The 70,966-nt window shown below is 42.9% G+C and overlaps 4 protein-coding genes across 6 annotated transcripts in view; 2 read left to right on the forward strand and 2 right to left on the reverse strand.

The window, feature by feature from the left end:
- Positions 1–4,697: 4,697 nt before the first annotated feature.
- On the reverse strand, positions 4,698–8,949 carry dazl (deleted in azoospermia-like). Its single transcript, XM_061093220.1, has 9 exons — positions 8,929–8,949; positions 7,735–7,848; positions 6,992–7,083; positions 6,658–6,709; positions 6,493–6,559; positions 6,214–6,350; positions 5,895–5,978; positions 5,635–5,685; positions 4,698–4,742 (listed from the first exon to the last, which is right to left on the reverse strand). The coding sequence occupies exons 1-9, from the start codon at positions 8,947–8,949 to the stop codon at positions 4,698–4,700; spliced, it is 663 nt and encodes a 220-aa protein (XP_060949203.1).
- Positions 8,950–9,982: 1,033 nt separating this feature from the next.
- Positions 9,983–35,713, forward strand: dnah3 (dynein axonemal heavy chain 3). The gene is made up of 61 exons (XM_061093333.1): positions 9,983–10,123; positions 14,291–14,386; positions 14,482–14,668; positions 14,880–15,037; positions 15,138–15,330; positions 15,451–15,646; positions 15,872–15,997; positions 16,649–16,844; positions 16,950–17,126; positions 17,236–17,366; positions 17,471–17,576; positions 17,679–17,857; positions 17,960–18,144; positions 18,321–18,444; positions 18,684–18,837; positions 19,026–19,170; positions 19,306–19,517; positions 19,655–19,746; positions 19,875–19,989; positions 20,186–20,302; positions 20,952–21,131; positions 21,224–21,360; positions 21,745–21,946; positions 22,111–22,203; positions 22,416–22,526; positions 22,632–22,746; positions 22,832–23,030; positions 23,124–23,232; positions 23,329–23,442; positions 23,696–23,872; positions 23,990–24,081; positions 24,162–24,381; positions 24,494–24,628; positions 24,736–24,847; positions 24,999–25,240; positions 25,392–25,492; positions 25,589–25,694; positions 25,805–25,934; positions 26,029–26,262; positions 26,355–26,458; positions 26,530–26,824; positions 26,912–27,091; positions 27,176–27,299; positions 27,377–27,533; positions 27,625–27,768; positions 28,268–28,934; positions 29,012–29,177; positions 29,262–29,478; positions 29,581–29,763; positions 29,848–30,046; positions 30,138–30,651; positions 30,760–32,387; positions 32,478–32,703; positions 32,795–33,039; positions 33,395–33,511; positions 33,710–33,867; positions 34,121–34,288; positions 34,399–34,541; positions 34,667–34,871; positions 35,146–35,283; positions 35,360–35,713. The coding sequence occupies exons 1-61, from the start codon at positions 9,983–9,985 to the stop codon at positions 35,711–35,713; spliced, it is 12,171 nt and encodes a 4,056-aa protein (XP_060949316.1).
- A 3,171-nt stretch (positions 35,714–38,884) lies between these two features.
- LOC133025799 (inactive phospholipase C-like protein 2) lies at positions 38,885–64,523 on the forward strand. The gene is made up of 12 exons (XM_061092551.1): positions 38,885–39,189; positions 48,878–48,979; positions 49,184–49,333; positions 49,534–49,694; positions 50,222–50,690; positions 51,428–52,645; positions 53,770–54,019; positions 54,180–54,466; positions 55,354–55,557; positions 58,963–59,038; positions 63,754–63,863; positions 64,096–64,523. The coding sequence occupies exons 1-12, from the start codon at positions 38,983–38,985 to the stop codon at positions 64,270–64,272; spliced, it is 3,411 nt and encodes a 1,136-aa protein (XP_060948534.1). The 5' UTR covers positions 38,885–38,982; the 3' UTR covers positions 64,273–64,523.
- Positions 64,524–67,478: 2,955 nt separating this feature from the next.
- tbc1d5 (TBC1 domain family, member 5) overlaps positions 67,479–70,966 on the reverse strand; it is an 18,892-nt gene continuing 15,404 nt past the window's right edge. For 2 of the 3 annotated variants that reach the window (XM_061092554.1, XM_061092552.1), the window contains 5 exons: positions 70,050–70,270; positions 69,827–69,926; positions 69,502–69,581; positions 69,129–69,401; positions 67,479–68,766 (listed from right to left, as the gene is read on the reverse strand). In XM_061092554.1, coding sequence (XP_060948537.1) covers positions 68,470–68,766; positions 69,129–69,401; positions 69,502–69,581; positions 69,827–69,926; positions 70,050–70,270 — 971 coding nt within the window. In that variant the 3' untranslated portion in view covers positions 67,479–68,469. The remainder of the gene's footprint in view (positions 68,767–69,128; positions 69,402–69,501; positions 69,582–69,826; positions 69,927–70,049; positions 70,271–70,966) is intronic. The other variant, XM_061092553.1, reaches the window with a different exon arrangement.

Consider the following 70,966-nt stretch of genomic DNA (forward strand, 5'->3'; position numbering starts at 1 on the left):
AGGCAAGGAATGTTTGACCTTTTAACAGAGAATTCATCTGAATTAAGCTGCTTTTTATGATTTCATGGTTGCATGGTCGTTTGACAACCAAAAAAACCTTTACGTTTGTCGGTGAAAACTATTTGATCGCAAACCTCTCGTGTTAGATTGTATGTGTTTCGCTGCATTTCACAATTAGAGGTGACAGACTGAGTCCTGGGGAGTGGGCTCCCCTCCCACTGGCTTACAGCTCCTCTCCGTCTACACAGGGATGGGGGGATGCTGATGATACAGGGAAAGAGAAGGAGTTCAAGTACAGAATGAGGAGAAAGAGAGAAAGGAGGGGGAAGGGGGGGGGGAGCAGACAGAGAGCAGACTGGGAGCATGTCAAGTTGCCTTGAGGGAGGTGTGATCCCCCCAAAGCAACAAAATAGTCACCTCGAAGCATGTTTTAATGAGGCTGCATGTGGAAGATAAAAACAAATATGACAATGATGTATTGGTCTGTCGAGCAGCTCCGTGCAAAACCTATTTTGCTCTAAAAAGAACAATTTGTGAACAAAGAAAGAATCTAGGAAAACCCCGGACTACGCTCAGCGGCTAATAGAATCAAACCTTTAACATTGTAAAGGTAGTTCCTAAGTGATAAGTGATTTTGTGTTTCTAGTGTAGCGTTTTCACAGCCAGTATGATTAACTGGGTGTCACTCACTGGTACTGAGAGCTTTTCAAATGATTTTTAAAAGGATTTCCCAGCGATATGGAGAGCACCCATACATATGCAGTTGAACTAATTGATGCCACATGCATTTTGTGGGTGCAGCCTTGCTTGAAATTACATGTTCCTGGTTTCCTTTTTTTCCTCTTTGGTGCGTTCAACCTTGACCCCTCTCTCCAAACACACACACACACAGACAGACACACACAGCACGTGGCTAGCTGTTGCTGCCCGTTAACGGTGGTAGTTTAGTGAACGGGAAATGATGCATGACAGGTGGCTTATGCACCGAATCTTTCTCGTCTTGACACACTCACACACAAACACACACGTACACACTCTCCACACCCCCCCTCTTCCATCTGCGCTGGGCACATTTACTCCGTCACGCCTATCTTGACTTCACTTCAACCTGTGACAGTGAGCAGTGAGGGCTTATTCATTTCGTTCCGCCACGAATAAAGAAATAAATGATACACAACATCACACATATCAAATGAGCGGAGTGTCTAAAAAGCAAAAAGGATTTTTCTCTGTCACAGGGTGTTTTATTGTGAAAGAGTTCCACACAGGGGTGGATCCGAGGGCGGGGCCAAGGGGGGGCACTGGTCCCTGCTGAAATCTGATTGATCCCTAAAGTGTCAATAGTTTTTTCTAAATAAACTTGCCATTCACGAAATAAAATATAAATATGAATTTTCTATCCTTTTTTGAATACCACATTTTGCTTGAACAAGGAACCATTTTGAAAATATATTCAATGAGGTGTGGAAATGTGTTAAAGCTGAAGAGCTAGGGATGATGTAAATGTGCACCTTACTGAATCAGGAATTGTGTAAAGATGTTAGTTTGCCTTTCTCTGTCACTTTTTCCATAAATGAAGTTTGAAATAACACAAAATTCAGTTCAATATATTTGAATAAACTGGATCACAAAGCGAAGTAGAGAGTATGGACTCACCCCATGTTCGAATTAACAATTGTGCTTTGAATAAAAAGTGACACTCCTACTCTGAGTAAATTCCGGGCCCCTTGATGGCCCCTGACTCAGAAAATCCTTGATCCGCCACTGGTTCCTCAGACTTCTCTATGAATCCCCTAAAAGTTTTGAATCAAAGATATATCTCTACAAATCTATTCCTCAATGAGAACAACAATTCACAGTTCATCATGCAAAGTAGACATGCATTTTCATTCTTTTCTCAAATATTAAATAATCAAGAGAAAAAAAACTTACCAATGAAACTGTTCCCAGTCTGTGTGAAGTGTGTGCAGGACCAAGAGCTCCCTCGCACTTCACTGTTTCTCTCCTTCCTCTCCTCTCCTCCCTGATGTCTTCACGCTCCGTCCCTGTCACAGCTGCAGGAACGAGGTGCACGGCAGCTCTTGATACCGGGATCCGATGGGAAGAAAACACGAAAGCTCCATTTAGAAACGACCACGGACTGACTGCCTTCGTGAGACTGCGTGCACCTCTCTCCTCGTCTGTCAGCAGCGTGTGCAGGGCAGAGAAGAGGAAGGCTTTACTCACAGGCTCTCTCCTCCCCCGCCAGGCTGGATCCTCCTAAAGACTTTGGAGAAACAATATGAATCATATTAGAGATTTTGCATGAATAAAAGAATAACCAGATTACTAGTAAAAGCCAGGAAGGAGGATAAGTAAAGATAATACCATGGGGCTGTGCTTCTTGAACTGTTCCCTGATGTGTTTACTCCAGTGGTCACAGTGGAAAGTTTAAAGTGTTCCTCCTTCTAGCTTATTGGGGCTAGAGGCATTTGTGTTTTTCGTAAGTCTACTCTGGAAAATTCATATTTCATAAGCAGCTATCCAGACTTATCCATTATTCAGAAACGTCTGACTGGGTGGTAGGTGGGTGGGGCTGGTGGGTGGGTGGCCACGGCCCGGACAGGACACCCCTGGGGAGCCCAGTCGCACCACCAGACTGTGACAAAAACAAAACGCTCTGTGACCAAGAGATGATGGGGCTTGTTGCCAGGGAAGACAAGGCAATCCAACCCTGACTGAAACCCAGCAGCCAGCTGACAGGCTCATGGAGGCTGGAGCAGACTGAACACTCCATGCTCCAACATCATCACCTGCCAACTCGAAATATGAAGTTCAAAATAAATGTTCCTTAAAAACAAAAAGCCAGTGTTCAAAATGGTGTGGGGAAAAAAGCGTAAACCCTCCTCAGGCGTACATGAGAACATTTCAACTTTTATTTATTTTTTTTACAGACAAACTCAAACCTGCACAAATGTGAACACTAACAAATAACATTAACTACCCAAACACAGTGGGGTGCCCAGGCTCTCTGAACAAAACAATATGACTCAATCCAGATGTCAAAACAGGAGATTATGAAGCCACCGCCCATATGAAAGGATAACAGGTGATTTGTACCAAACACCCAATGTGAATCTCCACCCAAACAAAGCTGCCCCTAAAATAAAACCAAAAACATACCGTGCATGTCATGAATAGGAATAAGAATACAAAAAGTATTTTTCGCACTGTCAGTAAAATTCTTCATGTAAGGTCACCAGCATCTGGATTAAAACCAATTTTTTTGGGGGTGGGGGGTAAATTCCCTTCTGTATAAAGTGAACCCTTTACTGTGAACATTTTGCCCTAAACAGATGAAATAAATCAACTTATAACTAGTGACACTCATTTCAAAGTGGATTAAAACTGTTTTTTCACATCCCCCCCCCCATTTTAAAAGCTGATTGATGAAATGATAGGAATTGTAAATTGATGCCGTGATTGTCTTTGAGTGGGAACCCTTGGAAACATCCGAGGGGGAGTGGTCACAGGGTGGGAGATGGTTTGAAAAAAGAGGCACACAGGATGATCAGTGTGCCACAAGCTCTGTGAAACTAACCCTGGAAGGTGTGGTTCAGTATGGTGATCACGCATCTTTCATTTACCACCTCTAATGACACCCAATGGAATAAAAACAGCCCACCAAATATAAATGATAACATGAGTGCTTGAAATGAATGACAAATTAATTTGGATGACGAAGTGCTGTTATGCCGTAATGGTCAAGTTAATTGAAATTTGAATGCAGGGAATTATTAGGCCTGAAATTGAGTCATATACTACTATATATGTATATATAGCTTGTATGTACAGAGAGCAACTGAAGGGGCTTAAATAAACAAAGAAAATATGCCAAAAATAAATACAACATAAAATATAAATAGGCACAATTGGTGAACTTAAAAGTCTTTTGTATCTTTGTTCGGGGATAAATATCAGAAGGAAAACAAAAAAAATAATGACAAACTTGAGCCCATATATCAGCTGGTCCCAGTGAGGGGGTTTTGCTCTTCCTGTGCGATTATTGCTGTGATCGACGTGGGTTAAAAGCCGCTGAGCACAGGTCAAACTGTACCAGTCGTGGTTGAAGTGACTGTGATCTAACTAGTACAGTTTAAGTGGGGAGCTCCCGCAGTCTGGTGCTAAAATGGGTCTCAGAAATTGAGGAGAGCGGAGGGCGCATTGAAAATCGGTCTGGGAGATGGGATGATTCTGGGTGTCCGGAACATCAAGATGTCTGTCTGTCCATCCTGTCAGCACTGTAGCCTGTAGAGAGGGAGCACAAGACAAATAACCATGTTGCATACACATGGACGTCCCCTCCTACTATCAGGATTAGTCTTTTTAAATATCGTGCAAGAAAATAGATAATACTATCAGTAAATACAAGAAAGCAAACTGATGAATAAATACTAGACATGACTCCAAAACATTGCAGATGAAGGAGTCATTGACGACCATGTGTAATGGAGAACTAACGATATGCAGCGCCCCCGCACCTGAATACTACACCATTAAGTGATTACACAGATTAATCTCCTACTTGAGAAAAGGTGAACAGGTCAGCCGACTGGTGGCCTCCATTAACACAGCATTAGCTACTGAATCCCTGGCACGATTGCACTCTTGTTTGTCAAGGTGGTGTTTTACCTGGCAGGAGGCTCAGTATCTGCAGACTACATCACAGTCAACATAGTCTGGACTCCACAGTCCACAAAGCTCTGGAACAGGGAGTAAGATGACGAATTGAGCTTAAAGACAGAAACCTTAAAGAGAAGCTGAAAAGACATGGACAGCTGCCATAACACAAGCTCCCCAAAACATAGCAAGTGCCACAAATTGTTGAGTACAGCAGATGAAATAGAGGACTTAACAACTGTTGAATCCTGTAGTTTATTCTTTTAGGTAGTGTACTTATATATATTTTTTAACTTTTAGATAAAGACAGTGTGGGCATCACCTAAGACCAAGTTGAAAAAGGTGCTGTGTCACCTTTACCTTCGCTTAATTTCGAAATGCTTGTATGACAAAGGTTACGATTTTTGAAATCCATTGAAATAATTGAGTTATTAGCCATGTTAATACATAATAAAGATCTGTTCTCAGGCATTTATTAGATTGTGACTCACAAAAAAAGGGGGAAAAGAGCATATCTGCTTTTGTATATTGAACTATCTCTTAAACCAAAACCCATACATTTAGTCTGATGTATGTAATCTCCTTTTACCCAGAAACAGTTTGGAACTCTCCCAGGGAGGCCAACCTCCCACTTTTAAACCTAGCCAAAACACTGGCCAGATAGCACCATCTAGTGGAAATATCCTGACACTGCAGTTTGTGAACTCTTCCTTCAAATACTAATGAAAAAACAAGTATGAGTTGAAAACCGTGTCTGTCCTAGGAGTCTATAATTTCATAAGACAAATTGATTAATAAAACATTATTAATTGACCCTCATTAAGTGGACTTTGAAATTATCTGAGGTGCATGCAATTTTTTCAGCCTACTGGCCTGAAAACAGGTCATGTGACGTTCTCTCATGACAAGTGATGTGAGCTGCTTTGAAACTTTATTTCACTGACATCTACTCTTATTCCCAGTAAATATAGTCACCTGATTGATTGAGTGTGTCCTCTGGTCCGCCGCCCAGTGAGCTGGAGTGGACTGCAAATGCGGGAGAAGGGTCAGTGGTCAGACAGAGGGCAACAAGAAAACAGAGGGATGGTTGGGTGTGTGTGGTCTGGAGTAGGCGGGTACAGGTGGACCTAAACCCGGCTGAGTTCTTTGTTTCATATGCAGGAACATATGTGGAATGCCTGGTAGACCCTGCATAGGATGCTGTTAAATAAATGTGTTGGCGTGAGTGCACGTACCGGGTAGGCAAAGACATTCTGTGGGTAGTTCATTGGCATCTGTGGGACCATCACACCTCCTCCGTAGTTGGAAAAGGAGTATGGCTGCAAAAGTGAAAACACATTAAATCACATTACAGAGATCTTTGTGTAGCAGACAGTGTTCCAAGTATACATGCTGATAATCCTGAAACTGATACTGAAAGGCTCCAGGAAGAAGAAACACATTTTAGTGTGCTTACAAGCATTATACTCCATTGGGCGATGTTTTAATAAATTGGGTATTGTCATCAATCATGCCATAAGTCTTGAAGCTAGTATATGTGTGTGTGTGTTTTACCGGAGGGTAGGGGCTGCTGCCGTTGAGAATGGGTGAAGGTTGTGCCACACCACCCCCTACAGGTGAGCAGCAAGCACAGTAGAAGTACTGGGCGGGGCTCGTCCAATGAGCTTGGCCAGGCCAGGGTTGCATGGAGCCTGGATTGGGGGAAGAAGAAGAAAACAAATTGACGGTATGAAGTGTGTGTTTTGTATATTGTGTGCATGAAGTTAAATTTTTATTTTCACTGGGAAGCCAACATTCAAATGAGGTTCCACTGAAATGTACCAGAATACATACGTGAAGTCCTTTCTTTCATGATTGCGGGGCCGAGCTTGAGTTTCCGGCCCTTAAAGCTGATGTGTTCCTAAAGCAAAAAAAAAATATATGAGCAGAAGAATTATTACCCTCACCTAAAATCTAAAAATAATACAATGGGAGTTCCAGAGACAGATGTATACTCACCTCAACGATTGACGGAATGTTGACCTCTTCATTGAAGTACACAAAGCCATAACTAGGGATACACAAAATAACACTGATAAAACAATATGCAATGTGAAATACGGAAAGTATAGAGCTCAAGACAAGTTAACAAATATTCACAAATTAATTTATTGATAACCTACAACTTTATCAAATTAATCAAATGCACGTTTCTTAAATTTCCATTCATTGGATATTTTACTGATCTGTAAAAAGATCAGCTTTCATTGTTTAAGAGAAACTCAAGCTCAGTATTGTAACATAGGCAAAAGTTTGCCTCCTCCCCTGAACATCTCTACACAGTCAAACTCACCCTTTGCAGAGTCCTCCACGGTATGTGATGATTTTCACTTCCTTGACTTGGCCAAATTTTGCAAAGAAGTCGCGTATTTCATTTTCCTCCACCTGAAGGTTAAAAGGAGTTGAAGTGAAGCTTGTGTTTCAATAGATGACTGGATCACATTCACTCCATTATTGAGTGTAGAAGAAAAGAAAAGCACCGGTTTTCAACTTTTGTTCATGACCCCAGAGACCTAATTTGTGTACATAATATATTATAATATGTTGCTAGGCAATTACAATGCAACTTTGATATGAAGTAGTATAAAGCTTTTAAATAAATACATTTTATATGTGTGGGCAGCAAGCATGAAGGAAAGTACAGTATTTTACCAGATAAATACTTAACAGCCATTGGTTAAATGCTAGTTGGTTAAAATGCACAGCTAGCAGCATACAGTCCAACCTGGGCAGGGGGCACAACCAGTGCAACGCCCCCCCCCCCCCCCCCCCCCACTCACACACACTTTCTAATATTTCTAGTGAGTAATCATGGAAAATCCTAACTGATTCATCTTTTGCAGAGTATGTATTTCTGAACAGGCAGGGCGGGGTCAGCTATGGCCTGGCCTCTTGGATGTGAGTATTCAAATGAAGACTAGCAGATATTTGATCTGTTAAATTTGATTTCACATATCTGTGCCCAATTTTGTGTGAGATAAATACTCAACCTAAAGAAGGAGTGTAAAAGTAAACTAAATAAGTGGGACTTTATACCTTTACGTCTATCCCACCGACAAAGAGCGCGTTGGGAGTCAGTCTCCCCTCAGGCAGGATGTATCCATTGGACAGCTTGGAGGAGGAGGGTGCAGTGTGGCGTCTGCCCCTGGACTTGTAGGCCTCCTAATGATAAATCACATTTTAATTCTTGAGTCACACGATGAAAGTATAACAGAGACTGGAAGTTCACACTATTCTACCCCGAGCTGTCACTTCAAGTCCTTCTCAGGATCAGGTGCCATGCTGAACAACCTCATGACTTGTCCCTGTGATGAACCATTTAAAATAAGGATGGGATCTAATCAACTTTTCATGGATGTGAGTTTTCTCTACTGCCTTGGCCTTCATACGTAATTCATCAAAAAGTGAGTTAACTTCATCCCCTCTCACTAACTTTTAACCTGATCAATAACCACTATTTCGAAAGCTAGCTCAGATCTGAAAAGCCAGAGATGCTACTTCGAAGTAACGGAAAATAGCATCGACCTAAAAAAAGTTAGCGGTGAACTGCGGTAAGAAGTTGACATCAATGTCGGTGCCTAACTCTGATCTAGCATAACCGGGTTAGCCCTCGGCTAGCGTTAGCCTAGCAGCTAGTGCGCCTTTTTTTCCCAAGTTGAGGGCTAAAGGCGAAGTTAGCTAAAACGAACATAGCAATTAACACGTGGATTGACCAGTCCGCGACTTCCTTCCGCCGAACAACGCGACTCTGCGACGGGAGCCGTGACACCGATGAATACGTGACTCGGTCGCTGACACTCACCATGTCTAAAATCTTTAAAACGAATAAATGATCCGAGCAAGGTGGAAGGGAATGGCGCTCCTTCTGCCCGACAACAGCTACCTCAGGTCAGACCACACCACGCCCACGTCACATGACCGACCTGTCCAATCAAACGCTAGATACACGATCAAAATAAAGTTTCGGCCAACTTTGAAGTTTAGTTTTGATCTAATCCTTGTGAATAATTGAGTTAAGATATAGCACTAAAGCTGTCGTGCTAAGAATATGCTTCCATAGTTTCTGCAGGGCTTTTTTATTTTCCTGTGGGACTTCTCAATCAGACCAGAGTCCTTTCTCTCCTGCACTTATCTGTCGTGATTCATCATTTAAAAGCTCATAGACATTAAGTGCATCCATTTGAATTGGATTATGATTTAAGACGAACATGCCTGTGAGAGCACAGTGACCCTTAATAATGTTAACATCATCTTTCAGTGTTTCACTCTCCTTCCAGTGGCCTCCCTCTCTCAAGCCAGGCTTGGAAATAAGGTAAATAAATCCACAAGTAAGAAAACAATAAATCACTCTATGTTTCCCACTTGAACACTTTGTTTATTTATTTATTGATGTGTTTAATTTGTGCAAAACGCATGAAAACTGAAACCATTCTTGTTGGGAAATAATTTGAGTATAGAATACTTGACATTTTGAGCAATTTCATATTGCATTCACTTACTTATTTAACTGACTTTTAGCACATGGTAATTCAGCCAAATAATTAGCAAATAATTCAAGTGTGTTTATGCTCCATTTTAATGCATATTTTCATCTCCATCGTGAGGGAGATGCAGAGAGCCTGTCTGCCAGAGGAGGGCAGAAGACTGCTCCCAGGTAAACACTCAACACAGCAGATCAACTCCACCCACCACTCTACCTCCATACTGACATGTAAAACCACTACTCTACTTCAACCCAGTGTACTAGAATTACAGTATTATGGTAGTTATATGTGGCTGGGAGAGTATTTCACAGGGAATGGGAGTGAACTGTACGGGAGTGACACACAAACCACTTGAATATTTCATTTTAAACACTACAATGAAGAAAATACAAAATAAGGCATTCAACGTGTTTCGCAGCTTTTGAATGAATAAGGCTTGTGTAGAATAGGACTGGGCCATATGGTCAAACATTATTATTACATCTAGTTACAGGGAAGCAAAGCCAGTACCTTTTTACGGTCAGTCCCCTCGTGGTCCTACTGCAAGATGTCTGGCTAAACAGGTAATACAGACATGTAATGTTCTGTCCATTCAATGAATACCATATTTCACTGAATGAGTAAAGGGATTTGACACAGGAAATGTATACTTCCTCCAGCTGATCCTGCTCATATTGCTTTGGAGCTAAATCACACGAGCTTCTGGCTGCTCCTTGACACTCTCTCTTCCTGTCAGACTCCCACATGTGGTGCGGGTCAGCCTGGTACACATCCAGAAAGCTTTGAAGGGCCAGATTGTTATGTCTGCAGAGCTCGAGAACATCTTTAACAGCATGCTGGTGGGCAAGGTGCCCGCCACATGGGCAGCCAAGTCTTATCCCTCTCTCAAGCCAATGGGGAGCTTTGTGAGCGATCTATTAGCCAGGCTGCAGTTCCTAAAAGTAAGAATTATGGCTCTTTCAGGTCACATAGACCTTGAACACATTTAGGATCTGACTGTAAATATCGACGAAACGTATACTAAGTATTTGAAGTCAAAATTCAAGCCTCATAATCTACATGTATAAGAATAAATTAGACAGCAGCAAAGGCACACCAGTATCATCCACACGTGTCTTATCCTTTGACAGAGGTGAAGAGTGAAGAGTGGTGGATGACCAACAAATATTAAATGTCTTTCCTTGTGTGGATTAGACCTTAATATCATATATAGTGTGAAAACAAATAAAGGTCAGAGATCTATAGATGCATTTAACATTTTAAAGGTTAGAATTAATAATTGATCAGTTATGATACCCCGGTAAGAGCTGAAAAAAGATCTACATTAATTAGAGAAATATGTTTTTGTGCGTGTTTGTGTAGCTGAAATATGATGGGAAATAAATGTCTTGATTTTGAGAAATGGTGCCACTCGAATCGTCACTGTTGGAACATAAACTTGGCCAATTAATCTGGATCCTTGAGTCATTTGTTTGTGATAATCGCATCGAATTGTCCGACCTGATGAATGAAAATTCAACTTCTACTCTGATTAAGGGCTGTAAAAGTTGTAATAACGTATCACAGATTCATGACTTCATTACTGAAAAGCTGAGATTCAGTGCTGGAATAACAAAGGGTGCCACCAATCACAGCTGAACACAGTTCAATGAAGAAAAAAGAAGGTGATTACATTGAAATTCTGTTCACACACTCAGTCCTATAACTTAAGATCAGTCTGGCTGGTGAGTGGTTCTGCCAGGCTGAAGCTGTATTTATGCCACCATTGTTTTATGGGCTCTGCAGTCAGCAGTTGTGGGTTCAAACATAAGTCATATGAATTCAGCTGCTGCATCAATACCCACCCTAGATTATACATAAATATTGCAGTAATGAATCCATATACATTATAAAGAGCAGCTGGTGGAGGTTCCGTTGGAAGATGCTATTAACTTCAGCATGCGTTTAAGTGCGTGAGCCATATGTCACAATCCAATCTGTAACCGAGGGATCTTTTTAACCTTCGGAGATTAGTCTGCTTCCAGCTCCAGCTTTCTCCTCCCAGGACTCCTTGAGCAACGCCCTTCAGAAAGCCCCCTCCCCGGGAGAACAGCATGATCATTCCCCCTCTAATGAAAATCAAAACTGAACGTAGCCTGCCAAGAGGAGCAAGACACAGAGATGCCATATCTTCCAACACCTAATGAGAGTGTGACAACTCAGAAAATTCAGTTTTCTGAGTGTGCGGCTTGTTTCAGTTTTTACATTATTACATTATGTTAATGCTTAGCTGATAATAAAATAGAGGAAGCTCCTGGCTCTTCAGATAAGGTTCCTCATAACTCAAATACTCCATATGACACTGTGTGTTTTATTGTGAGGGAACTACACTGAAAATGGACCAAACAAATCCATGATCAGTGTAAATAACACAGCTCATGGCTTTGTGTCAGTGACTGTTGCACCAACCTTGATTTGTGTAAGTATCCTGGAATAATTGTGTCAACAAGCAAAGTCTTTTCAGCTATTTAAACTATACGGCTTGTCCTCTCTTGCTGCAGAGCCACTGCAGCCAAGGGAATGTGCACACTGGACAAAAAAAGAAAAGAAAAACATGAACTAATTCATTTTATTTGGCATTTACCCTTGAGGAAGGAAGCTTGGCATTTATCCCTGAGCGATGCATCACAATAATTTGTCCCTGAATCCTCGAGCAAAATCTGTGACCTTGACTTCTATTTAATTTCAATAAAAACATGGATGGTATATTCTAGGTATATGTAGGGAGTGTATGTCTGACCAGAAAAATACCCTAAAAATACCACCTGTTGACATTCATTTATTTGGTCCAAAGATCTAAAAGAACATGATAATCATAATTTCCTGGGAGCAGAGATGGATCCAGGGGAGGGGGCAGGGGGGCACTAGCTGAAATCTGATTGGCCCTTGTCCCAACAATAATTATGAAAATTTGTTAAGAATTTTTAATTTCTACATTTATAAAAGCTGTATGTGTATGACATGATACTGGTTGGTCAGAGAGAGAGACTGTCGTTTTGAGAGAGTGAGACAGAGAGTAAAGGAGAGAGACACAGACTGGGCATATACAGTGATGTGTAAGGATGGTAAAAAAATCCTCAACAGTATAGATGGTAGGAAAAGTCCACAGCTCTCTTGGCGTCAGTCAGCAGTTGTCCTTTGATCAATCATAGAGCGTGGATGAATCTGCTCTGTTAGTTTTTTTTTCTCCAGGCAGAAAAATTCCTGAGTCCATCAAAGCAGCGCTCTGAAAGCGAGACCGGGCCAGCGCCCCCTGTGCCTGGAGGCTCAGCAGCTATCTCTAACTTTTATTCTGAAAATTCAGCCTCTATTAGAGAGAGTAAGAGGACTCAGTATTTTCTATTGAGCAGCAGCAGTAAAAAAAAAAAAGCTAAATTAAGCTCTAGCTGATTTTTAACCCAAAACCTCTTATTTGCTCTTGAAGTGTTTTTATCAATTGAGCTAAGCATAATATTGCTGGACAACTGCAACATTTTGTGAGTCTCTCTTTACTTTCTATTGAATACCTTTATTCAGCCTAGAGAGAACATAAATATAAATGGAGAGTGTGCCTGGTCCTACCGTTACTAAAGCTTTGTTATTTGAGGTATTTCGATCTACAGTTGCAGTCAATAAATTGCTACATGAGCAGTGGCATCTCTGTGCATCATTGCTTTCATGGAGTTATTCACCATCTTATGCAGAATTTAAGGCAAGGATACAAATGTACACGTCTCCTTTGGTTTATCACAGTTTACTTAGGCACAGTATCAGTCACACTGTAACCGATATTGGGAATACAGTCTTTGAGTTTTTACCTATCCATAGACACCAAGCTCATGCATATGGATCTGATAGATGTGGAGCTTTTCTTGATTCATTTTGAGTCCATCCCCCCTGAGAGCTAACAAACTATCTGATAAACTTTCATAAACCCGGATATATCTCATTGAATGAATCACAAACAGCTTTAGTTGCTCTCAAACAGTGTGGCAGCAGTGACAACTGCCCCCACACACTTGGGGCAACTTTTACAGCTGCCTCCAAACTGTGTCGTAACAAAGGCCGCTGCCTCTAAACAGTGTGACAACAAAGGTAGCTTGTCTCTAACCTGTATCACAACAAAGGAACATATCAGTGGCAGTGTCCGTTCACACCGGTAGTTCCTCTACGAGTTACTGCTGCCACGATTTGAGCTTGTCCGTACGGCAGAAAAGCTGAGCAACATGGAGAAACCGACTCAGGTGACATTTAGCCTGCTTCAATTTGTGAAAATTGTGATTGTGTCAGTTGCAGTTTGAAAATTAACCTTAATAAATTTATTTATTTATATAGAGTTTACAAAGTGCTTTGACAGTAAAGCAAGAAAAGTAAATAAAAGACAAATTACTTTCAGCAGGATGCAATGTGTCAAAAAGGCCAGACAACCACGTTGAGGTGGTCACACCGATGGGAGTGTTAAAATTAAATGTATAAATATAGAGCTATGCCACATAAGACCCTATCTATGCGTTTTTCATGCAAATTGTGTGCAACTAGAACAATACTGCAGGAAATGTATAATTGTTATAACATCTCAATGAATAAATACATATTGAATGACTGTTGTGCATGTTTTGAATGAATAAGGCTTGGGTAGAAGAGGACTGGGCCTTCTAGTCAAACATTATATCAAGATAAAAAAATAATATATCCGTTGATATCGATAGTTATCACAATAAATGTAACATTATTTTTACATTTATTTTATTCAATGCCTATTTCTTTTCTCTTGAGTGAAACACAAAAACTTTGTAATGTTATTAAGAGAATAACAGTATAAATAAAGTTTATTATTACATTACCATATGACACAACAATAGAACAGTATACAATCTGAGGGTAGATAGAATGTGTTAAAACTCTTCACCGCAACATAAGTATTCTATCGATATAAATTGAACCTTTGTCATATTGCCAATGATGAAAATTAAATTGCGATAATGAACAATATTGATTTATTGACCTGCCCTTGTGTAAAAAAAAAATAAAAAATGATGAACTCAAAAGATAACCCTTTGCCATCCTCTGTGTTTTTGTGTGAGCTACAGATGGAGGATGAATGGGATAGGAGTCAGAGCAGACGATATCCTTTCCCCCCACGTTTTCTAGCAACTTGTTGCAAAGAACCCTCAGAGCTGTATCAAGTGAGGATGTCAATCACTCTATTACATACGCACATGTAAGTTGTAAACCCCTGTGTGCCACCATCTTTAACATTCACTCTGTTATTTCACCTCAGATGGCCTTGAGGCACAGCAAATACCCACCCATCCTTCAGACCAAGTCTTTGACTGTGGCAGTTCCTTTTAAAGAGCAGCGTCCTAACCGTGCTCCCAGTGAGTCCATCGCAAACAACTTCAGCCCCTATGCCCAGCACCTGAGAATTAATTCGCTCCTGAAGAGACGACGCGCCTCATCAGACCCTTGTATCCTTTACTGTTCTCTTATGTTTCTGAAATTTGATTGTTCTTTACTTTACATTCTGGTGATCACTTAATATTTGCCTCGAAAATTCTAAGAATGGATTTTGATCTTAACGAAGCATATAGCATCTTCACCACTGGGAAAGAGAAATAAAAGAAGGTAGCTATGCCCTATAAACAACTAAGTTCATCAATAAATATGTTTATCTTCCAGCACTTGATCTGAATCGTTCTTTCTTTCACAGGGATACAAGAACCCTTCGCCCTCCCAGTGGCCGCCCTATGAGTCCAAAAGAGCAGCTGGATATCATGCAGAGCCAAGAAGAAAAGATGAGGGCCACGCAGGCTGAACCTTCTGAGAGAGACTTAGAAGCAAGTATCAGCAAATTCAGTTCAGAGATACTCAATTGCTGATTGGATTATTCTTATTCTTTTTTTTCTAACACTGATGATCTGGACTTTTCTCACACAGAGGTATGTTTACTACATCACCAATGGTGTCCCCAGTTCAGTGCTGGCCCCACAGCCAGAGCAGCAGATGATCAACATCCTGCGCCTGCTGCCTCCTGACACAAAGGATACATGTAAAAATATCCCAACTTTGAGGGCTGACCTGAAAGAGGAGGTCAAAAGAGATTATGACTTCAGTCTCAAGAAGGGCATAGGTATAAGACAATAGCTCCAGTGATCCTTCAATTATTGGCAGCAGTGCTTTATTTAGACACTTAAAGCATACAGTTTGAATTTATAACCCTGATTTCATAGTCGCTCTTATTCATTCTCAGTGGACTACATTCTGATGGACCCGTCTGAATGCCAGCGTCTGTCCATATGCGGCATTCCCAAGCCCTTCCCGAGCAGAGTGATTCGTGCACCTGTGCCCTGGGCAGCTAGTTGCATGGAAGCACAGGGTTGGCAAACCCAGCACCTCTTTACTGTCAGTCCCCTCATGGTCCTACTGCAAGATGTCTGGCTAAACAGGTAATACAGACGCGTAATGTACTGTCCATTCAATGAATACCACATTTCACTGAATGAGTAAATGGGATTGACACAGGAAATGTAAACTTCCTCCAGCTGATACTGCTCATTTTGCTTTAGAGCTAAATCACAAGAGCTTCTGGCTGCTCCTTGTCAGAGGAGATGTGGTGTCAGATACAACGACAAAAAAATGTCCAAATAATAACTAATCATTTCTTATTCCAGCTTCTCATCCTTGAGATTTGTCAGAATTGAGGACCTCTTCTCCACCAGCCTCCCCCTCCTGCCATCTGAGTTTGAAGCGTTTGTCCGGAGGCAGTGCCAAAACACCAGAGAGGAGCTGAACCAAAAGTGAGTTATGCCATCTCACCAGGTGGTCTTGAAACAGCCACTCTGTCAGCGAGACTATAAGTGAGACTGAATTAGTGTAGTGTTGTCTCGATGGTGTATAGGTCTGCAGTGTGTGTACTCAACCAGGACAGCTAATCCTGTTGTAGGTTCAGGCTCAAGGTTTCTTGTCCACTTTGTTCGACCCGTGTCGGGCTGCCTCTTCAGGGGATTACTTTCCATAGCACCTCACTTGAGGATTGCATTGCATCCTTTGTTGAAAACATGTTGTATATTGTAGGTAGACCATAGCAGCCCTGTAGAATGTCTTAGTGACGGACTGAAATGTGAACCGTTTTAATTTGTTGAAACTGGCTGCTATTTGTTTATTTTCATGCTTGGAATTTCTCCTTGCTTGGATACCAATATTCCACTGCCGCACGGTTACCCCATGCTAGCCATACTCAATTCAAGGGACATTATGAGTCTGTATGCAGGTGTTTTTTTATTTAAAGTTACATAAAAGATCCACACTCTTAAGTTTGAGTTTGCTCTATGATTTTATATCACTACATATCCATAGTTGTTTAATGCAAAAAATGTTGTAATATATTAAATTATTATTATAAATTATTATATATATATGTATACAACTGAACTGAACCAATCTTCTAGGTGGCTGCCTCACTGTGCTACACTGTTTAAGAGCTTTGAGGACCTGTGGTTGCCGCTCATACCCAGGAGTAAACAAGATGCTCCAGTTTGTGCCCGGGAGTTTTTCGACTGTGCGGCAGCTCTCATGTCATTGCAGCTCCGAAGCCTCGTCACGCAATCCTTACATGACCTGCTTTCTTTCTTCACAATACATCAGGTCAGTTAAATAAATGGTTGCTGAAATGATACAGGGTGTATGCAACATGCTGATGCTTCTTAGAATTAGGACTTCACTTATCATTATCTGCCCTGTGTTTTTAAGGAGGGCAATGACTTCGAGGTTTTTGACGAGATGAAGTACATTCAGACCCAGGTCCTGCTGGTTAAGCTACAGGTTGATGAGCAAGGCATTGACTTTTGTCCAAGCTTCCAGGAATGTTGGGACATCATTCACGGAGCCTTCATGGAAATCATTAAGAGTGCTGAGAAGCTACCAAGGGTACAGCATTCCCTCAGCACCACAAACTACTACATATTACACAAAGTTGTCTATATTTTGTTTTTTATTCAACCCCTATAATATGTGCTTCTTGTGCTTGTTTGACCAGGTGGAGTGTTTCCTCTTTCCTGATATCAAGAACTTCTACATTCGCACCGTCAATCCTGATGAATTGTTGGTTATAAGTGTAATCAATGAAGTTGAGAATGTTTTCAACAAGAACACAGTTGGACCCACAAAGTAAAGAAACATCATCTGTATTTATGTGTCTTTGCATTATTATTATTATTATCATTGGCATTTGTCAAAAAGAAATATTTAAACTTAATTTCATTTTTTTTTAGGTATTTGAATGTGTATAAAAAATACAGCAATCTACTGGACGATACAGAGAAGCAGGAGATATCTGTATTCCTCAAAGAGAAGCACTCGTTAGAGGGATCTACTGGGGTAATTAAACCTTTTCAGTCCTTCTAAAATCTACTTTATACATTTTCTTCTCTTTCAAGAAGCATTTACTGTCATATCCCATCTCCCCCTTTCAATCTTCAGAAAATCGAGAGCATCAATCTCTTGTGGACGGAGATCGCCTCACTGCCTCTGACAGTGCCTTTGTCCATGTTTTGTCTGTATGCTGATAAGCTGAATGAAGACCTGTGTGATCTTGCTGAGAAACTGAAAGTCAAGATCATCACGTTTGAAGTGGAAGAGAACCGAGAGTTAAACTTTGGGTAAGAGTGAACTCTGTGGTTCAGCATACTGTATGCATTATCCTGTTTGCATTCCATTGACAAGAGACCCAATGTTAAGTACAAGTTATTGTTCTCTCCCAGGATCTGTCAAAAATATAAGGAGATTATGGAGACTGTCAGAGGCACCCCAGAAACTACAGAAGACTTGGTGTCTCTCAACCAGTACCTCAAAACGACCAGTGAAGTGACCATTTTCAAGCTGATGAAGGAGATTCATGCAGCGTCGCACCGCCTCTGCTTCCTATTGGACTTTGCCACTCTGCCATGTATGTGAAACCTCTCATGGTATCTGCAATTACAGTTGAAAGAAATGACATGTAATGTACACAGACGCTTCCACAGATGCATTAGCTAGACAAAAACCCTCTATCCATATGATAGTATGTATAACGAGTGCAAGAAAGCAATTACTTATATGTCTCCTTCTCTTCCACTTTTCCAGCTGATGACTTGAGACTGAACTCTCGTGTTTTCCAGTGGCCCAAAAAGATCGAAACTGAGCTTGATGACAGCCAGGCTCGTCTGGCCGCCATGAGAACACAGGCTGAGGACTATCTCCAAAAGAGGTTCATGCTAAGGACACTTTCCACATCGTGGTGCAACCATCATAGTTGAACATAGTGTTTGAATCAAATTTCTCTGTCTCCACCTTCCTTCAACATAAGAACTTTGTGTACTTCTTTTCACCTCCCTCTTATAGTATACTGCAAAATATTTGTTTTATTTATTAAATGTTGTAAATATTAAGCCAATTGTAAAAGCCGACAACTGTAACAACTGCTATATCGCCTTTTGACTGTATCAGGATATTAGTGTTTGACCAGCGGTTGCAAGAGGTGGACAAGGAGATAGAGGTCTTCAAGAAGAAAGAAGTGATGAACATGGAGGAAATAGAAAACAATGTGGAAACCCTCTCTCAAATCGCTGCCAACCTTGAGTCTGCTGTCAATGAACTAGAGGTATTAGACACGGCACTAAGACAGTTACAGATGTTTCAGATAGCACTAGCGCATTTGTGATTTTTATTCTTTTGAAATCACAATAACAATATGGATAATTTTTGTACTCTTTATTTATCGTGGAAGTCATATTTCAGAGCTTGTAGGATGGAAGCTTGAAAATAGTAACACCAATGTCATTTCTACAGGATATCAACACAGAAGAAACTTTGCTGGAGAAGGAGCTAAGCGAATTCCCAATTCTGCAAACCATGATAGTCAACAAACAGCCATTTGAACAGCTCTGGGGCACAGCCCTGAACTTTCAGAACATGTCTGAAGTGTGGATGAATGGTAGATAACATTCTTTTTTTGCCATAGCCACAGTGTGACTGCATTTTATAAGCACTAGATGGAACAAATCATGACTAGTGGCACACAGCAAGTGCTAGCAGCATGCACAGTTTTTTCACATAATTTCATTCTTAGGTCCTTTCCTGAAACTGGATGCTGAGAAGATCGCCGATGAACTGGATATCATGCAAAGGATGATGTATAAACTCGGCAAAACCTTCTCTAGTCTCCCGGGGTCTTGTCGTGTGGCCAAAAGCTTCAAAAGCAAGATAGACAAATTCAAGCTGCACCTACCCATCCTCACAACCATCTGTAACCCCGGCATCAAAGAACGCCACTGGGAGAAGGTTGAGTTAATATTTTTTGCTTCATTAGATCTGGTGACAATGATAGAAATCCAGTGCCAGGTTCACTTTGTGTCCAGCATCTCTTGTGATCCATGAAACCATTGTCAATAATTCATGACACTCTGCTCTGCCTACAGATTAGCAGCATTGTGGGTTTTGAAGTCAAGCCAGGTGCGAGCAGCTCACTGCTGAATATGTTGGACCTGGGGCTGTCCAAGTTCTCCAGCAAGTAATGTCCTTTGCTTACATTATAGCTTTTTGGAATACATGTAAAGTGCGAAATGCATTCAGAAAGATTAAAAAAACAGTAACTGTAAGGAAAAAGTGACGCATTTATTTTTCTTACCTCTGCCCTAGGATGGAAGAAATGGGAGCGGCAGCCAGTAAAGAGTATTCTCTAGAAAAATCAATGGAGAAGATGAAAACGGAATGGATTGACCTCTGCTTCTCTTTCAGTCCATACAGAGATACAGTGAGAAAAGCACACACATATTACCACATGCTGCACTTTTACAATAGACTGCTGACATGTTTAAACACTGTCATTGTTATTTTCTTGCCATTGTTATTCCTGTCATGTTGTCGTCACTGTCACTTACTTAACTGCCCATCGATTTTCACACTGTACATTGACATTGTACTAAATTCACTTTATTTTGTAATAATAGGGTACAAGTATTTTATCAGCCGTGGATGAAATCCAAATGCTTCTGGATGACCACGTTATCAAGACCCAGACCATGCGAGGTTCACCTTTTATTAAGCCAGTAGAGGCTGAATGCAAGGTAAGTCATAATTCTTTTGAATTTGACACTGCAGATGAACCATACATTACACTCCTGTTCTATGGTGGATACAGGTGTTTTACTGTATACATCCTACAGGGGGGATGCTAACATAATATGAGTTAAATGGGTAAAATTCCAAAAACACCTGAGTGTGTGATTTTGAGGAACATTTTCTGTGTGGGGCTCTGCCACATAAAGCAATAAAATATCTCATTGTACTTGTGTTTTCAACAAGAGGTAGTCTCAGGGGAATGATTCCAAGCATAATTTCATGCCAAAAGTAATAAAATGTCCTGATCTAAATGAACAAAGCCTCAGTTGTGCCATTCCACCACAAAATGTCTCAGGCAGAAGCCATAAAAAAGGCTTGGGGGTTGATTGTAAGCTGAGTCACAACACAGAAATCCCCTGAAACCATTTTATCATTTTAAAATTGAACAGACCTGGGTTCATTGGGTTTAATTGTACATTTGTTCTGTATTGCATTTCCTTGTCCGTTCTCTTATTTTATATATTTGCGTGTTTTTGTTCAGTTCATTGACCATATTAGCTTTTACTTGACTGTTGAAGCACTTTTGTAACTCTCCCTTAATAATGATAACAAACTATAAGATGATAGCTGTTATAATGTGGTTTCTCACCTCAGCTATGGGAGGATAAGCTGGTGAGTATGCAGGACATCCTGGACTCCATGCTCCAGTGTCAGTCTACTTGGCTCTACCTCGAGCCTATCTTCAGCTCGGAGGACATCATTGCTCAGATGCCTGAAGAGGGACGCAAGTTTGGCATTGTGGACGGCTACTGGAAGGATATCGTTGCAGAGGCCGTAAGATCCTCTTGACACACAGTTTCCTGTTGACATTCACTTGAATGGATTTCATGTACTTCACTTTCACCTCTTTGTTCACACTAACCCAGGTGAAAGATACGCACGTGCTGGTGGCTACAAGCCAGGATAACATGCTGGCACGCCTGCAGGAGTCCAATGTGTTCCTAGATGACATCCAAAAAGGACTCAATACCTACCTGGAAATGAAGAGGCTATATTTCCCAAGGTTTTATTACCATTACAAACAGTTATACGACTGATTATTTTAACTGTTTTGTTTGTAAGCTGTTGAAGAAGTTTGCTCTAGCGTTGTGAGTTTATTGGTATTGTTACACTATCCCAAAATGTTTATTTTCTTCCTCAAAGCCAAATCGCTACAAATCTACTCAAAGCTCCTCGAATTATATATACTCATTATTGAAGTCCTCAGTTAAAGTAACAAGGTGTTAGTTTGTGATACAATTGCCCAACTGCTTTTACATACTCATGACTGCAGGAGAGTTAAATGTCCAAACAGACTTCTTTAAAACATAGGTGACAACTTTCTTGGTCTTGCTGAGTGGCTGCGTCAGTTTCCTCCATCTTCTTCATCCTCATCCTTTTTCCCCAGGTTCTTCTTTCTCTCAAACGACGAGCTGCTGGAGATTCTGTCTCAGACCAAAGACCCCCTGTGTGTGCAGCCTCACCTGAAGAAGTGTTTCGAGGGCATCGCCAAACTGGAGTTCACCGAGGACATGGCGATCGTTGGCATTATCAGCTCTGAGAAGGAGACTGTGCCCTTCACAGATAAGATCTATCCAGCCGAAGCCAAGGTAAACAACGGAGAGATCTAGTTAATTATCTCAATAGTTGTCACATTATTTCACATATTTTCATGTTAAATGGATGTTTATGTTATTTATATCTCATTAGAAAAATGTTACTAGAGATTACATGGTGAACAACATGTGTTGGACTGTTTTCCTTTTATTTTCAGGGTATGGTGGAGAAGTGGCTGCTGCAGGTGGAGAACCTTATGCTCAAGAGTGTTCGACATGTCATCTCTCTGGGAGTGACTCAATATGCAGAGGTATTATTTCTATGTATCATTTTTTATTCTAATTTGATGCTGATGTTGGTAAGGTATAACTGATACCATATTTCGGGTTATTACTGGAATGCTATGATTTTAATGAGGATGGAGTTTTTTTGAGCGGAATTAATGTGTAAAGTGATAAGAAATGAATGTTTATAATTACTCTTTGTTGTTGATTAATAAATGTTGTTGTCTCTTTTCTGTAGGTGCCCAGAAAGGAGTGGGTGTTGCAGTGGCCGGGCCAAGTAGTCATTTGTGCTTCCTCCATCTTTTGGACAGCTGAAGTGTCTGAAGCCATCGAGACCAACACCTTGCCTGTCAGTTTTTAGAGACACTTATTTTAACTTCCACACAGAAAAAATGACCATATATTGCATTTTTTATACTGTAGTCTAATATGTTTACTTCCTTCAATTCCAAAGGCCTATGTAGACAAGTGTAACGACCAGATTTCTGACATCGTTGAGCTAGTACGTGGGAAGCTCTCTGGAGGAGCAAGAATGACACTCGGTGGCCTGACTGTGATTGATGTCCATGGTAATAATCCAAATATCAAACATCCTGGCAATACCTTTCAAAGGATAACATGTATTCATCTAATCCAAATCTTTTCTTGGCCAAGCTCGAGACGTGGTGGCGCAACTGGCAGCAGACCGTATCTCCACACTGAATGATTTTGCCTGGATTTCTCAGCTGCGTTACTTCTGGGAGGGTGGTGATGTGATGCTCCGCATGATTACTACATGCCTGAAATATGGCTATGAATATCTAGGAAACTCTGGTCGTCTGGTCATCACGCCACTCACTGACCGCTGCTACAGGTATAGTTAGTTATTTTTATCTGTCAATGGAGAGCTGCAAAAATAAAGGTAGTTCAAATGATCTTCATCTTCTCATTTGGTTTAATGCCACAGAACTCTAATGGGGGCTCTGAAGTTGAACTTAGGAGGAGCTCCTGAGGGTCCTGCAGGAACTGGCAAGACTGAGACCACGAAAGATCTGGCTAAAGCTTTGGCTAAACAGGTATACCAAAGCAGTTTTCAGCAAAATACTGATCTGTACAGTGTGTTTACTTAGTTTTTTCATTGTTCTGACATTGCACCTGTTGCTTGGTTCTAGTGTGTGGTTTTTAACTGTTCCGATGGGCTGGACTACAAGGCCATGAGTAAGTTCTTCAAAGGACTTGCTCAGTCTGGAGCCTGGGCCTGCTTTGATGAGTTCAATCGGATTGAGGTGAGCTCTACCATTGTTACAGCAATCAAAACTGTGTATATGTTAAGTTTTATATACGCAATGAAACATATTTTAGTTCCATGTAAATGAATGACCAAGATCGATGGCTGTTTATCATTATTTTCATTTATCAGTCACATTTGGTCAAATATCAACTCAAACTCAAAGCTTTGTTTTTGCAAAACCTTCACAAAAATATATGTTTATATGTTTATAAATATATGTTTACCCAACATGTTTGTATGTGTCATAGGTGGAGGTGCTGTCTGTGGTGGCTCAGCAGGTCCTCTGTATACAACAGGCCATTGCCAAGGACCTGAAGACCTTCCTTTTTGAGGGGACGGAGCTGTCACTAAACCCAACCTGCTCTGTCTTCATCACCATGAACCCTGGTTATGCCGGCAGGGCCGAGCTTCCTGACAACCTGAAGGTACATCATTGTAGCACTAAATGGATCCACCTGTAACTAGAAATATGCAGAGAGTTAAATATCCTGCTGGTGACAATAAAATGCTGAGAATGAACACCTGTCAATGCTCTCTTGTAGGTTCTCTTCCGCACAGTGGCTATGATGGTTCCAGACTATGGTCTCATTGGAGAAATCTCACTATACTCCATGGGCTTCATTGAATCTCGCAGGTATGAATACAAAATGTCCTGATTGAAATATTTAGTTTAGTTCATAAAACAAGCTTAAATCTTTCTAATTTTCTTGACAGTCTGTCCGGGAAGATTGTGGCCACCTACCGTTTGTGCTCCGAGCAGCTGTCCTCCCAGCACCACTACGACTATGGTATGCGAGCTGTGAAGTCTGTGCTGACGGCAGCAGGGAATTTGAAGTTGAAGTACCCGGAGGAGAACGAGAGCGTGCTGTTGCTCAGGGCACTGATGGACGTCAACATGGCCAAGTTTCTCGCGCAGGACGTTCCTCTGTTTCAGGTGAGACATTTTATACAAAAGCCAATTGCAGCAAGTGTTTGTTTACTTTTTCTCCACGTGCCTCAGTTGGTTTACTAATTGTTCTGTTGAAATATTCATCTGCCGCCCACAGGGTATCATCTCGGATCTATTCCCTGGGGTTGTCCTTCCGAAGCCAGACTATGAGCTCCTCCTCAAGGCTCTCAATAACAACATCGCTAAGCTCAACCTGCAGTCTGTCCCATGGTTCATTAGCAAAATTATCCAGGTACTAAGGAGGAGCATTGCCTTGTAATGCTTAACAAACCTAAACATAGATTGGCTAGTTGCAATACTTCAACCGAATAAGTGTTCTGTGATTTTCTCTGTATGTAGGTGTATGAGATGATGCTGGTGCGCCATGGCTTTATGATAGTAGGAGAGCCTCTTGGAGGAAAAACGTGTGCCTATAAGATCCTTGCTGCTGCCCTTGGAGACCTTTCCAAAGGTAGCTTATGACTTTTTTTCTCCTAACAAGCCAATAATACACCCTCAATATTACACAGCTTTTGTTTCATAGATATAATTTAATTTATGGCTTTTACTGTTTTGTTATTCGTTTGTATAATTGTTTATTCTCTCTAATTCTCATCATTTAGCCAATCTGATGGATGAGTGCGCTGTGAACTTCGCCATCCTCAACCCAAAGGCCATCACCATGGGACAACTGTACGGCTGCTTTGATCCTGTCAGCCACGAGTGGTCTGATGGTGTCCTGGCTACCACCTACAGGGATCAGGCCATCTCCACCTCAGAGAATCGACAGTGGATCATCTTTGATGGGCCCATTGATGCTGTCTGGATTGAGAACATGAACACTGTGCTGGATGACAACAAGAAGGTATTACCCAGATTGATGCCTTCATCTATTAAAAACAGATTGTCATGATATTGTGGGTATTGTGTGCATATGCATGATATGTATAGGCTTTACCTTTTGATTTAGCACAGTCAAATGAGAATCCTCTCTTATTGTCTCGTTTTGCCGCTAGCTTTGTCTGATGAGTGGTGAGATCATCCAGATGAGTGCCAAGATGAGTCTGATCTTTGAAACTGCTGACTTGGAGCAAGCCTCTCCAGCTACCGTCAGTAGGTATGTGAATCAGATAAATATATTCTGAAACCTTTATTCAATGTTAGTGTATTTTTTTTTTTTTTTTTTTTTTTACATGTAACCTTATGTTTGAAGGTGTGGAATGATATACATGGAACCTCACCAGTTGGGCTGGACTCCTCTCAGAGACTCTTACATGAACACTCTGCCTGAAAGCCTGAACTCGGAATACATAGACCTGGTGAAATTACACACATGCACAATTGGCTCATTGAGGCCTTTTTTGTCTCTTTTCTTAGGATCTCATATGAAGTGTCTGAATTCTGTTTGTTTGGTCTTAACATCCCACAGATAATGGACATGTTTGAGTGGTTAGTTCAGCCGTGTCTGGACTTTATAGACAAGGAGTGTCGATTTGTCATAATTACATCTCCCATCCACTTGGTCTTTAGTCTAATGAGGCTCTATACCTGCCTGATGGGTTAGTAATAATTACATTTCATTGATCATTTATTGAACAATCAATGCATTTTTCTCAGTGCGTTTGTTGACGTTCATGTCTTCTGTCTGTCTAGATGAAATTGCTGCATCGGGAACGGAGGGCGCACCGGATCTGTCCAGTATGCAGACAACCATGTGGCTGCAGGGACTGTTTCTGTTTGCGGTAGTGTGGACTCTGGGTGGAACCATCACTGGGGACAGTCGCAAGAAGTTTGATATCTTCTTCCGCAATCTGATACTGGGCTCTGATGAACACCCTCGGCCGTCGAGTGTCACACTTAAAAAGAACAACCTCTTTCCTGAGAGAGGTCAGAAAATGTCCACAACAATTATGTATTATATATAGTTATCTCAAATTAAATATTTGCTCTAATGCATGATGTGTATTTTTTTCCCGTAGGCACTGTCTATGACTACTACTTCCATAAAGAGGGGCAAGGACAGTGGAACGTATGGACTGATTCCATCTCAGCTGCAGAGAACGTCATCCCACCCGCAGCCAATGTAAGAATGTTTAGGTAACAGAGGTTTCTGCTCCAGGCCATGATTCCTCTAACAATTTTTTTCTCTGCCAGGTGTCAGATCTCATCATTCCAACCGTGGAGACAGCGCGTCAGCTCTTTTTCCTGCGAACCTACCTTGCGCATGAAGTACCCACTCTTTTTCTGGGGCCCACCGGCACAGGCAAATCTGTCATCAACCAAAGCTTCTTGGTAGGTCTGCCTAAGGAGAAGTACACACCTAATTGTATCAACTTCTCAGCTCGCACCTCAGCCAATCAGAGCCAAGATATCATCATGGCAAAGCTGGACCGAAGAAAAAAGGGCGTGTTTGGACCTCCTGTGGGAAAGAAGTGTGTCGTCTATGTTGGTAATTATTAATAACATAATAACATAGTGTGTAAATGTTATTCATTTTAATGAACAGATTACAGGTAAAGTTATCCCTCTTCCACAGACGACCTGAACATGCCATCTAAAGAGATCTATGGTGCTCAGCCCCCAATTGAACTGCTCAGGCAGTGGATTGACCACCGTCACTGGTATGACAGGAAAGACACCTCCAGACTGAACATTGTTGATGTGCTGTTTATGTCTGCAATGGCGCCTCCTGGTGGTGGGAAGAATGACATTTCAGGTATGTTGAAGTAATAGGTTAGGGACTTTAGTGGAGGAAGCAGCACTTAAAGTTTGATTAATGTATATTTTATTTTAATGCCAGGCCGCTTAACTCGTCACTTGAACGTTGTCTCTATCAACTGCTTTGAGGACGACACGCTGACAAAGATCTTCAGCTCCATCACTGATTGGCATTTCGGCAAAGGGTTTGATCCCTCTTTCTGCAGGTAACTGTTATGTTGTACAATAGAGGAATGCTATGAATTATCTTTGTTCCAAATGCTTATTTTGTTTCATCTCCCAGGCTAGGTAGGATGATGATCCAGGCCACAATGGCAGTCTATAAGGACACCATCGACAGCTTCCTGCCCACCCCCTCTAAATCCCACTACATCTTTAACCTGCGGGACTTTGCTCGAGTCATACGCGGTGTACTCCTGACTCCACACACACACATGCAGGTAAGAGCGGAAAAAATAGGGAAACGTCTAAACAAATTGCTGGGACCTAATCTAACATGTCTTCATCCTATATTTTGTCCATTAATGTCAGAATGGAGACAAACTGATCCGCCTGTGGATCCACGAGGTTTACCGTGTTTTCTGCGACAGACTCATTGACCTCAGCGACAGAGAGATGTTCTTTGGCATTGTCAAAGAGAGGACCATGAACTATTTTGATCAGAGTGTTGAAAAGGTGCTTATGTACACACAAACACACACGCACATATATCGATTCGGAAAATATGTGAATTGTAATTTTGTGCCACATAAACAAATTTTGACTTTACTTGAAAAACACTTCCAGCAAAGTTAAAATAACAATTTGAACTTAGTTGAAAGTAAACTTTGTCATTTTGTATTATCTCACTAATTATGAATCACTTTCCACAGTTTCTGTTTTTAGATGAATTAAATCCTTCATGATCTTTTTCTGCCTTGCTAGTACTATACTATAGCTAAATCTGGTCAAATACATATTTTTCTCTTTGTATGTGATTCATTTTTGCACATGATCCCTATCAACTACAAGTAATACATTGTAAGTCAGTTTCTGAGCAGCACTGCAGGCACAAAGCTTTTAAAAACATTAAACAATTGGTTGGAGAAGCTGCTACCTTGTGTAATGTAGTGATGTTAAGATTAAATAATGTAGCTCTTGTGTTCATTCCTAAATCTCTTCTATCCTTATCCAGCTCCTGAGTCATCTCAGCATAGATGGCAACGTGGTGGATGAGAGCATCCGTAGCTTGCTCTTTGGTGACTATGGCAAACCTGATTCGGACATTAAGGCCTACGATGAAATCACAGACTTGAAAGCTCTGCAAGAAGTGATGGAGTTTTTTCTGGAGGAGTTCAATAACCTCAGCAAGACGCCCATGTCTCTTGTTATGTTCAAGTTTGCCATCGAGCACATTTCCCGCATCTGCCGCGTGCTGAAGCAAGACAACGGACACCTTCTGCTCGTTGGCATTGGTGGCTCAGGGCGTCAGAGCGCCACCAAGCTGGGCACCTTCATTAATGATTACATCTTGTTCCAGATAGAGCTGACCAAAAGCTACAGCCCGTCAGACTGGCGAGATGACCTCAAAATAATAATGCTTAAAGCAGGCATCGAGGGCAAGAGCTTAGTGTTCCTGTTTAACGACAGCCAAATTAAGGATGAGGCCATGTTGGAAGACATCAACATGCTGCTTAACACCGGTGATGTGCCGAACATCTTTGCTGCTGATGAACGTGCTGATATCATTGACAAAATGCAGGGAATCGCTCGGATGGAAGGGAAAAAGATCGATGCAACTCCGCTCTCAATGTACAACTTCTTTATTGACCGTGTGAAGGCCAACCTTCATATTGTACTAGGTAGGTAGGAACATGTCTCTCTTTTTTTTTTTAAGTTTTACAAAGTTGTTGTAACTGTGAATCGTTGTGTTCAACAGCCATGAGCCCCATCGGCGACGCATTTAGAAACCGTCTTAGGATGTTCCCCTCCCTTATCAACTGCTGCACCATCGACTGGTTTCACGAGTGGCCAAATGATGCTCTGGAGATGGTGGCCCACAACTTCCTCCAAGATGTGGAAATGGAGAGTGAAATCAAACGAGAGTAAGGACATAAATAAGTAAATAGTACTTCCAGAGGCTTAACACTGTGCAGATTGCCCATTCATTGCTTTTATCCTTGCCACAGGGTGGTGGAGATGTGCAAGACCTTCCAGATGAGTGTTGGGGAGATGTCTGGAGAGTATTTCTCCAGATTGAGGAGACACAACTATGTCACGCCCACCTCTTACCTTGAACTCATCCTCACCTACAAGACTCTGCTTACAGCCAAGAGGAATGAAGTTAACTCTGTAAGGAACCGCTACATCGTTGGTCTCCAGAAACTGGACTTTGCTGCATCTCAGGTGAATTAACCCTTGAAGTAAATTCACCATGAATGTTGACTTGTTTGTCCGACTAAATTAATTGTATTGATATATCCTAAGATCATTTCATAATGTTTACAGGTTTCAGTGATGCAGCTGGAGCTAACAGCCTTGCAGCCAGAGCTCATCAAGACCTCAGCTGAGACAGATAAGATGATGGTTAAGATCGAGGCAGAAACAGTGGAGGTGGACGCCAAGAAAGAACTAGTGTCTGCAGATGAGAAAGTGGCTAATGACGCAGCAGCAGCAGCGCAAGCCATTAAGGTATAGCAATGGCATATTTTGCTTATCAGAAAGCATTGTGTACATGTACATATGTAGAGATTGATTATACCACTTGTCTTTCAGGATGATTGTGAGGGAGACCTGGCAGAAGCACTGCCTGCACTGGCAAATGCCCTGTCAGCCCTGGACACTTTAAAACCTTCCGACATTACAGTGGTTAAGTCGATGGCTAACCCACCAGGTCTAGTCAAACTAGTCATGGAGTCTATCTGTGCCATGAAGGGCATTAAACCTGAGAGAAAACCTGATCCCAGTGGCTCAGGTAAAACATTTTAAGCTTTGATCGAATCTTCTTAATGCATAGTGTGCAGTAATGTTTATAAGATTGAGAATGTCAAGTGTTTGTGTTACAGGTAAGATGGTTGATGACTACTGGGGCCCTTCCAAGAAACTCCTGGGAGACCTGAAATTTTTGGACAGCCTCAAAGCCTACGACAAAGACAACATCCCTGCTGCCAACATAAAGAAAATCAGAGATAAGTTTATCAACAACGAAGACTTCCAGCCCTCTATTATTAAGAATGTCTCCTCGGCTTGCGAGGGCCTCTGTAAATGGGTGCGAGCGATGGAAACGTATGAGCGCATATCAAAAGTCGTGGCACCAAAGAAGGAGAGGTTGAAGGAAGCGGAGGAGGAGCTGGGGGTACAGATGGCAATGTTGTCAGTGAAGAGGGCTGAACTGAAGGAAGTAGAGGACAGACTGCAGAGCTTGAATGATGACTTGGCAGCCATGATTAAGAAGAAGCAAGAGTTGGAAGCGAACATTGAGCTGTGTTCTGAGAAGCTGATCAGGGCAGAGAAGCTGATTGGAGGACTGGGAGGAGAGAAGGACAGGTGGACCGATGCTGCAAGGCTACTAGGGATTAGGTAATTCAAAACATACTTATCAGGCATGTTCATGTATTAATGATGATGTGTGATGTAGTGTTCCTGAAGTTTAACAAAAATCATATTGGTACAATTTTCCCTCTGCAGATACACCAACCTGACAGGTGACATACTCCTGTCTTCAGCATCTGTATCTTACCTTGGGGCTTTTACAGTAGACTTTCGCATAGAGTGTCAGGAACAGTGGCTCTTCCTTTGCCAAGAGAAGAAAATACCCTGCACGGAGGACTTCACCCTAAGCAGCACCCTGGGTAACCAGGTGGCCATCAGGGCGTGGCAGATCGATGGGTTGCCAGTCGACGCCTTCTCAACAGACAATGGTATCATGGTGTTTAACTCCCGTCGCTGGCCCCTAATGATTGACCCTCAAGGTCAGGCCAACAAGTGGATCAAGAACATGGAGAAGGCAAATAAGCTTGCTGTCATAAAATTGACAGATGACAACTATGTGAAAGTTTTGGAGAGCTGCATTCAGTTTGGTACTCCGGTTCTTCTGGAGAATGTTGGAGAGGAACTTGATCCTGTACTTGAGAGTCTGCTGCTGAAGCAAACCTTCAAACAGCAGGGTGTGGAGTACATGAAAATAGGAGAGAATACTGTGGAATATTGTAAAGACTTTTCATTCTACATGACCACTGGATTGAGGAACCCTCACTATCTCCCTGAGGTGGCTGTCAAAGTTTGTCTGCTGAACTTTATGATCACTCCCCAGGGGTTACAGGACCAGCTTTTAGGGATTGCAGTGGCCAAAGAGAAACCTGAGCTTGAAGAGAAGAAGAACCAGCTCATTCTGGAGAGTGCTGCCAACAACAAGATGCTTAAAGAAATCGAGGATAAGATCCTGAAGGTGCTCTCTTCCTCTGAAGGAAACATTCTGGAGGACGAAACAGCAATTAAGGTCCTGTCTTCTTCCAAGATTCTCTCAGAGGAGATATCTGAGAAGCAAAAAATTTCCAGTGTCACTGAGAAAGAGATCGATGACACTCGAATGGGCTACCGTCCCGTGGCTGAGCACTCGTCCATCCTGTTTTTCTGCATCTCAGAATTGGCCAACATCGAGCCTATGTACCAGTACTCCCTGACCTGGTTCATCAACCTCTACGTGTATTCCATCTCCGAGAGCGTGAAGAGTGATGATTTGAACGAGAGAATCGACAACATTGTGGCGTACTTTACCCTCTGCATCTATAATAACGTGTGCCGCTCACTTTTTGAAAAGGATAAGCTGCTCTTCTCCCTGCTGCTCACCATAGGCATAATGCAGGGTAAGGGCCAGGTTGATGACCAAGTCTGGCGCTTCCTCCTGACAGGTGGCGTTGCGTTGGACAACCCTTATCCCAACCCTGCTACAGAGTGGCTGTCTGACAAATCTTGGTCTGAGATAGTCAGGGCCTCTAAACTTCCAAACCTGGATGGTTTCTCTGAACACGTCCAAGCGAACATCTCAAAATGGAAGAAGATTTATGATTCAGGACAGCCCCATAAAGAGCTGTTGCCTGACCAGTGGAGTGAGTTGGTGGGGATGGACCGAATGGTTGTGATCAGATGCTACAGGCCAGATAAGCTGGTTCCAGCAGTGCAGGATTTTATAGTAGACAACATGGGACAGGCTTACATCGAACCACCGACCTTTGACCTGGCAGGAAGCTTCAAAGACTCAAACTGCTGCTCTCCACTCATCTTTATTTTGTCGGCAGGATCTGATCCAACTGCAGGTGATTAGCCAAAGACCTTTTCCTAATCTACTGATTAATTTATTTTTGATTTGAAAAAGTCAATAATGTATCCATGCCGTGTTCTTTCAGGTCTGCTGAAGTTTGCTGATGACGTAGACATGGGGGGCGGTAAGACCGAAACCATTTCCCTCGGGCAGGGACAGGGACCCATAGCAGCTGTGATGATCCTCAAAGGCCTTAAAGAGGGGAACTGGGTGGTACTTCAGAACTGCCACCTGTGCACCAGCTGGATGCCCGCTCTGGAGAGGATCTGTGAGGAAACAATCATCCCAGAGAACACACACCCTGACTTTAGGTAACAGATTCTACACAGCGGACTTCACTGAAAACAGTCTTTCTTTCATGGTGAGCATGATTAAGCCAAGCATCTTTACTTTTCTTCCCAGGTTGTGGTTAACCAGTTATCCGTCCGACAAGTTTCCAGTCAGTATCCTGCAGAATGGACTGAAGATGACCAATGAGCCCCCTAAAGGAATAAGAGCCAACTTGCTGCGCTCTTACCTGAGTCACCCCATCTCCGACCCCGCCTTCTTTGTCAGCTCCAAGAAACAAGAAATCTGGCAGAAGCTCCTGTTTGGTCTCACTTTCTTCCATGCACTGGTACAGGAAAGGAGGAACTTTGGACCTCTGGGTAAGACATTTAATACATTTATCTGCTATTAAAGCCTTTACATCTTTTATTTTGAAGCTTTTTCTGCAAATGGGAGTCTGCTTATCATAGTTTTAATCCATATTTTTTCTAAATACCCTGTTGCTCTTTTTTTATTTTGTTTTATAATGTAAATATATACAAAATGCATATATAAAATGTTAAACAAAATGTGTGGGGTGGGTTAGAACCCAAATGTAACCAAAAATATGATACAAAACGAAATAAAACAAAATCTTCAATAAAGTCTATATATTTCTATATTAGAAAGTATTAAGTTATATTAGTATAATAGAAAAAATAAACCCTTACTCTATTGTCTCCATTCTCTCTTCAGGTTGGAATATTCCCTACGAGTTCAATGAGTCTGACCTGAGGATCAGCATGAGGCAGATCCAGATGTTCCTGGATGAGTATGTTGAGGTTCCACTGGCAGCCCTCACATATCTTACAGGTGACTTTCAAAGCTGTTTACGCAGCACGTCATTTATTTGCACCAGTGACATGGGCAGACCACATGACGTTTGTCTGTGATTCTCTCTTTACATTGGCGTCTAACACGATTCAAAACTCTACCTATTACCTGTCAGTAAGCATCACGTACACATCCCCTCCTCTTTGGTTTTGATGATTGCTTTTATTCTTTTCAAAGGTGAATGCAACTATGGAGGCAGAGTGACAGATGACAAAGACAGACGACTGCTGATCTCGCTTCTCTCCATCTTCTACAGTTGGGATGTGATAGAGCAGGAAAGCCATCACCTGTGCGAGGGAGATCTGTATTACGTCCCAGCTCATGGCCTCTATGAGGTATTGTCTCTGCTATGTTCTTAATGAATGATACAGTGTGCGGCTGCAAAGTCCACCATTAATAAACAAGAAAAAAACACAGCATTATGACGATTTCAGGTCACCCACTGTACAGTATTTGTCAGGAGTTAAATCGAGGGGGGGGGGGGTCAGGGTTCCCACTGTTGTAGATTAGTGTCATAATTTAAGTAATCCTATAAACATCCCATCTTATATAGAAATTAATTTGATCCAATGACATTCTTTATTCCAGACATACGTGAAGTATATTCGCAATCTGCCGATTGCTGCCGACCCTTGCGTGTTTGGACTTCACAGCAATGCTGACATCACAAAGGATAATCAAGAGACCAATCAGCTTCTGGATGGAGTTCTATTAACTCTGCCCAGGCAGACGGGAGGCGGGGCTAAGTCTCCTCAGGTTTGCATTGCAAGCAGACAGATCTTTTTGGCTTGTTTCCCAGAGGAAACAGTAAGTGTAAATGTGTTGTCTGATATACAACCTTCATCTGTCTTCTGTTGATATTATAGGAAGTCGTGGATGACCTTGCAGAGGACATCCTGTCGAAGCTGCCAGCTGACTTTGACGTAAAGGCGATAATAGAGAAATACCCTGTCACGTATAATGAGTCTATGAATACTGTTTTGAGGCAGGAAGTGATCCGCTTCAACAGGTGCGTGTGTTGCTATGTAATCAACAATTCAGCTTGCAAAATACTTATTTTAATCATGACTAATTCAAATGTTCATCAGTATGTCTGAATGCTCCTGATTCTGAGTCACTCTCTCTTCCTGTCAGACTCACATATGTGGTGCGGGTCAGCCTGGTGAACATCCAGAAAGCTTTGAAGGGCCAGATTGTTATGTCTTCAGAGCTCGAGAGCATCTTTAACAGCATGCTGGTGGGCAAGGTGCCCGTCCCATGGGCAGCCAAGTCGTATCCCTCTCTCAAGCCACTTGGGAGCTACGTGTGTGATCTATTAGCCCGGCTGCAGTTCCTACAAGTAAGAATTATGGCTCTTTCAGGTCACACAGACCTTGAATGAAGAGAACACATTTAGAATCTGACTGGAAATATCGCCGAAACACATATTAAGTAAGATGTCAAAATTCAAGCCTCATAATCTACATGTTTAAGAATAAATTCCTCTCTAAATATAGCACAAGAATATTCTATAAATTTAGGTGGTGCAGCACTTAATGTCTAGACCATGAATGACATTGCTTGTTTTCGATATGCTCATAACTATGGATGTGCTTGAATGTGTGTTTTAACAGGACTGGATAGATAAAGGCCCGCCTACAGTCTTCTGGCTTTCTGGTTTTTACTTCACGCAGTCATTTCTAACGGGAGTTTCTCAGAATTATGCCAGGAAGTACACCATCCCCATAGACTTCATTGGCTTTGAATTTGAGGTAAGGAATTTCGACTTCTCTCAGTACTTTCCCAATCATAGGTATCTTTTGAGTAATACTCTTCATCGTTTACCAGGTAACCAAAGCCGAGACCCATATGGACGAGAAGCCAGAGGATGGAGCCTACGTGAAGGGCCTTTTCATGGAGGGTGCACGCTGGGACAGGGAGAACATGGTCATTGGAGAGTCCCTCCCCAAGATCCTCTTTGACTCTATACCCATCATCAAGCTCCGACCCGGTGTGATGTCTGAGTTCAACCATGAGAACCTCTACGTTTCTCCCGTGTACAAAACCAGCGCTCGTAGAGGGACCCTGTCCACCACAGGCCACTCCACCAACTACGTCATGTCCATCGAGCTGCCCTCTGACAAGCCAGAGAAACACTGGATCAACCGCGGGGTGGCATGCCTCTGCCAGCTGGATGACTGAGATACAGCTGATTCTGAATTATTCTATATGCCAAAGAGATTCCTGTCTGAGCCTTTAATGACCAAAACTGTCTGGGACCAGAATCTTTTAGGACCTTTCAATTACTTATTGACTGTCCGAGGACTTATTTTTTTGTCTGCTCTATCTTCAAAGGAAAATTATACAAATCAGTTTTCTGAGTCTTAATTTGTGTCTCAAACTGCGCCTACAGAACCCCTTTGAACTGGCTCAGACAAACAGCCTCAGTTCTACTATATATGATGCTTGCATTTGACTGTTCTCCAACAACACTCTAAAATCCCTGTGACTCTCTGTGTTGATCCTTTCTGCAGAAAGCTCTCAATAAAATGCACAAATTTGGTAATCCAAGCCTCTTGTATTTTCAGATTTCCATCACAGTTTGAACTATAACTTTGACTCCACAGGTTTATTTATGGTTCTATTTTTTCACAGTGGGTGATGGGCTTTTATGAAGATTTATAACTTGATATTTAATAGTCAACATATAGTCGACATCCATGTGGGATTTACATTTGGGGGCTATATGGCAGAGTCTACTACTCTTGTAATAACCACAATATACAGTTTTGTTATTAACAGGCAAAGTTAGTGATGTAGACGGTTACATTTGGAAACTCTGTAGGTACTCTCAATACTTTTAGTGTATTAAAAAGCAAGTAAAGAAGTTAATGTGGTCCTTTTACTTTCATTTATGTCTATTTATTGACTTCAATACTTCCTCCACCACTGTTGAAATAAAAATAGTCAGAATTTTTTTTCTCAATGCAAATCGCAGAATTGAGACACAGGTCCAGTAGCAATGTGTTCTCAAGGTAAACACTAGATAGCAGCAAAGGCACACCAGTATATACTACACGTGTCTCATCCTTTGACAGAGGTGAAGAGTATATGAATGGTGGATGACCAACAAATAGTAAGAGTCTTTCCTTGTGTTAATTACAATATAATATAATATGCTATATAATCTGAAAATAAAGAAAGGCCGGAGATCTGTAGATGAATTTAACATTTTTAAGGTTAGAATGAATAGTTGGCCGGTGATGATACCGCAGTAAGACCTGAAAAAGATCTATATGAATTAGAAAAATATGGTTTTGTGTATGTTTGTGTAGGTGAAATATGACGCTATAAACAACAAGCATTTCTTATGGGAAATAAATCTCTTTATTTTGAGAAACCGTGCCGTTCAAAATGTCACTGTTGGAACATAGACTTTGTGAACTTGGTGTAAATGACAACGTTTCACACTCAGAGAGCCATGTTTATTTCCAGGCATGTGCACAGACATTTTGGGGGGCAGGTGCTCAAACCAAAAAAAAGGGGACCCATCGCCAAATTATTTATCAAATTAAAAATAATTATAATAAATCAAAAAAACTTACTGATTCTCCCTCATTGGTTTAACTAGTTGATGGCCTGATCCAATATAAAAGAGAGCTGCTACCCTGAGCTGCTTGTTGCAGTTCCCTGTCCTTCTGCTTTTGGAGTCCCTCTTTTCTTTATTATGATGCAAATTTTGTAAATGAGATCAATGTTGTGCATAATAATTAAGAGTGACTTACATAATCTCTATAAAGCTGACAACACAGTACACACACATTTTTGTTTACTGTTTTCTGACAGAGTGGAAGTATAAGCAGAATTACACTAATAATATACCACAATATACCTCACCAGACTGCCATGTAGCTCAACTTAAGATGTACCTATCATTTCAATAATTACGATTTTAAATGAAACAAAACTACTGAACTTGTCTAATTTGGAATTGATGACAGAGAGAGTAATTTTCATTCTTAAATATTGATGAATGAAGAAACAATTGGGCTCCAGCAGAAGGGCACTTTTCTCCTACAGGGCAAAAGGGCCAGTGCTTGAGCACCACTAGGGGTCTATCTGTGCACGTGCCTGTTTATTTCTCTCGTTTTTTTCACATTTAAAGATAAAGTGGCCTTTTCCTCCAATGTATTTGGTTTGGCTCAACGTTGTTCACCCCTGAAACCCTGAAAGAGTTGTGTTGACTCAAAGACTTCACCCAGCCCTCTATCGGCATAGTGGTGAGTAGATAATGAGTGAAATTTAATTTTTGGGTGAACCATCCCTTAAATGTTTTTACATGCATTTGGTAAATCTTTCAAAAAAAAAAAAATGCTCTTGTTAATATAAGCAATGCATGATTAACCCTTTTGAATAAGAATGGTCCCTTTCTACAAAATGGAATCTAACTTATGTTGCAGAGGACAACACCCCCCCACCCCCACACCAGCATTCTGTCCATCACGGTGACAGATGATGACTTTATTACCCAGACTCTGCGCCCACAGACCTCGTGGCGCTGGAGGAAAAGTCTGTGAGTGAGTGTCGACAGCAGGATGTGGGGGGGGGGAAAATTTACAATAATCACAATAATCACCATTACTGGTTGGTTGTGTTATTCTGTGGCCGCAGCGTGTGGTGAGGACATCATCGAGGAAGAAGACGTGACGAGCGTTGGGCGGCGGAGGAGTGGAAGGTGTCGGTCCTCTCCTGTCACCCGCCCCCCCTCAGCGAGTGTGCGTGTGTGTGTGTGTAGGGAGGATGGGAGAGAGATAGAGAGAGAGAGGGAGGGAGAGAGAGAGAGAGAGAGGGAGAGAGAGAGAGAGAGAGAGAGAGGGAGGGAGAGAGATAGAGAGAGAGAGGGAGAGAGAGATAGAGGGAGGGAGAGAGAGGAGGGGGAGCGAGAGAAAGAGAGAGAGGGGAGAGAGAGAGAGAGAGAGAGAGAGAGGGGAGGGGGAACGAGAGAGAGAGAGAGAGAGAGAGAGAGAGAGAGAGAGAGGGAGAGGGAGAGAGAGAGAGAGAGAGAGAGGGAGGGAGAGAGAGAGGAGGGGGAGCGAGAGAAAGAGAGAGAGGGGAGAGAGATAGAGAGAGAGAGAGAGAGAGAGAGAGAGAGAGAGAGAGAGAGAGAGGAGGGGGAACGAGAGAGAGAGAGAGAGAGGCAGGGGAAGAAGGAGAGAGAGAGAGAGAGGGGGGGGGAGAGAAAGGGAGAGAGAGAGAGAGAGAGGAGGGGGAGCGAGAGAGAGAGAGAGAGAGAGAGAGAGAGAGAGTGAGAGAGAGAAGTTTCTACGGCTCTCGGTGCACAGTCTCGGATCGCTCACTCCGCGCCATGGCACGCCTGTGTCCGCGGTGTGTGGTGCAGCTCCGCGGCGTCGGGAGCCAGGCTGCCGTCAGATGAACTGAGAGAGAACCGGCTGAGTTGCGACCCACCCACCATGGCTGAATTCGGGGAGAAGAAGCAGTGCGCCGTCGGTTCGAGCCCGGCGGACCGGGGGGAGCCGGTGTCCAACGGGAGCTGCAGCGGGACCTCGGGCTCGCTGAGGAGGCTCCAGAAGACCTCCAGCTGCGAGTCCCCGGCGTGGGGGACCCCGGGCTCAGACTCAGCATCCAAGACCATCCCTCGACGCAGCAGTCTGATCAAGGTAGGCCACCGCCCCCCTGCCCCCCCCCCCCAGGGAGAAGCAAACATGATGTCCAGCTTTGAAACACGAGAAGACTTTACACGTCATGTTTAATTGAGTGCAAACGGTGGTCAGGCCAGAGTAGATCTCAAAAAACTCGTGTGAACTTATATCAGACCAAATATGGTAGAGTAAGGAAATGTTAACGTTACCAAACCCCACAGGAATCTGATGTTGAAGCAATGGATAAAGACTGTGTCACTAGCAGGTCATGTGACTTAACACACACTCCCACCTAAACCTAACCTAAACCTAAACTCAACCAGAACTTAACCTAAACCTAATCCTAACCTTAAAACACGCTCACCATATGTGGACATGATTTTTGTCTCCACAAGGAAGACAAGTCCCCATAACGGGACCGTGTAGAATAATAACTGAATCATACACACACTCACACTGACTCTCCACCTGTGCCAAGTATGAGAACTGTCTGTCACCTCACGTGATGATGCTGTTGAGGAATGAATATGATGACGTCACACTGTTAATGATGAGAGGGACCGATCCTGAACCTTTCAGAACTAGAAGGCCTAACAGTCCCCTTAAATTTGATCAAGCTGCACACAACTGCACAATTGTTCCTCATTGTATCATCACGTTTTTCCAGATCCATGAATTGTGAAAATGTTGAAAAAAACATCCACAATGTTTAAGAACCCATACCACATTCAGTTTTGTAGTTATCCATTCAGCGATTGAGTAATTTTGCTGACAAACAAACGGACAGGGGTGAAAACATAACCTCTTTGGCTGAGGTAATAAAACTAGAACCCATTCACCCTATTTGTCATACCGGACATAAACCCATAAATACATGTATATAAACATGAGCAGGGAAGGTTTTGTTCCAGGCAGACTCAAGCAGGCGTGTCATTTATTAGCACTTCATCAACCAGAGAGGAGGAGGAGGAGGAGGAGGAGGAGGAGGAGGAGGAGGAGGAGGAGGAGGAGGAGGAGGAGGAGGAGGAGGAGGAGGAACTAATAACAAATATCCGAAGCCACCTGCTGTCTTTGATTAGAGTGAAAAAACATATTCCACTACTCCTCCCTCTTCCCTCTGTGGCTCCCAGTTGAATACCTCCGTCCAATTAACCCCACAGCCTCCCTCCACCCATCTGAGAACACGTCAGGTCGACCATACGTGCATAAAGGCCCTCGAGAGAAATATCACAACTATTCACCGGTTATGTCCAACCAAAGAGACCTGTTACACCACCAGAGTCTAATCAATAACTCATCCCCCTGACTTTGCCCTTTTATGGGCTCTGCCTCAAGGCTCCTGAGGTCTCGTATTGATCTCCAGTTGTTGCTCGTCTCCTCGGCGACGGCCTGTACAGACATGACTGTTTGAACTCGCGGCTTCATCCGTGTGCAATTTGGCTCCGATACATATGCAAGACAGGAAGTTGGCCAATGTCCTCGAACGCTTCATGTTGCAATATTGCTGTGAAGTCACGAGCGGTTGTTGATGACACGTCTCTTTCTCCGGGGCCCCCTCCCACTGGGTAACACACACACACAAAAAAGCGTTTCTCACCTCCGTGCCCACACACAAGCCTGCTCTTGTCTTTCCTCTGTCAGTTTCCTCTGTCAGTTTCCTCAGTGTGCTTCAGTGAAGATCTGGGGTCTCGGCCGTGGGTCAGAAATGGCATCAAAGATCTCCCTAATGTGCAGCTTAATGGCCCCAGATCTTCACCCCTCTCCCTCGGGTGCTGCCTGTGCTTCAGAGAGCGATAGTGCAGGACAGCATGGGAAAACATGCTGCACATGAAAGAACAATTTGATGGAATGCACACAGTGGGACAAAAGCATATCACAAATACCATAAAAAAGGAATGTTATTAATTACTGGGATGTTGCAAAGAATACCTGGAGTAATGTCAATACCGACAAAATGAAGACGTGATGGCTTGAAGGAGACAGGCTGTCGTGTAGGAAGACATTCTGTTATGTTCTGTGTGTGTTGTCAGGTTCATCACATTATTTATTTTGTTTCCCATGTTTTAACTTCACATGTTTGGAGACGTGGATTCACTAGCTGACTGTCGAGCACTTAGTAAAAGCTTTGCTGATTGAAGAAGTGAGACGGATAAAAAAAAATGTTCTCGTTTTTGTTGATTTGCTTATGTATTGAAGCAGAAAGTAGCATGCATCGGCGGCATGACGATGGTGTGCTAGACTGCTGCATGTTCAGTAGGCACGTTTAATGCCGTGAACCCTAATCAACGGGCCGAGCAGTGAGCAGCAGCACCACACACGAGCGTCTGTGCCTTCACCGTAGACGTGCACGTGTTTTGAATCTCTTGAGGCTCTGGATGGATCGAGCTCGGTCTGGAGCCACCTGTCAGCACAGCAGAGCAGTTTGACTGTTTGCTAAACTACCTCCAGGATCAAACTCAGGATCTCTCACAATAGGAATCTGGCTGGTATGTAAGCAGATAAACAGGAAACATGACATTCCAGACTGGTTTTAAGTGGAGTCAGGGGATTTGTGACCAGTGTGTGTGTGCTAGTGTGTTTGTGTGTGCCGAGTTAATGAAAGTGACCTTAATTGTATTTCCTCAGTGTGTAGGCCTTCTTCATGCCGTCTGTTCTCCTCTCATTTATTCCGTCGCTCGCTCTGGTGTGCGTGAGGGAGTTACCGAATCAGGTGCCCACTCAGTTCATGTGTTTGAAGTTCATGTAGATAACCATCGGTCTCTGTCTCTGTTTTGGGTTTGAACTACACACACACAAACACACACACACACACACAAACACACACAAACACACACTTGCACAGACCTGCCTTTTAAAATACAGCTAAGCACAATGAATATCTGTTTCCCAGTTCTCTCATTGTCTATGTCAAGATTAGATGCACGTGGTTGGTTGCACATTTGTATATGTGTGCGCGTGTGTTTGTGTGTGTGTGTGTGTGTGTGTGTGTGTGTGTGTGTGTGTATACTGTCCATGTCTTCCTCATTCCATTATCTACTGTTCCTCGGCCAAGCAGATCACACCAGATAACGTAAATGTTTGTAAAATCTAGTTGGTGTTTAAAGAGGTTTTTATGCTATTAGCTGAATTGCAATCGTTGAGACTTTAGCTCAATAGTCATTTAGGGACTATTCATTTCTCTCTGAGGGTCACATGAGAAGATTAAAAACACTCTTGCATCTGTGCATTCAGTGTGGAAGCCTTCAGCCATCAGCCACTTACCTTGGCTTAGCACAAAGAATGGATATGTTCAAAAATAACTATTCATAATAATTAATTAATTTTAAGACGAGCCATTATAGCTCCTCCCCCATGTTTCACATTTATGATAAGCTAAGCTAACCATATCTAGACTAGTGTTTCTCACATTGGGGTACACAGACTCCCAGGGGTCGGACTCCACAATACAAATAAAATGATCATGATATATGAGTATTCTGTGTTGACATGGTGAACACTTTCAAAACATACACGTATGTTAATATGGCCATTAAAAAAACCACTTTAATAGCCCAACCCTGACATAAGGGTAATTTTCCAATCGTTTAACTATTTGACTGGACAGCACAGCTCCACATGTTTGTTTCATAATGTCGAGTTTCACTATGTATGTGCGGTACATATATACATCTTGTGTGTGTGTGTTTTTGTGTGTGTCTAAATGCATTTCTTACGGTTTTGTGTGTGTGTGTGTGTGTGTATGAGCATTTGTGTGTGTTGTTCAGACTGAGGGAGCAGCTTCAGCCGGAGGTGTTGGCACACAGCTGGAGCTGATGCGGATGGTTGAGCGGTTTGAGTCAGGGCACCCTTGAGCGCCCCCTGCAGCTCAAATCAACATCCTGGGAGATAAATGTGTTTGTAACTTTGTACTAGTTTGTTAGCTTCACCGAAAATCTCACGACTGATATGGGTGGAACATTAATCGCCACATTCACTCTCACAGTTGACACCCGACTCAAGGCTCCCACCACCTGCTCGCACTTTCAGCCGCCCGCCCATCTTCAGGAAGTGTATCTGTGACGTCCGTCAGTTGATGTCTTGGTGAGATTACTCTGACATGATGCCCTTTTCAAGTTAAGCTTTTGCTTGTTTCAGTCTGTGTGGTTTGTGTAAGTGTGAGTGTGTTGGATCGTGTGTCGTGCGAGCGCTTACGTGCACACAGGACTTCAAAGGGGTTCAAGTTTGAGAGATCATCTGCTGCTCCGCCCTGCAGAGGTTTACAGTCAGACTCACCACATTCTCCGAATGATATTTTTATACATTGACAAGCTTAAAGAGAATTGAATTGACCACAGAGTGCTTCCTGTGGCCTCTTTAACCCCAGTGTCCTGGATTCTGCAGCAGTCACACACATGTGAAACCTCTACGAAACACACTTTGCAATGAGTGAGCAATAGTGCATGAAGATGTCTTGAGTAGGACCAGTAGTTTATTATAAGATTATTATTATTAAAAGATAATGTTTAATTTTTTGTTAATTTCATTCATTTTAGTGTCATCCAAAAACATTTCACAAAATAAAACAGTACTTGGAATCTTAGAAGACTTAGAAGCAGTGCATGAATAAAGAAGAAGAAATCTTAAAGCACCTGCACATAACATAAATACAGATTACCATCCCTTTTCATGATTTCTCAAGCTGTGGCTCAAGAGGTAGAGCGGGTTGTCCACTAACCACAGGGTCGGGGGTTTGATCCCAGTCTCCCCCATTCCTTGTGCCGAAGTGGGCAAGATGCTGAACCCCAAGTTGCCCCTGACGGCTTGTCAGCAGTGTGTGAGTGGTGTATGATAAAGAAGGTGCTGCACATAGATGCACTGTATGAATGTGTTGAATGGAAAAAGTGACCAGTAAAAGTGCATCAAGACTAGAAAAGGGCTATATCTATAAAGACCACCTCCATTTCTTTTCCACAAATCACATAAGAAATCAATTACACATTAATCTACATAAATATAACTCAATAAGTTCCAACTATTAAATTGAATATGCCAGAAAAATATAGTAAAAAGAAGAAATATAGAAACACCATCAGTTTCCTGAGCTCAAGGTGTCATCCTAAAATTCCTTCTTTTATCCAACCAGCCGTGAAATACCCTGAGATGTAACTTTTTTATATTATATCCAGTGACATGAAAAATAGAAGAAGCAGTGAACCATCACATTTGTGAAACTCGAATTAGAGAGAAGGATGCGAAACATTTTTACTTGCACTGCACAATTTTGGTCCACCCTCATAATATAGTAGTGCCTCCCTCCTCTTCTTTTCTCCATACATCATCTCACAACCCCAAGTAAATCCCCTCTGCCTCTCAACCCCCCCAAGTGGCCTTGAGCTCGGGGTGAAAAGCTGTTAGAATAAACCACACCATCAATCGTCCATCATCTTCTGTCCAGCACACCAGGCCACAGGCAGCTCAGCCTTCTTCACTCCTCCTTTCTTTTTTCTATCTTTCACCTAACAGCCTCTTTCTCAGATTTTTTTCTGTTTTAATTAGCGCATCAAAAACAGTGCTCACAAACGACCTACATCTCCATTCTGCTGACTCGGTGATGCCGTAATCAGTGATTCGGGCTTGTTGCACTCACATGAACAGACGTTCTCGTACATCATACCATGCATGCATGTACCCTGGCTAATGAAGGCATAAGGCCATGCTGGCGGCTGCAGGCAAAGTCCAGGAGGCCCTGTGACTATCCACATGAGGAGAAGAGCTCCTTTATTTATTTCTCTTCATCCTTCTTCTCAATCATCCCCCTTTTACTGCTATTTAGTTTGATCTTTTCCCTCTTCTCAAGATTCAACTTTCTGTCATGTCTCTCTGTCATCTTGTGCATCCTTCTCCAAAAAACGTCATCTAATCCGTGGATGTGTCCGTCAGTTTCAGCCAAATCAGGATCATCAGTGTAATAGTCAATGATGAGAGAGGAAAACTGGCAGATAATAACTGATGTCTAACTCTGTAAAATACTGGTCAATCTATATCTATATCTAGTGTATCGATATATGCATCTAGTAAACCTATATCTACACCCAGTATATCTACATCTTTATGTATATCTAAGGTATACTGTATGTATATGCAGTCTATCTATATATCTTTGTCTGTGTGTGTGTGTGAAACCATAAAATAGTGTCCGGAGTAATTAAGTTGCCTCTCTGCCGTCACTTTCACACTGTATCACGTATCAAGACTTTCGCTCTCTCTCTCAGCGCTGTCACTTCACTCGCCTCTCAGTGGGGACACAGGAAGCTCTCTGTAACGGGCTGACAGGCGGCTTCCTGTTTTGAAACAGTGGCGGTTATCACGACTCATCTCGGTCTCTGTGAGAAAATCTTAGTAGGACCTTTGTCATGGAGACGTACTTTACAGATGCATTCTCGGAGATTAAGTTTAATGGAATCAGAATTTTATTTATGGGTTGAGGTGGAGCTTGTTTGAATTAAAGTAATTAATTTAGAGGGATGTCAGGATTGTAGAGGTGAATGTGCAGGACACATGAGACAATTGAATTCAAACTGTGGAGCAGGTCACATGGAGACTCCTGATGTTTCCTCAGATTCAAACGCAGCGTGACAGGAGGAGCCCACCTTGTGAGCTGCATTAGTTTTTGAAGAAGAGAGCTTTGTTGTGACTGTTCCTTATTTGTTTGCTACTGAGGCATGAAAGGAATGTTTGTTACTAGTCATGTAATTCAGGTTCAGTTGCCTAACTGGGTAACGTGTGCACAGTGATTGGTGTGGATACAGCCACAGAGGGACCATTTCTGCTCATGTCACACACAGAGAAAGAGATAACGACCGACTGTTCCAAATGAGCGCCCTGTGGGTCTATGCCTCCACCAACCAGTGCAGTTTATATGCATCTCTTTCTCATATAAGGTCACCTGGACATTTGACCTTTGACTGCTGAAATCTAATCTGTTCATCTTTGAGTCCAAGTGAAAACTGGTCAAAACTTGAAAAACTTCCCGAGAGGCAGACTTGAGAGATAACGTTCAAGATGTTTTCTTAGGCCATCGTTACCATGACCTTTGACCCCAAACCACCCAACTCTGTCTACGTGTCCTAGGAAGAAACATAATGTCCGTCACTGGCCTGGAGAAATAAAAAAGGAAAGTTTGAGTGAAGATGTGGTGCTGCATGCTTCTGTATTTTCGAGTTAAGTTGATGAGCTTTTAAACATTTCAAATTGAGGGATGCTTTCCAAAATCAATTATTTTTCAAATAGAGAAAGAGAGACTATTCTAATTCGATTTCCATATCTTCTTTCTGCTGGTGAAGTGAAGTTGTACCTGAGAATTGGAGGTTACATTTCGAGGTGTTCCTGGATCTGCTCAGTGGGGGAAGAGTTTTTAATAGAAACACCCAATCAATTATTTCACTTAGTAGTTAGTGGTTTTACTTATTCATAGATCACCTTCAAATCCAATATCCTTTTTTAAAATTGTCCAAAAAAGGAAAAGTTAGATTTCCCCACCTGCATTTTTCAGGGTCAGGATATGAAGGAGGTCATATGGGGGCTATCTGTTCCTCATCCTGTCTCGACAATCCCCATCCCCCACTTCCACTCCACTTCCCCATGGCACCAGGTTTTTTTTTTGGAGCACCGCCTCCCTCCGTCACCACTGGAAGCACGACCCTGTCCTAATGAGGCAATTAAGGATCTGTGACGCCGTCCCCTCCCTTTGAGAGAAACCTTTTCATCCCTTTGTGTATTATTCCTTCTCTCTTTCTCGTGTTCATTCATGCCATATTTTTTGTCTCTCTTTCTTTCTCTTTCGTGTTTTTGCCTTCCAACCCTCCCTACCACACACATTTCTTTCATATGGAGGGTTCCCCACTCTCCTCTCTCATACAAGAGCTAAGTGCTCTTGAGGATTATACAAAGTCTTTGAATGGAATCAGAGTTATGCAGATGAGTGTAGAGACTCATCAGCCACTGAGAAGCATTTTGTGCATGTTCACTGTGAATGTGAAAATGTCGATCAGCCACCTGGTGGTGAAATGATTATAAATACATTTAAAGATGAGAGCAACAGGTGCTGGATTAAATCTTTCTAAAATTGTCTGTGATTGAATCACCATTTCAAAACAACGGCCAGGAAAAATAATTCATCTTTCTGTATAGACTGAGATATTATTCATGATTTGTTTCCTTTAACACTTTACACTTGACACTATTTAACACACAAACAGCCACGTGTCGCATCAATGACCCTTGCAGCAGTTTGTGCTACAGTAGCTCCTCTGTGGGCCGGGAACACATGGGCCTGTAGAAGCTCCCCATGCGCATCAATGAGCCTCGGGCGGCAATAATCCTGCTTCCGCTTCACTGATTGTCCTTCCTTTGACACTTTTAGGTAGAGCTGACTAACCGCTGCACACTGATAGCACCCTACGACAACTGCAGTTTTTGAGATTGCACTGATTCAAATTGTTGACCCATTGCAATTTGGTCCTTGTCAAAGTGGCTCTGCTAACATTTTTCCCGCTTCTAACACATCAGCTTTAAGATCAGAATATTCCTTTGCTGTCCGACATATTTCACGTCTTGACAGGTCCCATTATAACAAGATAATCAATATTCACTTCGGCAATCAGTGGTTCTAACTTTGTTAATAAAAATGTATAATCAAATATCTTTATCGGAAATGTCTTGATCTTTTGTAGACTGAAATTGTATCAATTAATGAAATTAGATTCAGGATAATCTATAACCAAATAGACCATCACTTAGAAGACGCATACGTCAGCCAAGGCCCAGCAGTCCCCTTATGAAACCATATTTTAATTCACTAGATCTAAATATCAGCATATCTTATTTTTTTGTAAACAAGCTCCATGAATCTGAGAAATTAACAAAACTTTAGAGACAAATTTTACAATGTTGAAAACACAACCTCCTGCAGAGGTGACACAATCATCACATGCAGCCCTATTGATTTATCTTCTTATTTAGTTTTCAGATTCCTCTTCTTTTTGACGTGTACATATACAGAGTGTATTTAAGATGGAAGTATGCTGAGTATGTGGGTGTTTGCATTTCCAATCACCCTCCTCGGGATTGAATCAACTACAATTACATCATCCTGCTTTAGATAAGCTTAAAAAAAAACTTTGATTCGATTTAACTGGGACCCTAATACGCCCTTAATTGAATAACTGTGCCCACATATATGCTCTTATCCATCAGTCTAAAGGTTCTCTGCGGGGGTGACATCTGATGGGTCAATAAATCAGACTGAGGGAGCTATGATGGTGAGCTCAGATAAACTGATTGGGGTCTTCCCGCGGCAGAGCGGGGGGGGGGGCTGAGTCGGAAAGCCGCCTCTGTCTAGGCAGGTATGATTAATGGTGTAATGGTGAAGGGCAAGGGCACGCAGAGGCTTTTAGCGTGGTATCAGGAAAACAATAACAGATTGGAAGGAGGAGGCTCAGCGTGGTCGGGCCTAATAATCTGTGTTTATGTATGCTTATATAAACTGATATGCCTTTTAATCCTCTCAGATCCATTCTGGACGGGGAGAAAAAAAGATGTTTGTCATGCTCAAGCAAAGAATTCACGTCAGAGGGATCACTGTCTGTCACTCTCTTTCTGTCATTACCCTCTTCCTCCTCTTCCTCTCTTTATCCGTCTCATACTCTCTCCTCTGCCTCCTCGTCAGGATGGGACACGCGCGGGTCGTGAGAGGAAGAAGACGGTGTCCTTCAGCAGCAGCCTGTCAGAGAAGAAGATCAGCAGCGCCGCCGACTGTATCCACTCCATGGTAGGTCATAGCGCCCAATGTGACCCCATTATATATAACATAAGCTTTACATAACTGCACATGAAATATTTAATGTACAGCGCACACGTCAAGGGGTTTCATGGAGATCACAGGCTGTTGACCCTGTGGAACACTTAATGAGAGCCGCCTCAGTTCAAGTTAAGTTCAATGAGCTCTTTCTTTATTTCTTATCTTCGCTTCCAGGTTGAAGGGAGCGAGCTGAAGAAGATCCGGCCTAACTCACGTGTCTACCAGCGCTACTACTTGCTGGACGCGGGCCTCCAGGCTCTGTGCTGGGAGCCGTCCAAGAAGGAATCAGACAAAGCCCGCATCTCTCTCGCCTCCATACGAGAGGTCAGTGTCCGGAGGGGGAGAGCTTTCAAGATCAACCCTCCGCGGTTATTTGCTTTATGACTGGACCTCATTGATTCGTTGTTGGATAAGGAGATGGAAGTATTTACAACCTCGAACCAAATGGAATGCAACAGTTAATTTGCTTTTATTGTATCTGTATATGTGGGTTTGACTGTATCTCTCGTGGTCTCACATTCCAGGTCCGGACAGGTCGTAACACGGACACCTTCCGCACCAGTGGAGTTTATGAGCAGATCTCCGAGGACTGTGCCTTTTCCATCATCTATGGAGACGTATATGAAAACCTGGACCTGGTGGCCAACTCTGCTGAAGTGGCAAACATTTGGGTGACTGGACTAAGGTGTGAGACAGTTGATACCGTGTGACTTGTAAAGCCGTTGTCTCCTCACAGCAAGAGGGTTCTCGGTTCGAGTCCTGGTCTTAATAATTTATCTCACATATCTTTCTTATGCAACATTCAGCAGCATTGCCTTTGTGCAGCAATGAAATAAGTAGCTGTATTGTGTATTCTGTGGACAAACAGTCTGACTGACAGTGAGCAAATAATGACAATAATTAAATTTGTGGTTGTACAGAAGCATGGCTGTGCAGGGCAGGCTAAGATAATGGAGATTATCCGTGTAGCTTTTTATGTCAGCCCAACAATAAATCGTATGGATCTTTGCTATCAAGTATTGATTGTATTATGATGAGCAGTCAGATCCTGCAGGGCCCTCTGAGAACTCTATGTTATGAAAGATTATGAAAGTGATTTGTCTTTACACATATTCTGCTGCTGCAGTTATTGTGCTTTATAAAGAGTGTCAGCAAATATGGAAATATTTGAAAGGAAAACATTCTGTCTTGTTTCATCAACCCGGGCTCAAGGTATCTGATGCAGTATGGGAAACACGCCCTGGACATGCTGGCCAGCAGCCAGGACAGCCTTCGTCTCGGCTGGCTCGAGCAGCTGTTCTCCTCGGCCGCTGATCTGGAAGGCCAGGAAGATGAGGACGAAGGGATCCGCTTGCGGTCGGCCGTCAAGCTGATTCAGAGCGTGAACCCTGGCGTGAGCAGTGGGAAAGTGGAGCACAGGTTTAAAGAGCTGAAAAGAGTTAGGGAGAGGATGTCCTTACTCTCATTGGATAACGGATCCGCTGGTAAAGATCAGGTCGAAACCAAAAGACCACTGGGAAAAATCGAGCAAGTCACCAAGCCGGAGTTTATCGAGGTCTTTCACGACTTTTGCACTCGTCCAGAGATCTACTTTCTGTTGGTGCAGTTCTCGAGCAACAAGGAGTTCCTGGACACCAACGACCTGATGAGGTTCCTTGAGGCTGAGCAAGGCATGACTCAAGTGAGTAACAACAATTTGCACATAAGCTGCTTGTGAACATGCCCTGAACTCCAGATAATCACTTTTTGAGGACATTTCTAACACGTGAAAGGCCAGATAAAAACCCCAAAAGAAAACAAATGTCTTAGTTTGAACAAGCAGTGCCATATAGTTCGGCGAAACCGATGAAGATTTCAAAGGTTTTTGGTGATAAGAGCCGATTCCGTTTACAGCACGAGATCTCTGCAGTGTAATTAATATATTAGCCTACATGCTGTGCCATCCTTCACCTGAACGCACCACAGATTTCAAACAAGTGAGGTGTAGGTCCACGAGTCCCTACGAGTCCTTACGGGTTGGAATGTTTCTCCACCCAAAACACAAACGGCCATACATTTTGTAGGTATTTTTGGTCCAGACGATATTTTGGTTTATCTCTATTTACAGCCTTGTGCATATGGAAGCAGATTAATTAAAAACCCAATAGCCACTTCATTTCGGCCCATGTGTTCTGCCTCTTTTGCTCAGCACACAGACTGTTTATCTGCAAGCAACCAGAGCCTGCTCAAACATGTTTGATCAAACTAGAAACACAAACCAAAAGGCTTCTGGCCCCCACATCTTGTTTCTCACATACATATTCTGCATTTTCACATAGAGAATCTGTTTATAGAGATTAGGTGAACATGGACAAATGTAATCCCAGCTTTCCTTCTCAATGAGTCTGATTTACTCTCATCTCTCACTGCGTCTTCCAGGTGAGTGAGGAGACCAGTCTGAAGCTCATCCAATCCCACGAGCCGTCGTCGGAAGGCCGGCAGCAGGGGTACCTGTCACTGGACGGCTTTACCAGCTACCTCACTTCAGCGGCGTGCAACCTCCTCGATGGGGAGCACGGCGCCGTGTGCCAGGACATGTCCCAGCCTTTGTCCCACTACTACATTAACTCCTCCCACAACACGTACCTCATCGAGGACCAGTTCAAGGGTCCCTCCGACATCTCCGGCTACATCCGCGCCCTCAAGATGGGCTGTCGATGTGTGGAAGTGGACGTTTGGGACGGCCCTGAGGAGGAGCCAGTGGTGTGCACGGGCCACACCCTGTCCCCACCACTGTCCCTGCGTTGTGTGTTGGAAGCAATTGGACGGTTTGCATTTGTGGCATCAGATTACCCATTAATTGTATGTGTTGAGAACCACTGTTCACTTCAACAGCAGAAAACAATGTGGAAACACCTCATGGGAATACTAGGGGATAAGTTTTACACAAATCCCCCTGATGAAGGGGACTCTTACCTCCCGTCGCCTCATGTGTTACGGCATCGGATCCTCCTGAAGGGTAAGAAGTTGGGTCCGAGTTCTGACGGTGAGGACGGGGAGGTAAGTGAGGACGATGAAGGGGCAGAGATGTGTCAGAGGATGAAGGCAGCTAATAGCGGTGGGGCCACGCCCGGAGGAAGTGAGAAGGAAACATCGCAGAAAAGCATCGCTCAGTCTCATCCTCCTCATCCTCCCCATCCTCCGTCCAAACAGTTGCAGCTCTCGAAGGAGCTGTCCGACCTCGTGACTCTTTGCCGCTCAGTGACCTTCGCCGACTTCCCGACATCATCCAAAATCCAAAAACCTTGGGAGCTGTGTTCCTTTCACGAGTCTCTGGCCGTGCGTCTCGCTGGCGAAAGCCCCGGAGACTTTGTCAATCACAACAAGCATTTCCTGTCGCGGGTGTACCCCAACCCCATGCGCATCGACTCGAGCAACATGAACCCTCAGGACCTGTGGAAGTGTGGGTGCCAAATTGTGTCCATGAATTTTCAGACGGCGGGACTAATGATGGACCTGAACACGGCTTGGTTCCGGCAGAACGGGAACTGCGGTTACGTCCTGCGCCCGGCCATCATGCGGCAGGAAGTGTCGTATTTCAGTGCCGACACCAGGGAGACGGTGCCGGGTGTGTCTCCACAGCTGCTTCATGTGAAGGTGGGATAGTGGAAATATGTAAATGAGTGTGATCCTGTTATTTACCCTGAAACTTACTAATTTTAGTGTATTAAAAATCAGGATTTACTTTGTAGTTTGGGTTATTCTCCTGGGTCATTAAGAAGCCTGTTCCTGCATATCCGCAGATTTGTTTTAATTTTGCATTTCGAGAATTAGGTCAAAATGTTAAGATGAAAGTCAAACAACATTTAGTTTTTTGGTATTTCGAGAATTTAGTTGAAGTACTGTGTTGTGAATGAAGTAAATTCCTTCCATCAGTCAAATCCAATCAGAGGACTGACTAACTGACAGCTGTACGAGCTGCCTCTGCCTCTTCTAAGACTATGAATAAGAGTCAACATTTTGACTTTATTCTTGATGTGCAATATCAAATAAATATGTCTCCTCTGATGTAATTCAACTATATTCTCAACTATTCAACAGTACTTTTGAAACGAAAAAAAGTCTTCCTTTTCTTTTCAAATTAATTTCCTCATGTTAGGCCTGGTAAGTTGTTTTTGAAACACTTTTTATCTTCTTTGTTGAAATCCTCTTCACGTCATCAATGTATGTGTGGAAAAAAAAAACATGTGGCTCTAGCAGGACTGTGATAAACACGACCAACAGCTTCTTGATCTGAATCGACTGCCAGCGAGACATACACCTCTGAAGCAGAGACGATAGTGAGAAGTTAGCGAGTGAGTCACGGTAAAGTCGGCTTCTAGCAGTTGAGAGGCAGTGCACGTTCATGTGTTGAAGCTTTGAAGAGAGGGCCTATGGGAGGGGGTGGGATTTATCAGATGCATTTTTTACAAAGTGTAGCCTGCAGTCTGTGGTCTTGTTAGTTTTTCCAGGAACATCAACCCCGTAGCTTTAAACCTGACCTTGGTTTTCTTCTTATTAAGAAGTGAAGAAAAAGGTGAAATTAGATTTTGGTTCTGCTCATTTGCACTTTTACCCCAATATGAAAAGTTTGTTTGGTTTCCTTTCAACCTGTCAGCTTTTATTACCCGGTTACTCGTCAATTATTTGGATGTGCACAGTGTGTATATTATTATCATAATCGATAAAGATAAGGGCCGAAACCTTGTAAAAAAACACCAAAGTTCTTGTCATTCCTCCAGGTGATCAGTGGCCAGAACCTGCCCAAGCCGAGAGGTTCAGGGGCCAAAGGGGACGTGGTGGACCCGTACGTGTACGTGGAGATCCACGGCATCCCGGCCGACTGCACCGAGCGCCGCACCAGGACCGTGACCCAGGACGGGGACAACCCGATCTTCGACGAGAGCTTCGAGTTCGAGATCAATCTGCCAGAGCTCGCCATGGTTCGCTTTGTGGTGCTGGATGATGACTTCATAGGGGACGAGTTCATAGGTCAGTCAGGTTAATGGAAAGGGATTGAAATCCACAACTCAAACACAAGATCGTTTAGAGTTCAAGCTTGTATAACTGTTACATTGTTTTATTACCACACCTGCCTTCCTTCAATCCTTTGGCATATTTGAAATGGAATGTGATTTTCCTCCCACCACAGGTCAATACACCATCCCTTTAGAGTGTCTCCAGCCTGGCTACCGTCATGTGCCACTCCAGTGTCTGACGGGAGAGGAACTCCCCCACGCTAAGCTGTTTGTCCATGTGGCCCTCACCAATCGTAGAGGGGGGGGAAAGCCTCACAAACGGGGCCTGTCTGTGCGGAAGGCCCGGAAGGGAAGGAACTACACAGCTCTGAGGGACCTGGGCGTCCGGGCCGTGGACGAGGTTTTCAAGACGGTTGCTCCACTGCTGAGGGAGGCTACTGACCTGAGGGAAAATATGCAGGTAAATGGTAAATGTGTTTATATTGATGACCACTCAAAGCGCTTGGCAGTACAGTTTTTTGCCATCCACCCATTCACACACCCATGGCCATACAGTTCATCTATGTGCAGCATATGGGCAGTATGTTGCCCAAGGACACTTTGGAAATACTGAATCCCAAATCCCTTAATGATTGTGCTGACAGTGTGTGAATAGTATGCAGTGCAAACAAAAAAGCGCTACTGTAAGAAGTGGGATTGGAACTTAAATTAGCTTTGAGTGGATCTGGAAAAGTGCCATCTAAATACAGTCCTGATAATATTTTAAATACTTTTTGACTTAACTATATACACTATGGTATATAAATATATATATTTGGGATTTATTCACATGAATATCTCCACTTTCTTCAGCTACTGAAAGCTCAGCTCACCTTCATGGGCGAGGCAGCAGTTCAGTGTGAGGCTGCTTCTGTCACTGTGTGGGAAATTAAACAGTAATTAGAATGTAGGTTCAGTCAGACTGCCGCCATCCACATCTCTCCATTTCTCCAATTACAGTCCAAACTACTACAAAAGCACAACTGTGGGAGAACAAATCAGCAGCTCAAGGGGAAGACAAATAGCTCTGTTGCAGGGCTCGCTTTAGACTACTTGTGTGTGTGTGAGCTTGTGCGTGAGCGTGTGCGTGTGTGTGTGAGAGAGAGAATGAGGGAGACAGAATAGAGTAATTTAGGCCGGAGACAGAGAGCTAAAGGGATTTCTCAGGTTTTGTGATGATTTGGTTTTGATATCATTCACTGCCTCTGTACTGTTTTTCCATCTGCAACAGGAAATTAGAAAGAGAAAGAAGAGAAAATGTTTAATTTCCAGATTTAATGATTCCATTTCCCTGCTTTTTTGCAACAGAACTCAGTGGCAGTGTTCAGGGAGCTGTGCGGAGTGTCCGCTGTGGCCAACCTCATGCAGTGCGTCCTGGCTCTGAGCTCCCGAGTGTCCGGCCCAGACGAGATGCCTCTGCTGCTGTTTGACCTCCGGGACCAGTACCCCACCCTGGAGCCCCAGGGGCCTCTGCCTGACGTCCTCCGCCGGGTCGTCTCCACCTATGAACTGGTGAGGAGGGAGAGGAGAGTGAACACAAGCTGCGTGTAAAAAAAGGAGCATACACGGTGCATAACTCTGAAATGCATCAAAAGGGAAGGAAAGCCCAAACAAAAGCCAAAGAGATCAGAAATCAGTCAGCCACCTCCCATCCCCTTGTGTACTTGACCCAACAATGAAAACCGCCCCCCTCCCAGACAAAAGCTTCCTCTTTCAGCCGATACGTTCTCCGACACGATGCGAGCTCTCATTGTTATGTAGCGGACGACATCCCTGTTTGTGCCGGCTGCCACGAGTCTCGTAAACACATCAGCGACATCCTCACCTTGGCCTGAAGCCACAGTTTGTTTCCAAATGTTTATGTAAAAGATTCGAATTATGTAGTGATGTCTAAAAATCAATCTGGCCCTTGATAAAAAAAACATAAGCAAACTCCCCTGCGGAAACAAACACAAAGAGAGAACAAGGGCGAGAGAGGGGTCAGTCGGTCTGTTAGTTTACTGATCAGCGGGTCAATAAAGCTGCATGAATCCGTGACTGTGAGCGGGTTTCGGCTGCTCAGGTCTGATGAAGGGTTTCTCAGGTTTTACACCACTAGGGGCCCGTTCTAGACCTGCCTGTTTGGAATTAACTGTTCTCTTGTCCTGTGTAAATCCCTCGGAGCTACTTCAAAATTATTCCTTGTCATTATTGAGTCCTCCTCAAACAGTTCTACAATATAGTGCCACATTTTATTGTTTGTGTGCAGAGCTTTTTAGAAACAGCCTACGGTGCAGAGTGAAGTTAGAAACCTTTGTGTTCATCCACCCTGGTTTTTCTGCGGTGAAGATTTCAAAGTCGATGTTTCTCATGAAATGAAACCGAAGTTTTGTCATTACTGTTCACGTGTGGTTTCAAAATGATCTGGAGGCGACCGCTGCTCGAGGTTGATAGAAGAAGATTGTACTCGGTCCCCCCCACTGACTGCTGGTTGCTTGTTTATTCAATTTATATTAATATTAATATTGACAGATAGTAGGTAGATTTCAACACAGTCCCTTTGCTCTTCATCTTCATCTTTCAGCCTCTTCTTTTCTCTTTTTCTCCATCATTAATCTCTCTCACTTCCCTCCTCCTCCTCTCTCTCTCTCTCTCTCTCTGGCTCTGGCTGGACTGTGGTTGCCCGATACACATAAGTGTTTTCCACCCAGCTGTGTTCCTGCACTTGTTTATAGCCTCTGTCTTGTTGCTGCGGTGAACAACATTACCCCCCACTCACCCCCTTTTTTCGTCATTTGTCACGCTGCTGCAATACTCTTTTTAAATTGGTATTTGCTCAAAGTGAACTTCTTCATGTTTCATATTAGATATTCCCCGGCAGTCTCTGGGGCGGGTTGATGGAAAGGCGGTATGAATTGCCAACTCTGCCATCCTGTCCAAAGAGCATATGGGATGTGTATGAGTGTTAGTGCTCCGTGAGAGAGGCAGACACTCAGGTTTGTGGCTGCAGCCGAGATGAATCGATATGTTTCCAGTCTTATTAAATTATGATCAAGGCTCTGGTACATAAACCGTGACGCTTTAATTTAACTACGCTTGTTTGTCACTGATATGCAAATGGCACTTGTGCGTGTTTGTGTGCGTTAGTGCGTAAAAGCTTGTCTGTGGTGGCATGTGCTGCCACTTCCTGTTTTTTTTCAGCCGAGCGGATCCGGGTTGAAAAAGCTCACCCTGCTGCAGAATACCATTAGCATTGATTAGAATGAACCATCTCCACACCTTAATCCAGGTGCCTGCAGGGTCGGGTAAAACGACAGGCATGAGATGGGGAGTGTGTCTGTGTGTGTGTGTGTGTGTGTGTGTGTGTGTGTGTGTGTATGTGTGTCTTGTTGAATTGGATCAGGTCAAATTTTAAAACTGTAGTTAAAACTGTGTTTGTTGAGCAGTGGTCATTCAATGGGCTTAACAGACATAAAAGAAGCAGATCAGGAGCATTAAAAAGAAAAAAATATATATAATCGGTCATTTACAAAAGTATAGAAACAGGTTGGAAGCATGAATTATAAAATAGATGATTAAAAGTGCAAGTGATGAAGAGGAGGCGCTGGAGAATAGAGCAACTTCTTTTTAAGGCGGGTTATTGTTTGGGCGGATTTTATGTCACTACTGACTTGTTTTTTATCTCTCGTATTCCCTTGTGAATCTTTTGTTTCCCACGTGATCCCATGCGTAGTATTATTGGTAAACAGAGTGAGATTTGGACAGGAAAACGACAGGCATGAGATGGGGAGTGTGTCTGTCTGTGTGTGTGTGTGTGTGTGTGTGCGTGTGTGCGTGTGTGCGTGTGTGCGTGTGTGCGTGTGTGCGTGTGTGTGTGTGTCTTGTTGAATCGGATCAGGTCAAATTTGAATACTGTAGTTAAAACTGTGTTTGTTGAGCAGCAGTGTAATGTTCCTGCAGGGTTTGAGTAATCAGGCAGAAACTACTCATCACTCCGTGTGTGTTTAATTGCACTAAATCTATTTGAGGACCATTTGGATCATAGGCCCAATGGTGTGAAGACATTTTGGGACTGTGAGGACATTTCGGGACTGTGAGGACATTGTGGTTGCACCTCACTTTTCTGTTTTCTGTTTGAGGTTTAAGTCTTGGATTAGAATTAGGTTTAGATTAGGATTAAGGTGGGGCATTTTGTGATGGTTAGGGTTAGTATGTCTAGGGAATGCATTATGCCAATGAGTGTCCTCATGATGACAGAAGTACAAGAATGTGCATGTCTGTGCGTGTGCGTGTATTATGTTGTAGGGACATAAAGCCAGTCTCCCTAATGTAAAATATTCAATTTAAAGACAAGTGTAAAGGTAAAGTTAAGTTAAGGTTTAGGTAAGGAGTAAGGGTTGGTGTTAGGAAAGTATTATCTATGGTTACTGGTCAGATGTGAATTGTGGTTTAGTTAAGGTTAGGGGTAAGGTAAGTTGCAAAGTCTATAAGGATAGCTGCACAAGCTTGTGTGTGTGTGTGTGTGGGTGTTTGGTGTTGTCATTATAGACTGCCACATTGGTCTCTGTAGGTGCCTTCACAAACATCCACACACGCTATATATATTGAGTCTAATACATATTTTATGCAGTGATTCGTCCTTCAGTGAAAACTCAATTGACTATCTTCATCATTTTTAACAACCACCAATAGAGAATAGAGTATAGAGAACATCACCGCAGTGTTTTTTATATTTGTAATTTGCACCACCGGAGGGATTTACACCAATCCCCCTTCAGGCCTCATCTGTTACGTACAGAGTTCTCACAGCGGACAATAAAACACACTGTACACTGCACGTGCACGACATTGGATTATAAGCCCGACAAATAAGATGGTAAAATGGGTTTGTGAGTGTGTTTGTGTGTTTTGTGCTAATAGATGTTTCCCTCTTTGCAGATGGTCCACGCAAGCCGAGCAGTGATGGATCTCTCCGATGGAATCTACGACAGGATCCTGCAAATACAGACAACGGGTGTGTAGGCGCGCGTATGTGTGTGTTTGTGTGTGTTTTGCTGTATAGCAGTGTGTGATATGTCGTGTGTGTATGTGTGTGTGTAATGAGTAAAAACCAGGCTGAGCCCATATTCCGAGTCCTTGTGACAACTCCCACACAGCCTCCTTAGCAGCGCTGGTATCCACGCTGCAGTGGCTGCTTTTCTCATTAAGCTTGTCATTCCCATTCCTCTTCTCTTTTCTTTCCTTTCTTCTCTTCTCCTCTTCCATTTCATTTCCCTCGCTCTCATGATCTCCCTTCTACTCCTCTCCTCTCCTCTTATCTCCTCCCCTGTCCCAAACATCTGGTTAATCGTCAGTGTCACATGAGGTCAGACAAGTCTTTATTTTTTCCATCTGTACGTGTTGGACGGATGGGGTTTGGATTGGCACAGCTCCCGTCGCCGATCCCCCTTCAGTCTCCCAAGCGTACGACACCGGGTCTGACCCGCTGATATCATTTCTGCGATCTTTGGCCGAGGTTTGTTTATTTCAGCCCGGCCCCTCGGGTCCAGAGACATTAGTCCCTCCGTCTGTTATCGCTGTGACAGTAAACAACCCCTCACAAACACACCTCTTCACACACACATCACACCGAGTCTTCAGCTGTCACCCGTGGAGACAGTTTGATTGACATTTGCACCTTTTAACCTGTGGCTTGGTGCAAAAATAAACATTCATGCACTCTATGTGGCTCTCTATGTGAATCAGCAACATATTTATTTTAAAAGAGTCGTCCTGGGGCCTATATTTAAACATCTCTGTGTTTCATCTGAGCTTTATGAGTTGCAACATGCGTCGGCTGCTCAATGAGCCCCCTTGAGAGAGGTGTGAAGAGAACAGAGGAAATGAAGGAGAAATTAAAACCAAGCTTGAGATGAAATTGCGATTTGCTGCAGCTGATCACATAAAAGCGAGTGAATTCACTTGTATAGAGCATTATTATACACAAGTGGTCATTTAATGGACTTTACAGACATAAAAGAAGCAGATCAGGAGCATAAAAAAACATAATATGTTATATATATAATCAGTAACATTTACAATGGTATAGAAACAGGTTGGAATTATAAAACAGAAGATTAAAAGTGCAAGTGATGAAGAGGAGGCGCTGGAGAATAGAGGAACTTCTTTTTAAAGCGGGTTATTGTTGGGGTGGATTTTATGTCACTACTGACTTGTTTTTGATCTCTCGTATTCCCTCGTGAATCTTTTTGTTTCCCACGTGATCCCATGTGTAGTATTATTGGTAAACAGAGTGAGATCTGAAAGTGTTCAGCCCGACCACCAGCTGCATTTCATCTAATAAAGAGCTGCAGAGCCCGAGGCCTGATTGCGTGAACAAAGCTCTTCCTGTGTGCACAGAGAAAACATGGCGATCAGGTGATTCCGAGTAAGGAGGTCCACCTCTGAGGCTGGGAAGAGGAGGACGGGTGGGGGGGGGGGTTACAACAAGGACAGTGTGAACAGGCCACTCAGAGGGAGCCTCGGGGGGGAGGCGGGTGGCAGAGGATGGAAGTCTGAGAGCGATGAAACGGAGTGGGAGAAGAAAGCCGTAGTAAAGCGAACGATGTATGGCGATGCTGAGAGGAAGACAAGAACACCGACGTAGAAGAGAGGGAGGGAATCCACTTCATTAGCATTATGTGCTGGTGTGTTTCAGAGCTGCTTCTCCTCCGTTGGACAGACACTCATCTTCTCATGGACATAACCGTGAAGGTCTAGAGATTCTTTAACTCTTTTTACTGTGAAAGTCAGTTTTTAAAGAGGAACAAAGTCTGAGTGTGTTTTCACCCCAGACCACACCCAGCATCAGCCCGGCTGGATGTGGTCAGACGTGAGCTCCTCTGTTGGCACTTGAAACCACACTCAGGGAGTTTTGATGTCATGGCACGCTGCCACACCCTGGAGTGCACTTCTGCATCGCTGCAGCAAGATCAGACGTTTAACCTCTGTGCAAAGAAACGACCGAAAGATTTTCACAGCAACCATGTCTTCCTGCAAACCATAAAAACTCATCACTACAAAGCATTGTCAAAAATTTGTTTATTTCAGTCGCAAATATATCTAATGAGAACTGATTACATTGAGCGACATGTTGTTGTTGAGCTTTTCGGAGATTCAATTCACCTTCACACTAGAGACAGATATCTTGAAACTAATACCCTCTGCATAGCTTGATGTCCACTCGACTTTAAGATATATAAATATGATTTATAGGATATTGGATTTGTTTTAGGGAGATATTGATACAGAGTTTTAAAAAGATTGACATTAGCTGTTGAAGAGTTGTGATTATTCCCTCCACCAGAGAGGTTATGGTTTCACATGCGTTTCTTTGATTGTTAGCAGGATTGTGCAAAATCTATTTCCCCCGATTTCCATGACGTTTTTCTAAAGGGTATCTCAATAAAGAAACCTTTACATTTTAAAATAGATCCAGGAATTAGTTTTTCATTTTCTTTAACAACCAGCTGATTTCATGGATAATGACACTATCATGACACTCGTACCTCTGCCAAGGTCCAAAATTTATCTTAATTTCACAATTTATTTATACTTTATTTGATTTTAATGTGGATCTGCACCAAATTGACATTAATAAATAGCAGTCCTGTGAACATGCCTTATTTTTTTTCCCCTCAAGATCCATGAATCATTCTCTGAGAAACGAAAACGTTGAAAACCGCCCCACCACCCCGTCTAATTAAAATAAAGAAAAATCTCAGATCCACCCCCTGATCAAGGCTCTTCCCTGACCCATACCACATCCTTCCCCCAAGTTTCATGATAAACTCCAGATGTTTTTGCGTTATCCTGCTTACCAACAGACAAATGTAGCAGAGATTTGTATGAAACTGATGTGAGTCGTATGCTCCGCCCCTCACACCCACCACATCTCAGCTGGGTTCAGCCCCTGGGGCAGATGCTGGGGCAGTGTAAGACGGCGCTCTCCACCACCAGCATGTGGTGATAAGCTTTTGGAAGAATGGGATTTTCCCTCCTCGTATGTTTGTTTTTTGGGTGAACTGAATCTTTAAGAAACTCAGGTGAGCAGCTGCTCCTCCTCCAGGGCCCTGAACTGTACAGTGGTGAGAGTTACATCAGGCAGTATAGATTTGACAATTCATTCTCTTTGCTTGGTTTCACAGTGAAATAGACACACACAAACACACACACACACACAAACACACACTACATTGGCACGTAGGCTTCGAGTTGCCTAGCAACCGCATGGTAAAGGTTATTATTCAGGCAACTTCTGTAAGTGTGTGTGTGGATGTGGAGCTGTAGCAACACAACATGCGTTTGTGTGTGTGCAGGTGTGTGTTCTTATTTGCAGACATTTAATGACAGAGAGGGATTAACGTGATTAACTGGTAAATTATACTCTCATCCAGTCTGTTTACTGTGTGTGTCTATGTATGTCTGTGTGTGTTTGTGCGTGTGGGCGAGGTCGAACACTTGGCATGTTTAATGTCTGTGGCTCTCGATGGCTCAAAGTGATGTGTGCCCTGTGTTAACCCACTTCCGGGTTTCCATGGTAACAGTGGGACAGTGGCCCTGGGCGGACAGAAGAAGACAGACACACAACACAACTCCATGGCGCACACACACACACACACACTCACACACACTGGCTAGCCGGCGGCCTGACTTCGATGGCTCTTTCTCTCTTTCTCTGTATCGTTCTTCATCTGTCACACAGATTTTATCCTTTGAATTTTTTCATCACACTTATCTTAATTTATTTCTCACTCTCTGTGACGGCTGAGTCTGAAAGTGACATTTGCAGCCCATTGGTTCTCTCACGTTCCTCCCTAGTCGGCATTTAGTGTGATCTTTGTAAAGATGTTAAGATTAATTAGACACATATAACAATATATACTGAGATTAGAAGAGAAAGAGACGATTAGACTCCATGGATGTAGCATCAGGCCCATGGAGATGGGAGAAAGGCGAGAATCAACTGGTGGTGGTAGATTAAAACCTGCAGGTGGACGATGGAAAGTCTATGAATGGTTTCAGGAACACAGGCAGACGGATCAATAATCAGATATGGGGTATAAGAATATGTGAATATAGGGACCTGGACAGCGCGGTAAGGCAGAAATGACAGTTGAGAAAAGAGCAAGAAAGGAAAAAAAAGATTGAGTTTACTGAGTGTGTCCTGTACTGTGTGGGAACCACCTACTGAATCACAAATACTTTCACAAAGCAGTAACACTATGTTCAGAGTGTTACTATCAGTCGTGAATACGAATGTGAATCACTCTTCAATTTTTTAGGCATACGTTTTAGTGATCACACACACACACGTTTGTACAGCTAAATTAGTGAGGACATTCATTGGCATAATGCATTCCCTAGTTCCTAACCCAAACATAACCCTGAACCTAACCTAACCTAAACCTATTTCTAACTATTGAACCAAGTCTTAACCCCTAAACGGTCCATAAAAGGGGGGTCACAAAGTGAGGACCGGCCAAAAGGTCCTCACTTTGTACTAACTCCCACCTGAACCAGATTTACTACTTGTCTAAACGTAAGCCATAAACTTAACAATAACATAAACATAACCTTAACCTAAACCCAACCTTGTAAAACATGTCTTGTATGTAAATGCAATGATTCATGTGCGTGTGTGTGTGTGTGTGTGTCTGTGTGTGTGTGTTTGCACATGTTCGACTCTAGCGATGGAGTTTCATGAGAAGCTGCCGAGCCTGGCAGCGAAGGAGGGGCTGAAAGGTCGCAAGGTCAGCCGAGCGCTGGAAAGTTTCAGCTGGAACATCACTATCCTTAAGGTCAGCAACACACACACACATACATATATACACACATACACACACACACACACACACACACATACACACTCACTCATATAAACCCAAACAGCCTCAGGAGTTAAACAATTACAACTTGTTTTGGCCTGAAGCAGTTTTGCTCATCTCTCTGCTCTTTCATCCTCCCTCCCTCCACTTCTTCCCTCTGTCCTCCCTCCTGGTCTCCCCTTCTGGTCCCCCTTCTCCCACCCAGGGCCAGGCCAACCTCCTGAAGCGGGCCAAGGCTGAGGTCCAGGAGAACACGAAGCAGGTCCACGACGCGGCTCTGACCGGAAACCTCAGCAAGGAGGGTCAGGGAGTGACGAGGGTCCGCTCCGTAACGCGAAGAGGCCAGGAGGAGAAGGAGAGAGGATCCACACCTCTGCTGTAGCTGCTGTGACAAACCCTTCAAATGTCTCGGATTCATAATGTTGCAGGAATTAAATAGCAAGTACCCTGTTTTTTTAAAAGAAGGAAGTTGATGAATGTCATACTTCAAAAACGTCGTAGACGTCAGAGGCCGCTGTGTGGAGGCGGGAAGAGGAATGACAATGAAGGAGTTGAATGTAGTTCGATTTAAAGCCAAGGTTCAGCTGTTTGTACTGTATGGAACTGTAAATACACCAAATGTTTATTATCCTCTTCTAACGTGCAATGTTTCTGAGATTTGAGACGTAGAAATAACAGCCAGAAGATCTTAGAAAAACCTTTCGCAAAACTGCCACCACCAAATGTTGGCAGCTCGTGCGGATGCATCGCAAAGAATATTGACAGAATATCGTGGAAAAGTCATTTTTTTCAAAACATTCATATATTCTAGATTCTTTGTTTTAATTTAATTCAGACATAACAGCGTTCAGCTCATGTTGATAACAAATCCAGCATTTTAAAATATTCAAATATTTACAAAGATCCTCAAAAAGGATTTATAATACAGAAATGTCCGGCTTCTGAAAAGTACGTTCATTTGTGCACTCAGTTCTTGGTCAGAGCTCCTTCAGCAAGGATGACTGCATCTGAAAAGTGGACTTTGGACGACTGAGCAGCCGTCTAGTTCTGGTAGGGACACACATTCAGGTCTGACCAGCCTGGGGCGGCCTGCCTTAACAAAACGATAAGGTACACAACTGAAGATATATCAAAAACATCCACAGTTGGTCGCTTACATCCACAGGTGCTTGGCAACTTAACATCAAGCTAATGCAGAGGACATTCAAACACACAAGGGATGTTCACCTTCTTGTCCTATGTTCTAAGACGATAAGAGGGACGCGAGTTGTAGCGAGTTTCCTGAAGACATCTGAATGATGATCCACGATGCTCTGACTCCAGCCGTCGTCTCTCTCAAGTTCTTGTTTCAACTTTGCTTGAAAATCTTCTCAAGGCTGGGGTCATCCCTGTGGCTCGTGCACATTTCCCCTTCCGGTCGACTTCCCATGAACTCAGTGCTCTGCAAACAGCCAGCGATGACCTGCAGCTTTTCCTCCTCACGGGTGGTGTCAATGATCATTTCCTTTTCCCGTGATTGTGGTTTTGTGTACTGAACTACAAAAGAGAGATACACAGTATTTATACTGTGTGAAAAGTAATGTGCTCTCACTCAAAATTAAATTAAAATTAAAACAGAATTGAAACATTTTAGTTTAATGAGTATAATTAGCCAGGAGTTCTCAAAGTGGGGGCTGGTGACCACTAAGGGTTATTGAGGGGTTACAGAGGGTGTCTGGCAAAAAGTGAAATCATTTATTTTCACTATAATTTCAACCATATGTAACAAACTATGACTATGCCCCTGAATTTCTGACACGTCCTGAAGAACTAACATCTAAAACCACAAATGTTTGTCAAAGGGGGGGGGGGGGGGGGGGGTCTGTGGTGTAGTTTGTGTCAGTTATGAGGTCATTGAAGTGCAAAGGTTGAAGAACAACTGGTCAAGAATATGTAAAATTGTACAAATTCCTGATGAAAAATGTTGAACTTTTTCACAATATTCTAATTCTTTGAGCTGGACCCGCATTTCACTAAGCTGCTTACAGTTCCCAGCAATATCAAGTAAGTAGGGTGTTTTAACTTTGCACCTCTTGGACCGGTGCAGCCCCTCTACGTCTCTCATCCTTTTTGTCCAGACAGAAAAATCCTCCACTTCACCCTCTGAATACCATCTCACATACAGTATTCTATATTTTTCTATTTTCCTGAAGCCTTAGTTGTAATTATAAGAAAAAAAAACTGCCTCATCTCCATAACTCGAAATGTATACGCCTCTAGGGAACACAAAATGCTGTCATGTGCTTCATTTGTTTGCAAAACACTGTACAGTATTTTATTATGTAATATTCCTGAATTCTTTGCTGTGGAGCACATTTTAGCATAAGTTATTGATCCTAATTGAAAACATTCCAGTAAACAAGCTGCCGGCGCAGTAGACGATGCTCGGCTGTGGTGATCACCTTCCTCTTCAGTCAGGATGGAGACTAGAAATAAACTCGTTTTGAAATGAGATGATGTGTGTGTCAGTGTTTCGGCTGCAGGAGCTTCACGCTGACGGGCTTTCATTCACACGGACACGTGTCACGAGTCCTGCATTGACAAGACAGCTGGGGACACTCATCTGCTTTGTATGGGGAAATAAACCTATAGTGCTGTAGATAAAAGCTCCAGTAAGCCTCCATTTAGAGCTTCCCTGCTCAATAGAATTGACAGATGATTATATACACCATCTCAACCGACAGACCTGAGAATTATTCGGATCTTCTTTGTGACATTAGATCCGAGAGTTCATATTTTCACCTCTTTAGACTTTATCAGATCGTCTCCATCAGCAGGAGGAATTTCGCCAAGTTCTCATGCAACTGTAGATTGTGCACATCGATAAACTAGAGCCAGAATTATATTTTGATGCGCAATCTTGTTCACAAACAAACCAACCAAGAACCATACAGAGTTGAACAAATAAACTCCTTGGCAGAGATAATGAGATGATAATCACTTTGGTCCAGACTGAAATGTCTTAATAACCATTGGAAGAACTGCTCAGAATATCAATCTTACTGACTTCGGTGACACTGGCCCCATTAGGGTTTTCTTTTGTGGTGTAGAGGGAAGCGTCTACATCGATCTTACTTTCATCACTCTGTAGATATTTGTGCCACTATAAAACAAAATATAAATTTGTCTTGTTTTGTGGCTTATGGATAATTACCTGTTAAAATAATGACGCTTCCAACAGCCTTTGGTACTAATAAACAAATGTTAACCATGACAAAAAGTGAAATCAATATATTAGCTTATATTTGCATTAAACCCAAAGCATCACTGTCACTGAGATGCAAACAGGTGAGGTTTCTCCACACTCCTCATATATCTGGTGCTGTATCCATAATTCCACAATATCTGTGCAAACTCCATCTGAGGGATGGAGATTATGTGACATTCATAAAAGCTCGTCACCATCTTGTGTTGAGCTTTTCTTTGCAGTTTCTCGTGAACACGTAAGACAATAATATGAGTATTGATGAAATATGGTTGTAACTGTTCAGCCTGGATGGTTACACATAAAAGTTGGCAAGCAAAGCATTCCCCAAACAACTCGTTAGCTTCAGTGTGTAGCAAGAGCAATGTCACTTTATTGGTCTGGAGTTAATTATGCTGAACGTGCAGCTAGAGGGACATTCTTTGTGTGCGCTGCTTTACATGGTTTCCACAATGAACAACTTAGTTGTAATGTGAGAAATGAGAAGTGTCAGTTTCCACATTAAAATGTCCACATTGGGATCGATTTTAAAAACAAAAAAAGGGGGGGAGGGAAACAGGTGTATTTCATAATTTAATCATTTTATCCAGGAAACCAAATGTTTAAGGGTTAAAAATATTCTTTAAAAAAATCTGACAAAAAAAAAAAGGATAAGATCACAGAGTCAGGTTTTGTTTGGTTGAGAGAAGATCAATGGTCATAGGCACTGGTTTGGGAGGGGGAGAAAAGCTGCTCTCCCCGACTGACAGGAAAACGTTATCCTGTTGTTTTGAGAGTCAGAGGAGAGCGCCTCCTCTGTGAGGACGTAGACAAACATAAAAAACACAGACAGGCCAGATCTCCACATTGAGAAGAAAAGGAGTATGACACTCTATCAATACAGCAGGCTCGGGGGAAGAGTGTCCTTCCCCAACAGTAAACTGCAGTTTGAGGTCCAGCTTCTCAGAGTAATCATGTAGTGACATGGTTAAGCAGTACAGTGGCGCCCTCCCTCTGTGAAGCAGAGCACTACAATTAAATGAGTGACGGGACACAATGAATGAGGAGATGGGCATTAGGCAGATGAGAACGCATCAATATAGCATCAGCTCAGACGGGACTGAAGTGGCACAGATGACAGTTAAAGAGACAGAGTATAAGGTATTTGACTTAAAGTGTCACAGTCCACATGTGCAATATTCTAGCTGACAGCAGCTCCAGTGGTGATCCAACCAAATCTGCAAGGTTCCCCTCTCTGAGCCCGAGTCAGTTTTCTTTGATCACACCCTCAGGAGGGGGAGATGATACAGGAATAAGAAGAGGAAGAAGAAGAGGAATGAGGGCTGATTGGCTTGTTCACAGGTCGTTGGGGTTCACGATGGTGAAGTCAGAGTCCTTGCTGTGGGTGGAGCCCTCGTCCGGGCTGGAGGAGCCCGAGGTGATGGCGGCCATCAGCGGGTCGTGGAAGGTCCCGGCCTCGCCCTCGGGTTCCATGCGCACCGGGCCGCGCCCTCGCCTGATCGGAGGGGTCTGCTCAGCTGCGGACTGTTCTCCTCCGGCTCCTCCCCCCTCAGGAGCCTGCAGGTCACCATCCTGGGACACAAAGATGTAGTCGTCCCAGTTTTTAACCTCTGAGCCGTGGAAAGACGCCACCTGCACATCAGTTCAAATTGTGTGCATGAGTCAAAGCTGTAGTATTGCTCTCTGCTGCTCGTTTAGTCTTAAAGCACAAAGCAGTCAAGGGAGGGATGTGATTCTGTATCTGTGAAAATTTGACCAATAGGAAAACTGTACAAATCTCTGTACAATTTGCTTAAACCTTTGCTTTAAATCGAACTACATGAAAGCGATAAGATTTAAAAGAAGTATTAAATACTGAATCATAAGGTCAGACAATGAGAAAAACCTAAAACTAATCTTAAACACTGAGGGTTGTGTAGTTAATACTAATACAGCCAAAATAAGTGTTTGGCTCTTAATTTGAAAGCTCACAAGATGACTGATCAACTATTAACCTGTTGCTCAGGTGGAGTCGTGGCCTGCGCCTGCTCCTGCTCCTGCTCCTGCTCCTGCTCGTCCGTGCTCACGCTGCCGTCCAGATCGGAATCCCGGCTCGGCCTGCTGCTTTCTTTCTGTTGGTGGTCGCCATGGTGATTGATGGCAGCTCGAGCCTTTTCAGCAGCCGCAATGGAGGTGTAGTGATCATCGGCAATGGTGATCTCCTCGTTTTCCTCCGCCTCCAGCTGACTTTGGTTGAAGCGCAGCGCCCCCTTCAGGATGTCTTTTATCTGACAGGATCAAGGCACAAACCAGAAAAAGTTGCACATGGAAGAAGAGCATGATTACAAATAGAAAGCCTAAACATAAAGACATCTACACGGCACTCACCTGTTTGAGACCAGCTAATGACACCAGGACCTCATCCTCTTTCTCCAGGTTTTCTTGCAGAATAACTTCCTGGATTTTGCCTGTGGACATATAGTTAATGAGCTATGACATCATCCACGTGATACTTCTCAAATAATAAACACCTCTTGATTGGTTGAATATATAATCTGAACAACTTGGAGTCCGACATTATTCCCAATTATCAATACGATGGAATGTAACACGTTTTGTATACTTACACTGTCTGTAATCAACGGACCAACAGTGAAGCCAAATGAATGATTACTATGAATAATAATCGCAGCAGATCTACAGCTGAACTCACAGATGTGTGTGTTCATCATCTTGGCACAGAATTTGCTCATGGCTTCCAGGTCGTTGATCTGTCCCTGCAGGAAAGACACCTGGGCTTCCAGATCATCCTCCTATTGATAAACACACACAAGTACACACTCAGGTACACAAACGCAACAGATTAGAGAGGAAGACGGAGAGGAGAAGATGAAACACAACTCTGACAGGTGGGGAGTTAAAAAAAAGGGACAAACCGAACAGCTCAGCGACTCCTTCTTGCCCATGGTCTTGCTGTGGGAGCGGGAGCGAGTAATGTTGAAGAAAGAGTCTTTCTTGGTTGCAGAGAGCGGAGGTGAGGAAGTGCTGACGTCACTGCCTCTGGAGGGAGGAAGGGGCGGAGAGGCGGTGGACTGAGCCCGCCCACCAGAGAGACTTTCTATGCTCGGAGAGGAGCTAACCGTCCTGGAGCTTTGTCCTGAGAGAGAGAGAGAGAGAGCGAGAGAGCGAGAGAGAGAAAACGGAGGCAGAAGACGACAAGTTAACATAATGAGAATGAGGCACAATGAAGAGGCGAACTGGTTTAAATGTCTTTGTACTTAAAGAAATACTATTTATAGCTAAAGAATTTTAATATCCAATATTGAAATTAAAGAGTGGAAGGGTACAAGAAGAATGTGAAGCCTGGAGGAATAATATAAAGAGTTTTACAGTTTTTAATTCAAATCAAAAGATTGTTTTAAACTCTTTAATCAAATGTTCTGCATTTAAATTATACACAAATCCACTCAAATGGAAAAAAAAAGATAATTAAATTTGAAAATAAATTACTCTGTCCTTATTCTAAACTCAAATGATGAATACATTTATTTTAAAATTGAATACTAATTGACTTTTAGCATATCAATTTAACTGGTGCAAAGATGTGCAAGTCACCTGATGATTAAATTATGTCAAACCCAAGGAGCAGCTGCAGCAGCTCTGATTGGCCGGTGCTGATTTGTGAATTAGTCCTTATCATTCAAATGCAAATATCTAATACCATTTTCCATTTATTATTGTATTAACTAATTATAATTAAAGACTGCTGGTCTATAACTATTCTGGAGTCCATTGGCTAAGCAGAGGTTGAAAAAAAGATTGTGTTTGAGTTTCTGTGTAATTAAAGGGACAC

This window comes from Limanda limanda, chromosome 19, assembly GCF_963576545.1.
Source record: "Limanda limanda chromosome 19, fLimLim1.1, whole genome shotgun sequence".
NCBI lineage: Eukaryota > Metazoa > Chordata > Actinopteri > Pleuronectiformes > Pleuronectidae > Limanda > Limanda limanda.

Coding starts and splice junctions, on each gene's coding strand:
- dazl (XM_061093220.1), bottom strand. CDS start 8,949: ATGATGTTAACATTATTAAGG. Junction 6,710..6,991: donor CGTGGAGGACTCTGCAAAGG/GTGAGTTTGACT, acceptor GTGTATCCCTAG/TTATGGCTTTGTGTACTTCA. Junction 6,560..6,657: donor ACATTCCGTCAATCGTTGAG/GTGAGTATACAT, acceptor TTTTTGCTTTAG/GAACACATCAGCTTTAAGGG.
- LOC133025799 (XM_061092551.1), top strand. CDS start 38,983: ATGGCTGAATTCGGGGAGAAGAAGCAGTGCGCCGTCGGTTCGAGCCCG. Junction 49,334..49,533: donor CTCTCGCCTCCATACGAGAG/GTCAGTGTCCGG, acceptor CTCACATTCCAG/GTCCGGACAGGTCGTAACAC. Junction 59,039..63,753: donor CCTGCAAATACAGACAACGG/GTGTGTAGGCGC, acceptor GTTCGACTCTAG/CGATGGAGTTTCATGAGAAG.
- dnah3 (XM_061093333.1), top strand. CDS start 9,983: ATGTCTGCAGAGCTCGAGAACATCTTTAACAGCATGCTGGTGGGCAAG. Junction 32,704..32,794: donor AACACACACCCTGACTTTAG/GTAACAGATTCT, acceptor TTTTCTTCCCAG/GTTGTGGTTAACCAGTTATC. Junction 34,872..35,145: donor CCCGGCTGCAGTTCCTACAA/GTAAGAATTATG, acceptor GTGTTTTAACAG/GACTGGATAGATAAAGGCCC.